Source organism: Triticum urartu, chromosome 5A, assembly GCF_056163025.1.
Source record: "Triticum urartu cultivar PI428250 chromosome 5A, HENAU_Tu73, whole genome shotgun sequence".
In the NCBI taxonomy this organism is placed as follows: Eukaryota; Viridiplantae; Streptophyta; class Magnoliopsida; order Poales; family Poaceae; genus Triticum; species Triticum urartu.
The window spans coordinates 611907888-611979976 of record NC_141877.1 but is presented as its reverse complement, the minus strand read 5'-3'; positions in this window follow the sequence as shown (position 1 = coordinate 611979976).

Sequence of the window (72089 nt, the reverse complement as noted above, 5' to 3'; positions counted from 1 at the left end):
CGCCAAGAGCGGATTGACTGAAGCCTGTGCCTGCCTTCTAACAGGCTTTGAGGTAAGTGTTTTAAAATATAGGAAAAATATTACCGCATAGATAGTAGCCCCTGATGCTTTGTTTAGTGTTCACAAACAAAAGCCGAACAGAGGATCAAATAATATCGCAGGAGTCTAATATAAGTATGTCAATATGTGTATGCAGGCCTCGCTGCTGGCGTCCGCCGCACTGACTGTGGAGGTTGCCGTACTGAAGCAGGACCTCGAGGGGTCCAAGAAAGAGCTCAGCCTTGCCAAGAGGCAGCTCGAGGAGAACAAGGGTAAGTAATACCCTGTATATATATATATAAACGTGATTGCAAAATGACAGGATCATCATATATCGGCTAGGGGCGACGACCGAGGTGGCGACCCTGAAGCAGGCGCTAACCAAGGCCGAAGATAAAGCGGCCAAGGAGCACACTGAGCGAGAAAAGCAAGAGGCTCAGGTGGGCGAGGTGCAACAAGAGCTCCAGGCTCTTGTGATGAAGCACGAGGCGTTGGAGCTTGACTCGAAGGCGCGAGAGTCAGAGCTTGCCGCGGCCCTCGAGAGCGCGAAAAGTGCCAAGGCCGAAGCCCAAAAGCCCCTCCAGGAGATCGACGCAATGAAGAAGATAGCGGCGGGTAAGGCATTCTATATGCAGAGCAAGCATGTAAAAGTAAATTACCGATTACTTACCCGAATTCGGAGCTCTCCAGGAGCATTCACATATTTGCCCCGCAGCCTGTCGGATGCCACACAGTTTTACCAGGCCGAGGAGGGAAGCTCAACGGAGAAGCTGTTCTGGTCTCAGTATACTGGGACCGAACACCCGATGCCTCTAAGTGACCAGCAAAAGCAGCTGGTCGAGCTGCACAAGGCGGCCGAACAGGCCATGAAGGGCCTTATAGTCTGGCTGTGGCCTGGCGACGTCCTTCCGAACAGCTACTTCAGCCTGGTGAGGCGGCTTGTGGATGCCTGCCCACGGCTGGAGGTCGTCAAGCGGTCCGTCTGCATCCAAGGTTCACGCCGGGCTTTCACCCATGTAAAGGTGCAGTGGGCCAAGCTAGACGCCGTGAAGCTGATCAAGGAAGGGCCGCCACAGGGCAAAGAGCATCGCACCCTCGAAATTTATTATGAGGGTGTCCTGAAGGGTGCCCGTCTTGTAGCGGACGAATGTTCCAAGGATGTAATATTTGAGTAAACTTGCTCGTGTGATCCTGTATGATGAAAACTTGTTTCATATGCGCTATGCAACGCTTGTGTGAATTTAAAATATTACCTTCTGTTTGGCCGTTTATCCAATCTGAGAGATGGCTAGTCCTCGGCTTCTGCCCCCATGCCGCGAGTGCTGGGGTGTTCGGGATAAACCTGAGCACTCTTGTTCCCATGTTTGGGTCCTTCGAGGGAGGTGCTCAGCACAACGAACAAGGCAACCGTACTAATAATGCTTTATCACTCTCACTTAGCCATAGAATTCTATAATTTTAAATTTCGGCAAAGCCCCTGGTATTCGGAAGGCCGAATTCGGGGCGCGATACACGCCTTTAGCCGGACAGGGCCGGCCCCTTGCCCTAAGCGGCATAAGTCTTTAGGGACTCGAAAACCTCGCCGAACAGCGACCAGTCTCTCGCCTTATCATGACAGTCAGTTTTAGCTTTCTCTACTGAGGTGCTAAGCCCGGCAGAACCGGGGCACAATCGCAGTAGTTCTCCTAGTGCTACCTTAGCCGATAGAGCGGAACGTAAGGTACCAAAACATAGGAGCCGGGCAAACCAACATTTGACCAAAGATATGATTCAGAGCGGATGCATATAATGCTATAAGTTCGGGGTGCCGCACTTGTGAAAGTGTTCGGACTTTTCACACCATATTGTGGGGTATGTAAGCCCCTGGTGTATTGGCCGTACCAAAGTGTACGGTTGCAAGGCGTCATTAATGAACACACACATATATAACAAGAATGCAATAATAGTCATGATGTTATGCATTGTTTATTCAAAAAGGTGCGTTAAAGCAGAATGATACAGATAGTGCGATAAGCAAAGAGTGGGACTATGTCCCTTCCAAGGGCAAGCTGAGGAATAGTATTAAATCAAATATTTCGCTCATTATTGTAATCCACCTGGGAATTCCGTGGTGTGACGTAGCTGTGTGCCTCCTTGGTTATTGCATCGTGTGTTCGGTAATAGTGCTGCCGGACAGGGTTTCCAGAGATTAAAGTCCTGAAAAAGAGAAAAATAACCAAACAGGAAGCCCCTAGTGTGGTTTAAGCCATGTCTTGGGGCGTGCCGCGGTGTGCCCCCCTCCCCACCTGTGCCCATGGTATTTTTAATGCGTAATTATGTACGCGTGGCCCGAGCTTCGCTGTTTGGCTGGGACTATGGTGGGGGCCGCATTGCTACGCGAGCTCAGATCGCGCCAGGCGGTCTATTTGCCGATTGCTCTGAGCGCGCTTGAAGGTGTCCGGGCCTTGAAACGCCGAACTGGTAGATTGCCTTGAGAGGCTGTTTTGCGCTTCTGCTGTGAGGGCCGCAGTGTGCTCCTCTGTTCGGAGAGAGCGCTTTGTGTTTCCATTTTCTGTAATAACCCCGCGAGGTCCTGGCATCTTGAGCTTGAGGTATGCATAATGCGGTACCGCATTGAATCTCGCAAATGCGGTTCGCCTGAGCAGTGCATGATAACCACTGCGGAACGGGACTATATCGAAGATTAACTCTTCGCTTCGGAAGTTATCCGGGGATCCGAAGACCACTTCCAGTGTAATTGAGCCTGTGCAATGGGCCTCTACGCCTGGAATGACGCCCTTAAAGGTCGTTTTTTATGGGTTTGATCCTTGAGGGGTCTATACCCATTTTGCGCACTGTGTCCTGATAAAGCAGGTTCAGGCTGCTGCCGCCATCCATAAGGACTCGAGTGAGGTGAAATCCGTCAATGATTGGGTCCAGAACTAGTGCGGCGAATCTGCCATGACAGATACTAGTGGGATGGTCCCTGCGATCGAAAGTGATCGGATAGGAGGACCATGGGTTGAACTTTGGGGTGAATGGCTCCAATGCATATACGTCCCTGAGCACACGCTTCCACTCCCTCTTGGGGATGTGGGTTGCGTATATCATGTTCACCGTCCGCACTTGTGGGGGAAACCTCTTCTGTCCTCTGGTGTGTGGCTGCCGGGGCTCCTCCTCGTCATCGCTATGTGGGCCCTTGTCCTTGTTTTCGGCAATTAACTTGCTGGCCTGCTTGAACACCCAACAATCCCTGTTGGTGTGATTGGCTGGCTTTTCTGGGGTGCCGTGTATTTGACACGAGTGATCGAGTATACGGTCTAGGATGGACGGACCCGGCGTACTTTGTTTGAATGTATTTTTCTGCTGACCGGGTTTAGAGCCTTTGAATCCGGCATTGACTGCCGTATCCTCGGTATTATCGCTGTTAATGCGGCGCTTATGTTTGTTGCGACATGACCTGCTATTGTCGTCCTTGGTATCCGAAGTACCATGGTTCTTTGATATTTTATTACTGTGAGCCAGCCAGCTGTCTTCTCCCACGCAAAAGCGGGTCATGAGTGTCGTGAGGGCTGCCATAGATTTCGGCTTTTCCTGACCAAGGTGCCGGGCTAGCCATTCGTCGAGGATGTTGTGTTTGAAAGCCGCTAGGGCCTCTGCATCCGGACAGTCGACAATTTGATTTTTCTTTGTTAGGAACCGAGTCCAGAATTGCCTGGCCGATTCTTCTGGCTACTGAATTATGTGGCTCAAGTCATCGGCATGTGGTGGCCGCACATAAGTGCCCTGAAAGTTGTCAAGGAATGCGGCTTCCAGATCTTCCCAACAGCTGATGGACTCGGCTGGCAAGCTGTTAAGCCAATGCCGAGCTGGTCCCTTGAGCTTTAGTGGGAGGTATTTGATGGCGTGTAAGTCATCACCGTGGGCCATGTGGATGTGGAGGAGGAAATCCTCGATCCATACTGCAGGATCTGTTGTGCCGTCGTATGATTCAATATTTACATGTTTGAAACCTTCTGGGATTTGATGATCCATTACTTCGTCTGTGAAGCATAAGGGGTGTGCGGCGCCTCTGTATTGGGCTATATCGCGACGCAGCTCGAATGGGTATTGCTCGTTGTGTTCGGCCCGAACGGATTTGCTTTTACTGTATTCGGCGTGACGTTTATCGTCTTGCAGAGTGGCACGCCCTCGTGATCCATAGATCGATCTTGCATGCTTTGCTTTGTCCTCCAATATGTCTCACAGGTCTGGCGTATCTCCCCCATGCCTTTTCATTTGAATGGCGTCGGGGTGGAGGCTGAGTTTTTGGCTGGAATGCCTCTCTATCACGGCCACGAGGTGGCCGATCAGCCGTATCATACGCTTCTTCCTCCAGCCGGGGTAGCAACCTGCACTTTGGGTAACTCTTCAAGGGGAACTCGAGTTTATATTCCTCGGCCGCGAGGACTTCAGTCCATCTGTCAGCTAGCAGATCCTGATCAGCTTGAAGCTGCTGCTGCTTTTTCTTAAGGCTATTTGCCGTGGCTATAAGCCGGCGTTTGAAGCGCTCTTGTTCGACGGGATCCTCTGGCACAGCGAATTCGTCGTCGCTGAGGCTTGCCTCGTCTTCGGAGGGGGGCATGTAATTATCATCCTCCTATTCTCCATCTACCGCTCTCTCAGGAGGGCTGGCTCCTCCATCCTCCTGCTCTAAATCTTGCTGCAGGGGATTGTTGTTGTCTTCGGCACTATCCGGAGTATTATTATCTCCTGTGCCGGTATCACCACTTTTGCTTTGGCGGGACTTAGAGCGGCGCCGCTGACGTCGGCGCTTGGGTTGCTTCTTGGAGGGGTCATCCTCCGCTGTCTCGTCGCCATTGCCTTCTTTGGGTGTATCCACCATGTATATATCGTATGATGAGGTGGCTGTCCAGTGCCCTGTGGGCGGTGGTTCCTCTTCGCCTCCCGCATCGTCGTCCATGCCGTCGATGTCTTCGGAGTCGAAGTCGAGCATGTCGGTTAAGTCATCGACGGTGGCTACTAAGTGGGTGGTGGGTGGGCCTCGAATTTCTTCGTCGTCCGCATCCCAGTCCTGCCGGACATAGTTCGGCCAGGATCCTCCTGACAAGGAGAGAGACCTTAATGAGTTCAGTATGTCGCCAAAGGGCAAGTGCTGGAAAATATCCGCGGAGGTAAACTCCATGATCGGCGCCCAATCGGATTCGACAGGAACGGGCGCAGGCGGTTCGGAGTCCGTGGCCGGAGAAGGATCCGGCAATTTAACATCACGGCTCTCGTGCAAGGTAAGGTCAATGTTTGGCTCAATCGCCGCTGAGGGTATCGCCTCCGTGGCGGGGTCCATCCACCCGTCCGCGGAAGGCGCACCTGGCTCCGAATTGAGGGTCGGAGCGGCTGCCCGTGCGATCTCTTGAACACTATCCGATGGTAGAGCTAAATTTTACTCATCGTGACCACGTGACGCACAAGGCAGAGGCTCGAATCCGTCGAAGATCAAGTCTCCACGGATGTCGGCCGTGTAGTTTAAGCTTCCAAACCTGACCTGGTGGCCAGGGGCGTAACTTTCAATCTGCTCCAGATGGCCAAGCGAATTGGCCCGCAGTGCAAAGCCGCCGAACACGAAGATCTGTCCGGGGAGAAAAGTCTCACCCTGGACTGCATCGCCATCAATGATAGTAGGAGCCATCAAGCCTAACGGTGACGACACAAAGGAACTCTCAATGAAAGCACTAATGTCGGTGTCAAAACCGGCAGATCTCGGGTAGGGTGTCCCGAACTGTGCGTCTAAGGCGGATGGTAACAGGAGGCAGGGGACACAATGTTTTACCCAGGTTCGGTCCCTCTTGATGGAGGTAAAACCCTACGTCCTGCTTGATTAATATTGATGATATGGGTAGTACAAGAGTAGATCTACCACGAGATCGGAGAGGCTAAACCCTAGAAGCTAGCCTATGGTATGATTGTATGTTGTCCTACGGACTAAAACCCTCCGGTTTATATAGACACCGGAGAGGGCTAGGGTTACACAAGGTCGGTTACAAAGGAGGAGATATACATATCTGTATTGCCTAGCTTGCCTTCCACGCCAAGTAGAGTCCCATACGGACACGAGACAAAGTCTTCAATCTTGTATTTTCATAGTCCAACAGTCCGGCCAAAGGATATAATCCGGCTGTCCGGAGACCCCCTAATCCAGGACTCCCTCAGGCGGTATTGTTGGATGAAGCGGCCCAGACCGATATTACATGACCGCGTTCATGAGAGTGGTTCTACCGACGTGCTTCGCACACAGGTGGCTAGCGGGTGTTTGTTTCTCCAACTTTAGTTGAATCAAGTTTGACTACGTCTGGTCCTTGTTGAATGTTAAAACAACACACTTGACCAAAAATCGTTGTGGTTATGATGTGTAGGTAAGAACGGTTCTTGCTAGAAGCCCATAGCAGCCACGTAAAACTTGCAACAACAAAGTAGAGGACGTCTAACTTGGTTTTGCAGGGCATGTTGTGATGTGATATGGTCAAGATGTGATGATATATAAATTGGTGTATGAGATGATCATGTTTTGTAAAAGTTATCGACAACTGGCAGGAGCCTTATGGTCGTCGCTTTATTGTATGAAATGCAATCGCCATGTAATTGCTTTACTTTGTCACTAAGCGGTAGCGATAGTCGTAGAAGCAATAGTTGGCGAGACGACAACGATGCCATGATGGAGATCAAGGTGTCAAACCGGCGACGATGGTGATCATGACAGTGCTTTGGAGATGGAGATCAAAGGCACAAGATGATGATGGCCATATCAGATAACTTATTTTGATTGCATGTGATGTTTATCCTTTATGCATCTTATTTTTCTTAGTACGGCGGTAGCATTATAAGATGACCCCTCACTAAATTTCAAGGTATAAGTGTTCTCCCTGAGTATGGACCATTGCTACAGTTCGTCGTGCCGAGACACCACGTGATGATCGGGTGTGATAAGCTCTACGTTCACGTACAACGGGTGCAAGCCAGTTTTGCACACGCAGAATACTCGGGTTAAACTTGACGAGCCTAACATATGCAGATACGGCCTCGGAACACTGAGACCGAAAGGTCAAGCGTGAATCATATAGTAGATATGATCAACATAGTGATGTTCACCATTGAAAACTACTGCATCTCACGTGATGATTGGACATGGTTTAGTTGACATGGATCACATGATCATTTAGATGACTAGAGGGATGTCTATCTAAGTGGGAGTTCTTAAGTAATATGATTAATTGAACTTTAATTTATCATGAACTTAGTACTCCCTCCATTCCACAATGTAGTGCTTCCTCTATCCACGTGCTTCAACTTTGACCGTAAATTTAACTACCAAGACCGATTGCGGCGGGAGCAAAAATTATATCAGTGAATTCGTATTCGAAAGAAGTTTTCAATTATATAATTTTTTATCCCGCCGCAATTGGTCTCGTTGGTTAAATTTATGGTCAAAGTTGGACCTCGAGAAGTGCGGGCGCACTATATTTTGGAATGGAGGGAGTACATGATAGTATTTTGCATGTCTATTTTGTTGTAGATCAATGGCCCATGCTATCATTCCTTTGAATTTTAATGCGTTCCTAGAGAAAGCTAAGTTGAAAGATGATGGTAGCAACTACACGGACTGGGTCCGTAACTTGAGGATTATTCTCATTGTTGCATAGAAGAATTACGTCCTGGAAGCACCGCTAGGTGCAAGACCCGCTGCAGGAGCAACTCCGAACGTTATGAACGTCTGGCAAAGCAAACCTGATGACTACTCAATAGTTTAGTGTGCCATGCTTTATGGCTTAGAATCGGGACTTAGACGACATTTTGAACCTCATGGAGCATATGAGATGTTCCAGGAGTTGAAGTTAATATTTCAAGCAAATGCCCGGATTGAGAGATATAAAGTATCAAATAAGTTCTACAGCTGCAAGATGGAGGAGAATAGTTTTGTCAGTGAACATATACTAAGAATGTCTGGGTACCACAACCAGTTGACTCAACCGGGAGTTAATCTTCCTGATGATAGTGTCATTGACAGAGTTCTTCAATCACTGCCACCAAGCTACAAAAGCTTCGTGATGAACTATAATATGCAAGGGATGTATAAGACAATTCCCGAGCTCTTCGCGATGCTAAAGGCTGGGGAGGTAGAAATCAAGAAGGAGCATCAAGTGTTGATAGTAAACAAGACCACTAGTTTCAAGAAAAATGGGAAAGGGAAGAAGGGAAACTTCAAGAAGAACGGCAAACAAGTTGCTGCTCAAGTGAACAAGCCCAAGTTTGGACCTAAGCCTAGGACTGAGTGCTTCTACTGCAAAGGGACTGATCACTCTAAGCGGAACTGCCCCAAGTATTTGGCAGATAAGAAGGATGGCAAAGTGAAAGGTATATTTGATATACATGTTATTGATGTGTACCTTACTAATGCTCGTAGTAGCGCTTGGGTACTTGATACTGGTTCTGTTGCTCATATTTTCAACTCGAAACAGGGGCTACGGATTAAACGAAGATTGGCTAAGGACGAGGTGACGATGCGCGTGGGAAATGGTTCCAAAGTCGATGTGATTGCCGTCGGCATGCTACCTCTACATCTACCTTCGAGATTAGTTTTAGACATGAATAATTATTATTTGGTGCCAACATTAAGCATGAACATTATATCTGGATCTTGTTTGATGCGAGACGGTTATTCATTTAAATCAGGGAATAATGGTTGTTCTATTTATATGAGTAATATAATTTATGGTCATGCACCCTTGATGAGTGGTCTATTTTTGTTGAATCTCGATAGTAGTGATACACATATTCATAGTATTGAAACCAAAAGATATAAGTTTAACAATGATAGTGCAACTTATTTGTGGCACTACCGTTTAGGTCATATTGTTATAAAGCGCATGAAGAAACTCCATTCTGATGGGATTTTGGAATCACTTGATTATGAATCACTTGATGCTTGGCCTCATGGGCAAGATGACTAAAACTCCGTTCTCTGGAACAATGAAGCGAGCAACTGCCTTATTGGAAATAATACATACTGATGTATGTAGTCTGATGAGTATTGAGGCTCGCGGCGGGTATCATTATTTTCTGACCTTCACAGTTGATTTGAGCAGATATGGGTATATCTACTTGATGAAAGATAAGTCTGAAACATTTGAAAAGTTCAAAGAATTTTCTGACCTTCACCATGATGAACCTACGAACTGTGAGGAGGCGATGATGAGCCTAGATTCCGCGAAGTGGCTTGAGGCCATGAAATCTGAGATGGGATCCATGTATGAGAACAAAGTGTGGACTTTGGTTTACTTGCCCGATGATCGGCAAGCCATAGAGAATAAATGGATCTTCAAGAAGAAGACTGGCGCTAACGGTAATGTTACTGTCTACAAAGCTCGAATTGTTGCAAAAGGTTTTCGACAAGTTCAAGGAGTTGACTACGATGAGACCTTCTTACCCGTAGTGATGCTTAAGTTTGTCCGAATCATGTTAGCAATTGCCGCATTTTATGATTATGAAATTTGGCAAATGGATGTCAAAACTGCATTCCTTAATGGATATCTTAAAGAAGAGTTGTATATGATGCAACCAGAAGGTTTTGTCAATCCTAAAGTTGCTAACAAAGTGTGCAAGCTCCAGCAATCCATTTATGGACTAGTGCAAGCCTCTCGGAGTTGGAATATACGCTTTGATAGTGTGATCAAAGCATATGGTTTTATATAGACTTTTGGAGAAGCCTGTATTTACAAGAAAGTGAGTGGGAGCTCTGTAGCATTTCTAATATTATATGTGATGACATATTGTTGATTGGAAATAATATAGAATTTCTGGATAGCATAAAAGGATACTTGGATAAGAATTTTTCACTGAAAGACCTCGGTGAAGCTGCTTACATATTGAGCATCAATATCTATAGATATAGACCAAGACGCTTGATAAGTTTTTTCAATGAGTACATACCTTGACAAGTTTTTGAAGTAGTTCAAAATGGAACAGTTAAAGAAAGAGTTCTTGCCTGTGTTACAAGGTGTGAAGTTGAGTAAAGATTCAAAACCTGACCACGGCAGAAAATAGAAAGAGAATGAAAATTCATTCCCTATGACTCAGTCATAGGTTCTATAAAGTATGCTATGCTGTGTAGCAGACCTATTGTGTACCTCACCATGAGTTTGGCAAGAGGGTACAATAGTGATCCAGGAGTAGATCGCTGGACAGCGGTCAAAATTATCCTTAAAGGACTAAGGAAAAAAATTTCGGTTATGGAGGTAATAAAGAGTTCGTCATAAAGAGTTACGTCGATGCTAGTTTAGACACAGATCTGGATGACTCTGAGTCTTGATCTTGATACATATTAAAAGTGGGAGCAATTAGCTAGAGTAGATCCATGCAGAGCATTGTAGACATAGGAATTTGCAAAATACATACGGATCTGAATATGGCAGACCCGTTGACTAAACCTCTCTCACAAGCAAAACATGATCACACCTAAGTACTCGGTGTTAACCACATAGCGATGTGAACTAGATTATTGACTCTAGTAAACCCTTTGGGTGTTGGTCACATGGCGATGTGAACTATGGGTGTTAATCACAAGGTGATGTGATCTAGATTATTGACTCTAGTGCAAGTGGGAGACTGAAGGAAATATGCCCTAGAGGCAATAATAAAGTTATTATTTATATTTCCTTATATCATGATAAATGTTTATTATTCATGCTAGAATTGTATTAGCCGGAAACTTAGTACATGTGTGAATACATAGACAAACAGAGTGTCCCTAGTATGTCTCTACTTGACTAGCTCATTAATCAAAGATGGTTAAGTTTCCTAGCCGTAGACATGTGTGGTCATTTGATGAACGGGATCACATCGAGAACGATGTGATGGACAAGACTGATCTGTTAGCTTAGCATTAATGATCATTTAGTTTTATTGCTATTGATTTCTTCATGACTTATACATGTTCCTCTGACTATGAGATTATGCAACTCCCGAATACCGGAGGAACACCTTGTGTGTTATCAAACATCATGATGTAACTCGGTGGTTATAAAGATGCTCTACAGGTGTCTCCGATGGTGTTTGTTGAAGTTGGCATAGATCGAGATTAGGATTTGTCACTCCATGTATCAGAGAGGTATATCTGGGCCCTCTCGGTAATGCACATCACTATAAGCCTTGCAAGCAATGTGACTAATGAGTTAGTTGCGGGATGACGCATTACGGAACGAGTGAAGAGACTTGCCGATAACGAGATTGAACTAGGTATGATGATACTGATGATCAAATCTTGGGCAAGTAACATATCGATGATAAGGGGAACAATGTATGTTGTTATACGGTTTGACCGATAAAGATCTTCGTAGAATATGTAGGAGCCAATATGAGCATCCAGGTTCCGCTATTGTTCATTGAATGGAGATGTATCTCGGTCATGTCTACATAGTTCTCGAACCTGTAGGTTCCGCACGCTTAACGTTCGATGACGATTTGTATTATGAGTTATATGTGATTCGATGACCGAAGTTTGTTCGGAGTCCCGGATGAGATCACGGACATGACGAGGAGTCTCAAAATGGTCGAGACATAAAGATTGATATATTAGACAATGTTATTCGGACACCAGATAAGTTCCGAGAAGTACCGGATAATTATCGGAGGGCCGGAGGGTTATTGGAACCCCCTGGGGGAATTAATGGGCCTTCATGGGCCTTAGTGGGGAGAGAGAAGGGCCACAAGGGGCTGGGCTCCCCCCTTGGGTCTGAATTGGACTAGGGAAGGGGGCGGCGCCCTGCTACCTCTTGAGCGTGCATTGGTTTTCCCTTGAAGAGGAAAGGGTAATGCAGCAAAGTAGCGTAAGTATTTCCCTCAGTTTTTGAGAACCAATGTATCAATCTAGTAGGAGACTACACGCAAGTCGCCTAGTACCTACACAAACAAATAAGAACCTTCCAACCAACGTGATAAAGGAGTTATCAATCCCTTCATGGCCACTTGCAAAAGTGAGATCTGATAAAGGTAATAAGATAAATATTTTTGGTATTTTTGTATAGAGTGGAAAGTAAAGATTGCAAAATAAATAGTAAACTAGAAATGTAGATCGGAAACTTATATGATGTAAAGTAGACCCAGGGGCCATAGGTTTCACTAGTGGCTTCTCTCGAGATAGCATATATTACGGTGGGTGAACAAATTACTGCCGATCAATTGATAGAAAAGCGCATACTTATGAGAATGTCTAGGCATGATCATAAACATAGGCATCACGTCAGTGTCAAGTAGACCGAAACGATTATGCATATACTACTATTACTCCACACATCGACCGCTATCCATCATGCATCTAGAGTATTAAGTTCATAAGAACAGAGTAACACATTAGACAAGATGACATGATGTAGAGGGATAAACTCAAGCAATATGATATAAACCCCATCTTGTTATCCTCGATGGCAACAATACAATACGTGCCTTGCTGCCCCTGCTATCACTAGGAAAGGACACCGCAAGATTGAACCCAAAGCTATGCACTTCTCCCATTGCAAGAAAGATCAATCTAGTAGGCCAAACCAAACTGATAATTCGAATAGACTTGCAAAGGTATCAAATCATGCATATAAGAATTCAGAGAAGAATCAAATATTGTTCATAGATAATCTTGATAATAAACCCACAATTCATCGGATCTCGGCAAACACACCGCAAAAAGTATTACATCGAATAGATCTCCAAGAACATCGAGGAGAACTTTGTATTGGGAACCAAAGAGAGAGAAGAAGCCATCTAGCTAATAACTATGGACCCAAAGGTCTGTGGTAAACTACTCACACATCATTGGAGAGGCTATGGTGTTGATGTAGAAGCCCTCCGTGATCGAATCCCCCTCCGGCAGATCGCCGGAAAAGGTCCCCAGATGGGATCTCACGGGTACAGAAGGTTGCGGCGGTGGAAAAGTGGTTTTGTGGCTCCCCTGGATGTTTTCAGGGTATAAGAGTATATATAGGCGAAAGAAGTAGGTTGGTGGAGCTAAGAGGGGCCCACGAGGGTTGGGGGCGTGCCTGCCCCCCTGGGCGCGCCGCCCTACCTCGTGGCCACCTCGTTGCTTCCTTGACCTCCACTCCAAGTCTCCTAGGTTGCGTTTGTTTCAAAAAAGATCCTCGCGAAGGTTTCATTCTGTTTGATATTCCTTTTCTGCGAAATACTGAAATAGGCAAAAAACAACAATTTGCACCGGGCCTTTGGTTAATAGGTTAGTCCCAAAAATAATATAAAAGTGCATAATAAAGCCAATTAAACATCCAAAACAGATAATATAATAGCATGGAACAATCAAAAATTATAGATACGTTGGAGACGTATCACGCCCCCTTTCCTTCCCCTCTTCCTCTCCCTTCCTTCTTTCCCCTTCCTCCAGGTGGAATCCTACTAGGACTTGGAGTCCTAGTATAGGACTCCTCTCTCCTGGCGCGCCCTACAGGGGCTGGCCGACCTCTCCCTTCCCTCATTTATATACGGGGGCAGGGGCACCCTAGAACACACAAGATCAATTGTCTTAGCCATGTGCGGTGCCCCTCTCCACAGTTACACACCTCAGTCATATCGTCGTAGTGCTTAGGCGAAGCCTTGCGCCGGTAGCATCATCATCACCGTCAGCACGCCATCGTGCTGATAGAACTCTCCCTCGTCCTCAACTAGATCAGGATCTCGAGGGACATCATCGAGCTGAACGTGTGCTGAACGTGGAGGTGCTATACGTTCGGTGCTAGGATCGGTTGGATTGCGAAGACGTTTGACTACATCAACCGCGTTACTAAACGCTTCCGTTTTCGGTCTACGAGGGTATGTAGACACACTCCCCCCTCTCTTTGTTATGCATCTCCTAGATAGATCTTGTGTGATCGTATCTACGAGGGTATGTACACACACTCCACCCTCTTGTTGCTATGCATCTCCAAGATAGATCTTGCGTGATTGTAGGAAAATTTTGAAATACTGCGTTCCCCAACACGTAGGCCGAAAGTAGAAGCGTTAGGTTAACATGGTTGATGTAGTCGAACGTCTTCAAGATCCAACTGATCTAGTACCGAATGTATGCACCTCCGAGTTCAACACACGTTCAGTTCGATGACGTCCCTCGAACTCTTGATCCAGCAGAGGGTCAAGGGAGAGTTTCGTCAGCACGACGGCATGGTGACGGTGATGGTGATGTGATCTGCATAGGGCTTCGCCTAAGCACTATGACGCTATGACTGGATGAGTAAACTAAGGAGGGGGGCATCGAACACAACTAAGAGAACAATTGATGTGCTTTGGGGTCCCCCTGCCCCCGTATATAAAGGAGGGGAGGAGGAGGCGGCCGGCCAGGAGGGGCGCGCCATGGGGGGATTCCTACTAGGACTCCACTCCTAGTAGGATTCGCCCACCCTTTTCCTTCCTTACTGAAGGGGGAAAGGAAGGAGAGGGATAGGGAGAGGGAAAGCGGGGCCGCGCCCCCTCCACCTTGTCCTATTCGGACTCCCTTGGAGGGAGGGCGCGCGCCATCCCTCGCGGGCTTCCCTCTCTCTCCCCTAATGCCCATGTAGTCCCAATACTTCTACGGGGGTTCCGGTAACCCCTCGGTACTCTAGTAAAATATCCGAACCACTCGAAACCATTCCGATGTCCGAATACTACCTTCCAATATATGAATCCTTATCCCTCGACCATTTCGAGACTCCTCGTCATGTCTGTGATCTCATCCGGGACTCCAAACAAACTTTGGTCACCAAAACACATAACTCATAATACAAATCGTCATCAAACGTTAAGCATGCGGACCCTACGGGTTTGAGAACTATGTAGACATGACCGAGACACATCTCCGGCATAATAACCAATTGCGGAACTGGATGCTCATATTGGTTCCTACATATTCTATGAAGATCTTTATCGGTTAAACCGAAATAACATAATACGTTATTCCCTTTGTCATCGGTATGTTTACTTGCCCGAGATTTGATTGTCGATATCATCTTACCTAGTTCAATCTCGTTACCGGCAAGTCTCTTTGCTCGTTCCGTAATGCATCATCCTGTAACTAACTCATAATCACATTTCTTGCAAGGCTTATAGTGATGTGCATTACCGAGAGGGACTAGACATACCTCTCCGATACTCGGAGTGACAAATCCTAATCTTGATCTATGCCAACCCAAGAAACACCTTCGGAGACACCTGTAGAGCATCTCTATAATCATCCAGTTACGTTGTGACGTTTGATAGCACACAAGGTGTTCCTCCGGTATTCGGGATTTGCATAATCTCAAGGTCAGAGGAATATGTATAAGTCATAAAGAAAGCAATAGCAATAAAACTTAACGATCATTATGCTAAGCTAACGGATGGGTCTTGTCCATCACATCATTCTCTAATGATGTGATCTCGTTCATCAAATTACAACACATGTCTATGGTCAGGAAACTTAACCATCTTTGATTAACGAGCTAGTCAAGTAGAGGCATACTAGGGACACTATGTTTTGTCTATGTATTCACACATGTATTAAGTTTCTGGTTAATACAATTCTAGCATGAATAATAAACATTTATCATGATATAAGGAAATATAAGTAATAACTTTATTGTTGCCTCCAGGGCACATTTTCTTCACTTAGTTTTGCATTCAATCTTGCGGTGTCCTCACCCAGTGACATAGTAGCGGTAGCGAGGCACGTATGGAATTGTTGCCATCAAGGATAAAAAGATGTGGTTTATATCATATTGCTTGAGTTTATCCCTCTACATCATGTCATCTTGCTTAAGGCGTTACTCCGTTCTTATGAACTTATACTCTAGATGCATGCTGGATAGCGGTCGATGTGTGGAGTAATAGTAGTAGATGCAGGCAGGAGTCGGTCTACTTGTCACGGATGTGATGCCTATATTCATGATCATTTTCTTAGATATCGTCATAACTTTGCGCTTTTCTATCAATTGCTCTACAGTAATTTGTTTACCAACCGTATGTTTTCTTTCAAGAGAGAAGCCTCTAGTGAAACCTTTGCTGCCCGGGTCTAATTTCCATCATATATTTTCATATTTATAAACCCAGAAACCCAAAAAAACCCTACTACAATTTATTTATGGGATTTTTACATCTATGCCCCTGGTTCCTTAGCTCTACTCATTCTTCCGCGCGCTCTTTACTTTTGCTCAATTTTCCCCACTCCCTTGCCAGAAACCCTCATAACTGGGCACAACGGACGTTGCCGTCAGGTCAAAGGCTTGACCATTAACTCTGACTAGTGGGGCCATGCTGGACTATGTCATCAGTTCGACCTGACAAGTGGGGCCGCGTTGGGTGGTGTCGCTGTTCGACCGTTGGGCCGTGGTTTCGTTGGGCCGTCCCTTGCATTAAACGTCTGCGCACGCCGCCAGGACAGAAGCCTGCTATGCATGCACCCAGCAAACCCTGCCGCATCGATCGAGCCCGCATGCGCCGATGCCACGATCCCACGATGCGCCGATCGAGCCTGCATGCGCCGATGCGTCCGCCACGATGCACTGACCGAGCAGCTTTTTGCACGCCAGCCGCCATGGATGCAGCGATGGTCACTGCCGCTGGTTCCTCTCTTCTAGCTAGGTGGCTACATATTTGTGGCTTGTGTAAAAAAAGAACCACTCCCTTGCTTCATTGTACTCATTTATCCCTACTAACAAAGCTTGCTTACATGCACTAGGTGGTTACTAACAAGGGAACCCTACTAACAAGCCGAGCTCTCTATGTAAATAATCAACAAATATGTAATCCCAATATGTAGATAGGGCCAACAAGCCCATAGCACGATCACATAGCTCAAACTAGGAAAAACTTAATAATAGAATAGATAGAAAACCTAATAATTGAATTTAAGAAAAGGGCCAACAAGACCAAAGCAACTCCAACATAGTTCAGTTACAACTTAACATAACATAGACTAAAAAAGATAGAGGGTTTAGAACCCTAGCCGCCGCGTTCTCCACCCCGCTCCTCCTCCGGGCGCCTTTTTCACTGCTCCTCCGGGGTGTTGTCGATGGGGTACGGAAGAGTGTGCATGTGCGTCATGGTGGGGAAGATGGTGTTGTACTCCATGAACCTTTTGTGGGTGGTGAAAGCGATGAACTTAGAGCCACACCAAAACACCCGTCCGAGGAGGTAGAAGGCGTCAAATGTGTTGGTGAAGTGGGTAAGGAGAGCAACCACCACCCGGTTTTGGATGACCTCCTCGACGTGAAACATCATTGGAGATCCCCTCGGGAGGTGGTGGTAGCCGGACGCGAGGAAGAACTCGGTGAAGTTCCTTGTGGTCCTTAGCCTTGATATCGCCCACACACTTAGTGTGCGATCAACGTACACGCTGGTAGGGTAGAGCCTCTCCGGCACGGTGGGTGGGAAGCGGTAGGTTGGTTCAGTGTACTGCATGGCTGAGAGATTTGCAGAAGACGGAGAAGGGGTCGAAGAGCAAGAAGGGCAGATGGATGAGGGATGGCAGAGGCAGAGGGTGGCTTAAATAGCTGTAGTGCTACGTGTTATTTGGTCGTGGCAATAACGTGGTCAAATGTGAAGTTAGTAGCCCGTTTTCAAACCCACCGCAGCATCGGGAGTGTACACGCGTGGGAAAAGGTGGTTTGAAAAGAAGAAGAAAAACAAGCTAATTGCACATGTGGGAATCCGTGGTCAAACCAGATATTATACGAACAAAAAGAGACAATTTTTGAAGAGCTTGTGGCCATTTTGAATGATAAAAATAATTGTGCCCTTAAAAATTCAGTCATTCTGCATGATAAAGATATAGAGGGCTTGTGGCCATTATACAAATGCAAAATGACCCATTTTTTGATAGTTTGTGGTCATTTTACATGATAAAAATAAATTTAGCCCTTATAAATCTGGTCATTTTACATTTGTATAGAACAAAAAGAACGATGCAAAAACAGAGCAAACGATGCAAAAATAAGAGCTTGGTTTCCTTTTGGGCCCAATAACAACGTTTTTTTCACGGAGTCAGTGGTGGGCGAGCAGCCGAGCACAACCAATAGGATCGCCTCTCGCGGATCGCCCCACGATCCAACGATGCGGAGCCATCTTTGTGATCCAACGACGCGGAGCCTGCACACAGCCAGCCCACCTAGTTCCTTCTAGAAGGCCAGATCTGAGGGTTGTTGCTTTGCGCGAGGGTATGATCGGACGGCTGACGTTGGGATTTAGAGGGGTTTAGAGGGGTTTTGAGCTGGTCAACGGGGTTTCGAAAGCTTTGATTGAGTATAACTAATTTAAAAAAATCAAAAAATATGAAACCTTCGCCGTTCGTCGTTTTATAAGACAAACTAATGAGGAAAAATACTAAACTTGGTCTATGGTTATTTTCATGAAAAAACCCTAGCTGGCACGATCGAGGTCAAATGAGCACCATTAATTTAAAAAATCAAAAAATATAAAACCTGCTCACAATGTTGTCTTATGTGACATGTTACCAACCAAAAATCATAAACTTGCTCTATGGTCATTTTCATGAGAAAACCTTCACACATATGAGCTATCATGTACATGATTTCATAGAGTTCAAGGAGAGGAGGTGGTGTTATGTAACGCCCTCGATGCGGCTATATCTCCCACGTGTCGAAGCACGACTTAGAGGCATAACCGCATTGAAAGCAATGTCGCAAGTGAGGTAATCTTCACACAACCCATGTAATACATAGGGGAAAAGAGATACATAGTCGGCTTACAATCGCCACTTCACACAATTACAGGAATAAAACATTACATCATCCAAATACACGCAAGGTCCGACTACGGAACCAAAATATAAGAAGACTACCCCAAATGCTACACAGATCCCCGATCGACCCTACTAGGCTCCACTACTGATCAACTGGAAACAGAACACATGACGAACATGATCTTCATAGAGCTCCTCCTTGAGCTTGGTTGCATCATCTGCACGGTTCAACGGCACCTGCAAGCTGGTTTTGGAAGTATCTGTGAGTCACGGGGACTCAGCAATCTCACACCTCGCGATCAAGACTATTTAAGCTTATAGGTAGGGTAAAAGGTATGAGGTGGAGTTGCAGCAAGCGACTAGCATATTTGGTGGCTAACTTACGCAAATGAGAGCGAGAAGAGAAGGCAAAAGCACGGTCGAGAAACTATGATCAAGAAGTGATCCTAGAACAACCTACGTCAAGCATAACTCCAACACCGTGTTCACTTCCCGGACTCCACCGAGAAGAGACCATCACGGTTACACATGCGTTTGATGCATTTTAATTAACATAAACTTCAGGTTTTCTACAACCGGACATTAACAAATTCCCATCTGCCCATAACTGCGGGAACGACTTTCGAAAGTTCAAAACCCTGCAGGGGTGTCCCAACTTAGCCCATCACAAGCTCTCACGGTCAACGAAGGATATTCCTTCTCCCAAGACAATCCGATCAGACTCGGCATCCCGGTTACAAGACATCCTCGACAATGGTAAAACAAGTCCAGCAAAACCGCCCGAATGTGCCGACAAATCCCGATAGGAGCTGCACATATCTCGTTCTCAGGGCACACTCAGATAGGTCAAGCTACGAGTAAAACCAGCCCTCGAGTTTCCTCGAGGTGGCACCGCAGGCTGCCCGGTTCGCACCAACACTTAGAGAAGCACTGGCCCGGGGGGGGGGGGGTTACAATAAAGATGAGCCTCGGGATGCGTGACTCCCAAGGAAAAAAAGGCTAGGTGGCGAATGGTAAAACCAATGTTGGGCCTTGCGGGAGGAGTTTTATTCAAGGCGAACTGTCAAGGGGTTCCCATTATAACCCAACCGCGTAAGGAACGCAAAATCCGAGAACATAACACCGATATGACGGAAACTAGGGCGGCAAGAGTGGAACAAAACACCAGGCATAAGGCCGAGCCTTCCACCCTTTACCAAGTATATAGATGCATTAATTAAATAAGAGATATTGTGTTATCCCAACAAAATATCCATGTTCCAAGCATGGAACAAGCTCCAATCTTCCCCTGCAACTAACAATGCTATAAGAGGGGCTGAGCAAAGCGGTAACATAGCCAAACAGCGGTTTGCTAGGATAAGGTGGGTTAGAGGCTTGGCTTAACAATATGAGAGGCATGATAAGCAAGTGGTAGGTATCGCAACATAGGCATAGCAAAAGAGCGAGCAACTAGCAAGCAAAGATAGAAGTGATTTCGAGGGTATGGTCATCTTGCCTGAAATCCTGCAAGGAAGAAGAACGAGTCCATGAAGAAGACAAACGGACGTAGTCGAACGGGTCCTCACAAACGTGATGTTATCGGAACCAACCCGAAGAAGCAACACCGGAAAGAATCACACAACATAGTAAAACAACCAACACAAAATCATGGCATGATGCACATCCAAGTATGATGCATGTCCGGTTTAATGAGGCATGGCATGGCAATATGCACAAGCAATCCTACAAATTAAGTGGACCTCAATATGCAACTCCGTTGCATATTGACGAAACCCCACATGACTTATTTAGTTTGATCTTGTTTATGTACCCAACAATATTAAATGTTGTTAAACATGGCAAGAGGGTGAAGCAAAGTAAAACTACCTATCTAGTCAAGTTTAAATTAGGCCGGAAACAATGAACAACAATTCCGGTAAATCCCCATGTGCATATATTTGTTTGGTACTGTTCCGCCCTAAGCACAATTTTAGAGTTATTAAACATGCATAGTAAAGCCACCATGTTAAACTAGGCATTTTTCTACCCCATTTACATATAAGGTTTATTAAATTCGGAGCTACGGTTGAATAGTTGTGAATTAAAACATTTTACATGGCAATATGGGAAAAATATATGCAAAACATCATTTAAACATTTTAAACATAGATGAAAAATTGCAAATTATTAATCTACCCAAAATTCTAAGCAAGTTTCATGTTAAGTTTGTTTAATTCCGATGCACGGTTTGTGAGATATGATATGCATGATGTATGAGGGCTTTTCTATAAAACTGGAAAAATCTGGATAATAGCTAAAATCGCAACATAGGAAAAAAATAACACTGGCCGCATCTGACTGGGCCAACAGTGCACAGGAGGACTGGGGGGTTTCTCACCATGGGCCGCGGCCCCGATACTGTGGAGAGGCGGCCTGGCAGGGCACGGGCGTCTGGGCCTGAACGAGGCAAGAGGCAGGCCGTACGCAGGCTGGGCCTTGGTGCTGGCGGGTCAACGCGAGCGGGACGAGGCGCGCTGCTGCTGTTTGCTTGTAAAGAACAGAAACAACATCACGTCCATGGTGATGCAGGCGACGACGGCAGGGGGGTCCCGGCGACGGTCTCGACGGAATCCGGCAGGAACGGGTGGATCGAGTCATGCGGCGTTGGTTCTGGACAAAGGCGGCGGCAGACGGAGCTCGGGCGCAGGGCACAGCCATCCATGGCAGCGGTCCTGCTCGAACAGAGAGGCACAAGCGATTGAGAGGAAGGTTCAGACGAAGCAAGGCAGCAGCGGCGACGGGCAGAGCTGCAGAACTTGGCGCGGTGAAGGAGAAGGCTCTTGCTCTGGCGAGAACGAGGTGGAAGCAGGGTCGGGCGGCCCACGGCGAAGGCAAGACAGAGGAGGGCCAGCGCGGGCAGTGATGTAGTGGGGCCGCGGTGCTGGACTTGACGGCGGGGAAACCGGTCGGAGGCGAGCGGCGTTCTGGCGCGGTGCCACGCGCGAAAGAGGGCACCGATCAGGGGCAGTCAACGGGCGCGGCAAGAGTTCGAGGCAGTGGCGACTCGACGGCGGCGCTGTAGCTTCGAGGCGTCAGAGCTCCCTGTACGGGAAGACAGAGGGAGAGAGATGTGAGGGAGGGGAAGAAGAATGGAAGAAGGGAGAAGAGATGGACGCTATGCACTCATCTCCGGCACGGCGGAGGCGACGCGAGGTGGTCGAGGAGGACGGCTGGCTTCCTGTTCTTGAAGTGAAGCAGAGGAGGCCGGAGGTGCTGGTGGAAACAGCGCTGGATTCCGGCGACGAGGCAGGGCTCGGTGAGGAGCCGAGGAGTGCGTTGGTTCGGGAGCGAGCTCTTCTCGCTCGGGCCTTCGATCCAGAACGGACAGGAAGGCAGAGGGAGGTTGGATCGAGGGGAGACATTGGGTGGAGTCCGGCTGGTGGGATTGGATCGGGGGGGGGGGAAAGAGTGGATCCCGAGGAAGAAAAGGTAGGTGGGTGGCGGCGGCTGGGAGGATGGGACATCTCCCTAATTTTAGGGTTGGTCTCTTATATAGCAAAAGAAATTTAGGAAGGGGCTAGAATGACCCTCTGATTTAGATCAGACGCTCGAGATAAATAGGGTGGGCGAGTCCAACAAATAAACGAAGACGAATTAGGGATGTTGGATGACGACCCGGTCTCAACGGTCACGAGTGTCCAGTCGGGTTCGGGGAAGTTTTTTGGACGCGCGAGGGGGTCTGAGAACTGTGTGGAGAGGGGTTCCGACAAAAGGCCACGAAGGCAGGGGGGGGGGTTAGGATGGGTTTCGGAGCCTCTGATCGCGACCGATGGATCCGATCGAGAGGGGGGAATAGGTAGGCCTAGGTGGGATGGTTGTGACTGTGTAGAAGGCCGAGGGCTGCGGGAGAGAATAGAGAGAGAGACCCGGCAACAGTTTTCAGAGACCGAAAACGTCCGATGTTAGGCTGGCTATACTGCCACTATAGTTATCCGTTGGAGCGTCAAATGGACTCCGAACGCGATGAAACTTGGCAAGCGGCCTACTGACAACAAAACAACACCGCACGTAAACTTCCATCCAAATCCGAGAACATTTTCCGGCCACTTATAAAATAATATTTCGGACGTGCCGCGGGCGCGTGCAAGTGTGGCTGGGCTCGGAACGGACAACGGACGGAACTGGGAACCAGACGGATGCAAGTTTTGAAAAACATGATGATGCAATGCACATGATGACATGATCAAATGCAACACGCAAGCGAATGACATGGCAACGACGGCGAATAACTGGAAGACACCTGGCGCAATGGTCTGGGGGCGTCACAACACTCCACCACTATGAGAGGATCTCGACCCGAGATCTAGAATGGCACCGGAGGGAAAACGGAAGAGGAAGAGAAGAGGTAAAACTAAGTTCCTCCTTTGACCAATGAGTGAAACCAAAGAACCTTGAAAAGGTTAAGCCATTTCGAGACAAGAATACCATGGAGATGAACAAAGTTGAAAACACTCCGTTAGAAAAGAGGAACAAGGAAGAACAACTTCGGGCAGCACTCCGATTGAAAAGAAAAGGAATTGAATAAGAACTTGATAAGATGAGAAGATACTTGATGAAATCACAACATACAGCCTCCTGAACTATTGAATGAATGGAACAAGGGTAAGAAAGATCTTAGACAGCACTCCGGTTGAAAAGAGATGCACGGCTTGATAAGGCGAAAAGAACTTGAGCAAAAGGGCACAACACTCCGGTTAAATGGATAGGCATGAAAAGAACATGATCTTTGACAAAACGAGATGATGGGTTGAAAAGAGCAACATCACAATACCTCTGGAACAAAAGAATAGAAGATAGATAATTGAAATAGGAGAATGAAGAAGAAAATGCCAACTTCTGCCAGAAAAGAGCTTGAAAAGGCATCTTTAGGAGAAGGGTCGAACGGAGTTGTTGGAGCACCAACAACGAAAAGAATAAAGTTGATATGGTCTTATGGAATACATCTCAAATTAAGAGGTGACAACCAGCCACTTACGGGAAAAAGAATTGGATTGATATGAACGAGGAGATGAGAAACTTAGATCACCGGGAGGATGAATGAAGTACTTGGATCATTTATGAGCACCATAGATAGCAACAGTCCTTAGGGATGGCTTTAGGTGAAATATAACCCAAGATAATACCAATGAAGAGATTGATGGATTTAAAATATGTCATTCTTAACAACATGTGAATCATGGAACATGAACTCAAATTATCAAGAATGACATAATACCACCTCTAATGATACGTAAGAAATAATTTCACTCCGGATTACAAGATGAAGAATATTTGAGCTCCTTAGAAAAGAATCTCAATGAACACTTCGAAAAGGAATTAAATCCTTTATGAACCATCATGTAGAGCCTCCATGACGAACTCCGGTAATAAAAGAATGACCAGACGAAAGGAAAGAGGAGTTGAAAACACAAGGTGAAGCCTTGTGATGATTATATGGATCTTCACGATGATATAATTAAGAGAGCTTGGAACTCCGGAAAAGAAAGATGAATAATTGAGATCAAGAATTTGATGAGCCTCTGGAATAAGGAATTAATCACTTGGATGAAACAAGAATAAGAATTATGTTACGTGTATCCTTCACCAATTTAAATTGATGACAAGCAACAGATTTGGCATACTACTTATTCTCGTCGGAAAGGATTAAGAGAAATAACGCATAAACTTGAGATGGTCTTTAACTATCCACCGGTAGAATTGGAAAGAACAAATGAATTGATATGATAACGAAGGAAGAGAAATCTTGAATGAACCACCGTAAGAATTGAAAATGAGCGTAGCAAAGGCACAAATCACCGGGAAGAATTGGAAAACGAGTGAAGATACTTGAAGTAATTTGGATACAAGAGAACGAATAAATCACGAGCTGATTAGAGGTCACTTGAACGATGCACCAGTAAGGTTGGAGAACGAGAGCTGAAAGTTGGAATGAATAAATCTGAGATAATGGCCTTCGGAGAATCAAACTGAAAAGAATCTTGAATTGCTCCAGATTGGTGAAAAGAGTATCTCACAATTGAAAACAATTATGAGAGGGTGGCCACAAACTAGAATGACGAATCTCTGGGAGAACTGATAAGATATGGAGGTAAAACTCTTCTTCGGTCTTCAAAATTTGAGAATGACGATGAGAAACACCACCAAATTGTTGAGATACTCCGGGATAAAGAATAATTGAAAAGTTGAACCAACGATGAAAAGAATTTGAAAGATCTTGGGGAAATACATTCGACTGATGATAATCATTCTTACGTCAAACTTTGAGAAAATTTGAGGATAGCTCCGGGAAAAAAATTAGAAAGAGTCAGGTAAGATCCTGGTAAAAGACGTGTGGGTTAGGGCCCACTCAAAAGAAACACCGTTGAAATGATTTAAAAGAGAGGATTGCACCGGTTGAATTAAATGGCTAGAATGAGATAACAATCTCGAAAGAGCTTGAAAGGATTACGAAAGCAGAGTGGAAACACGAATCTTCTGAGATTTCTTGAGCACTCCGGAACAAATGAATAGCGAAGAGTGGATGATTATGAGGTGCACCGGCATGAGAAGGTATTGAAATGAGGAAAGGATATGATCAACCAAGCTTGAATTGAATCCACCGGAGAAGAAAAAAATGAGGAATGACGAACTTGAGGTTCCGTTAGGATCTTCATAAGAATCACCGGGTAAGGACATTGACGGAAAAGAATGGAGAGACTTCATCACCATAAGATAGATACTTGATAAAGAAATCTTAGTCCTTGAAGAAAAAGGGGTGGGTGGGTGGGAAAAACAAAGGAAACTTGGAGACGGATGAAACAAACACCGTTGAGAAGAACTGATAATTGATCTTGCGAATGTTGACAAGATTGGATCCATTTGAAGAGGAGCACACCGGTTGAAAAGGATTGAGATGACAATCTCGATTATCATGAAGGATTTGCATTCACATAGAAATGTGAGAAAACCACTTAGGAAAGGTATGGAATCAACATTTGACTTCGAAGCAACTCGAATACCACAACTCAAAAACAAAACAAAGGATTGGCTTGCAGAATAAGCCAGAACAAACATATGATAGATATTTCGTCCAAAGTTTTCGTGGTGGGGCCTACACGGGCTCGATCGTACAGCACCATCATGTACAAGGTAGTGCACATGACATATGAAGCGTCCCAGAGTCGGCATAGCCAAGGACTCTTTAAGACACAACGAGACCACTGTAAAACCAACCGTGGATAGGCGGACCACTAGACGTCGAACCCCAATTTCATATCATACATCTGTCGGAAAGATATCCTAAGAGCTATTTGAATTCCCACTTATAAACTCCCGAAACTTTCCAGTTATGCAATCAGGTGTTGGGGATACAGGGGAAGCATAATATCTCACCCAAAACTAGCAAATCCTACATCCAGCTGTATCCATCCTTCAACACATAACCAAGAAACCTTCGGAAATCGTTTACCTCAACCTTCAAAAAGCATCCGTTATACAAGTTATGGCAATACTCCCGAACTCCCACCCCAGTACTGGGTGGCGTCGAGGTTATCTCACCAACAACTGCATAAAAGAGATTTTCGATGTCAGCGAAACTAATCTCAGGTATTCCAGAACTGCAACGATAAAATTGTGATGACAACACCTTGGAGCTCAACTCCCAGGGATATTGCCACAACCCCTAAATGTCAGGAGGCACCAAGAACAATGTTCTCATCACAAAACCGTCGGAACGATTCCAAGATACCCGCATGATCCTAAATTTCTTTTAGTGAAATTTGAGAAGAAAAGAGTCAAAACTCTACGTCAGGATGTCTCACCAGAGCGACGAAGGGACTGAGGAGTAAAAAAGAATTCCTAACTCTTCGATATATAATTCCTAACTGACTCAAAACATTTTTCTAGACTCAACAACGCCAGCGATTCGATCAAGCAGGGGGCTCCTAAGGTCGGGGAAGGCTCTGATTACCAACTTGTAACACCCCGATGCGGCTATATCTCCCACGTGTCGAAGCACGACTTAGAGGCATAACCGCATTGAAAGCAATGTCGCAAGTGAGGTAATCTTCACACAACCCATGTAATACATAGGGGAAAAGAGATACATAGTCGGCTTACAATCGCCACTTCACACAATTATAGGAATAAAACATTACATCATCCAAATACACACAAGGTCTGACTACGGAACAAAAATATAAGAAGACTACCCCAAATGCTACACAGATCCCCGATTGACCCAACTGGGTTCCACTACTGATCAACTGGAAACGGAACAACATGACGAACATGATCTTCATAGAGCTCATCCTTGAGCTTGGTTGCGTCATCTGCACGGTTCAACGGCACCTGCAAGCTGGTTTTGGAAGTATCTGTGAGTCACGGGGACTCAGCAATCTCACACCTCGCGATCAAGACTATTTAAGCTTATAGGTAGGGTAAAAGGTATGAGGTGGAGCTGCAGCAAGCGACTAGCATATTTGGTGGCTAACATACGCAAATGAGAGTGAGAAGAGAAGGCAAAAGCACGGTCGAGAAACTATGATCAAGAAGTGATCCTAGAACAACCTACGTCAAGCATAACTCCAACACCGTGTTCATTTCCCGGACTCCACCGAGAAGAGACCATCACGGTTACACACGCGTTTGATGCATTTTAATTAAGATAAACTTCAGGTTTTCTACAACGGGACATTAACAAATTCCCATCTTCCCATAACCGCGGGCACGACTTTCGAAAGTTCAAAACCCTGCAGGGGTGTCCCAACATAGCCCATCACAAGCTCTCACGGTCAATGAAGGATATTCCTTCTCCCAAGACAATCCGATCAGACTCGACATCCCGGTTACAAGACATCCTCGACAATGGTAAAACAAGTCCAGCAAAGCCGCCCGAATGTGCCGACAAATCCCGATTGGAGCTGCACATATCTCGTTCTCAGGGCACACTCAGATAGGTCAAGCTACGAGTAAAACCAACCCTCGAGTTTCCCCGAGGTGGCCCCGCAGGCTGCCCGGTTCGGACCAACACTTAGAGAAGCACTGGCCCGGAGGGGGGGGGGTTAAAATAAAGATGACCCTCAGGATGCGCGACTCCCAAGGGAAAAAAGGCTAGGTGGCGAATGGTAAAACCAATGTTGGGCCTTGCTAAAGGAGTTTTATTCAAGGCGAACTGTCAAGGGGTTCCCATTATAACCCAACCGCGTAAGGAACGCAAAATCCGGGAACATAACACCGATATGACGGAAACTAGGGCGGCAAGAGTGGAACAAAACACCAGGCATAAGGCCGAGCCTTCCACCCTTTACCAAGTATATAGATGCATTAATTAAATAAGAGATATTGTGTTATCCAAACAAAATATCCATGTCCCAAGCATGGAACAAGCTCCAATCTTCACCTGCAACTAACAACGCTATAAGAGGGGCTGAGAAAAGCGGTAACATAGCCAAACAACGGTTTGTGTCGGCGTTCTGGGAACGGGGGTCCCCAGACTTGCCTGCCTGCGGCGTGGCTCAAAATGGGCCCCAGCAAGGCCCATCTTCATCAACACAGACCCAAGACCCTCGCGAGGGGCCAAGCCTCGCGGGGCAGACGACACGGAGCTTCCTCAGGCACGGCCTCATCAGGCTGGCTTGCGAGGAGGCGGAGAGATCAAGGCGGGGTACCTCACGAGGTGCCCGTGACGCAAGCCATGACGACCAAGGGCGCCAGGCGGGTGCCAGCCCGCGCAGTGTCCTCCTTTCCTCTTTGGTGCAAAGGGGGCAAGCGCAGCCGCGGAGTACCGAGGCATCAGGCAAAGGTTGCCATTTCGGTGCAATGAGACCAAGACCAGGAAGACTGCAAGACGGAGGTCATCGTGGAGCCCAAGACGGCGTCACCACCAGAGCTTTGTGCAGGCGAAGACTACTTTTGTCAGGGTAGCGAGTACTAGCTGTCCCCCTTCAAATTAGCCCACCATTGTTGGCTCCCTTCCCGCTCGATATTTGGGAAGAGGACCAGGGCCTCTATAAATAGGACCAGCCACCCACAGAAGAGAGGGGTTCAGAGGGGTTAAGAGGAGAGGTTCGATAGGAGGTTGAATCGGAGAAAGACAATCAGAGAGAGAGAAGGGTGGCTGAACTCGTCCCAGCAGTTCATCGCCCCAGCCAAGAACAGACCCTCGCGAGGCTGTTCTTCCTTGTATCATTCATCATCATCAGCCCAAGAGGAAATCCACCACGCCACAAACTGGAGTAGGGTATTACACCACAACGGTGGCCCGAACCAGTATAAACCCTGTGTCTCTTGTGTTGTTCTTTCCATAGCTTAGATCTTAGCGAGGCGGAGGGGCGCAGGTAGGTAGGAAGTGAAATCTCCACGCGCACCCCAGTGTTCGAACCTCAAGGGTCTGCCAGAACCCTAAATCTGACATTTGGCGTGCCAGGTAGGGGTGCGCCGGAATTCGTCTTCCACCACCCCGTTCTCCTCCGACCATCGCACCCATGTCTGACGCTCGTCGGGCCCGCGCCGAGCGCCGGGCCGCTCTCGCTTCCCGCGTCGCCCAGACGGCTCCTGTCGGCGGGCGTCCTCACCGTTGCCCGTCACCTGCCGTCAATGCCGCCACCGGCCCGGCGGGGGACGAGCAGCAAGCATCGTCTCAGCATCCGTCCGTGCGGCAAGACGGCCGCACCGCAACTCCCTTGCTCCCCCGGCTGGTTCTTTGCCCCGCGCGCTCCGCGCACCCATGGAGGCTCGAGCTGCGCTCATCGCGGTGAACGAGCTCCTGCGCTACCGCCCCGTCGACAACGTCTACGAAGAATGGCTCGACCGCGTCGCCGAGCTCGTCCGTGCCGCAGGGGGCTCTCCTGCGCCGTCCGTTCCGCTGCACCGCACCCCGCCCCGCGCGGGCGACGAAGCTCCGGCGGTGCCCCGGCTGCCTCCTCCTCAATAAGGCGCCATGGATCCAAGGCGCGTGGCCCCTGGCGGAACCCGTTCCGTCAGGTGCCAGCGCAGCAAGAGCAGAGCTGCCAGGAAGTCCCTCGCCCGCAAGAAGCTGCCCGGGCGCTCCCTGCTCTAGCACGTCGCAACCATGCGCCTGCTCCCGCACGTCAAGACCCAGCTGCAGAGCGTGGGGACATGCAATACCAAGCTCTCCATCACCCAAGGCCTCCCGTGGCCATAGCAGGCTGCCGTGCCTTCACCGCCGAGCTACACAGTGTCGCGTGGCCCGGCAAGTTCAAGCCAGACCTGCCTCCTCGCTACGACGGCACGGCTGACCCTGCGGAGTTCCTCCAACTCTATGAGATGGGCATCAAAGCTGCCAATGGAGACGAGAAGGTCATGGCGAACTGGTTTCCCATGGCGCTCAAGGACGGGGCACGCACCTGGCTCCAGAACCTGGCTCCAGGCACGATCCCCTCCTGGGACGAGATGCACACCCGCTTCATTGCCAACTTCCAAGGTACTCGCGACCGGCCACCCGCCGTGAGCGACATGCGCCGCAGCAAGCAACAACCCGGGGAGACCCTGCAGAAGTACATCCAGCGCTTCAACAACGCACGCCTCAAGATTCCCAGGGTGACTGAAGAGGCCATCATCTCAGTTTTCTCCGACGGCGTGCGCGATGTCAAGATGAAGGAGGAGCTGGTGATGCATGAAGACTTGTGCACTTCTTTGGAGCTGTTCAACTTGGCAACCAAGTGCGCTAGGGCTGAGGAAGGGCGTCTCTCCCTCCTCGAGCTGCCTACCGCGGACCCGGAAGAGAAGAAGCCCAAGGCCAAGGATGTGAAGCGCAAGGGGGCTGCCATGCTCGCGGCAGAACCAGACACCATGCGGGGCAGAGATCAGCCCGAGCCTTCCAAGGGCAGCCGGTACTGTGTGTACCACGACCTCCACACCCACAACACCAACGAATGTCAAGAGCTCCGAGGCATGTGAGAAGGAAGGATCGGCCGTCGCCCCGACCGCGGTGACCGGGGCTACGGTCGAGGAGGAGGAAGGAACGCAGGACGCTGTGAAGACCGAGGCCCGCACCAAGGGTGGCGCGATCAACCTCACGAGGATCGCTGGCAAGACCCGCCTCGTGAGGGAGACTGGAGGGGTCGGCCTCGCAAGGATCGCCCGCAAGGCAACGCAGTCCTCCCTCCGCTGCCGCCGCAACCAAGGAGAAATGAGGACCGCCACCAGGACGAGGAGGCTGGGGGCTTCCAGGAGCCGTGCGCGATCGCCTGCATCCTGGGCGGGGCTCAAGCCCCAGCCTCTCAACGCATCTTCAAGCAGTTCGCCCGCGAAATGAATGCAGTCCTCCCCAAGCTCGAAGCCACGCGCCCTCTTAGGTGGTCGGCCTGCACCATCATGTTCAGCTCGGCAGATCAGCTCAAGTGTGCGGCTATAGCCGGAGTCCTCCCGATGCTCTGTTCCCCAATCATCAGCAACGTGGTGGTCACCAGGACCCTCATCGATGGCGGGGCAGGGCTCAACGTCCTGTCCGTGGAAACATTCAACAATCTCCAAGTGCCCTACAACCAGCTTCAGCCAACCAAGCCTTTCTTCGGAGTCACCGACGGCTCCACGGTCCCGACCGGGCAGGTCCGCCTCCCTGTCACCTTCGGGGCACGTGACAACTACCGCACCGAGCTCATCGACTTCGACGTCGCTCACATTCGCCTGCCGTACAACGCCATCCTCGGGTACCCAGCGCTGGCCAAGTTCATGGTCGTAACTCATCACGGCTACAACGTCCTCAAGATGCCAGGAAGTGGCGGAGTCATCACGGTGCCCTGTGAAGAGAAGGATGCGGTGTGTTCCCTGGAACGAGCCTTTCAGTCCGCGTCACTAGAAGACCCGGATCGCGGAAGCAGGAGGCTTCCCGAGACCGCCCCCAAGAAGAAGAAGACATCGTCCGGCCCGGCTCCTCAGGAGGCAGGCCCCTCTGGGCCCGTGCCTGCCCAGGGGGAACCTCCTTCCATCGCATAGGAAAGCGCGCCCGGCGCCCTCCTCAGGCAGGGCTCGGGGGCTCTCCCCTGGAGGGCCACCGAACTGGCTAGGGTCACGAGGGAGGCGCTTGGGCACCACATGGAGGCGTGTTGCGAAGCACGTTTCCCTCAAGAAGGAGTAAGGCAAGGAGAGCCAGACCCTCAGGAGTTCGTCAGCAAGGCCATTCAGGAGCTACAGGAGTCAAGAGTCATGAAAGGCGGCCGCCATCTACCGGCAGTGGCTCCCCATCCAGGCGAGGATGGTGGGCTGCGCGTCTGCATCGACATACCAGGGCTCAACTGAGTTGCCTCTCTGGAGCGCCTCTGTCCCTCGCGAGTGGGGCGCTGCGGAGGTCCACCCCACAACTACATTCGCATGCCTTACGGCATGCCGAACGTGGCTGCCACGTACCAGCGCCTCATGAGGGGCATCATGGAGGCACAAGAGGCCAGGCGTTCCGCAGCCCTGGCGGAGATGGAGATGGTCCGCGAGGAGCCGCCAGCACCTCCAGAGCCTCCCGAGGCCCCTGGGCCTGGGGTCTCGTGAGGATTGGCTTCCGCAGCCCACCGAGTCTGCTACACCAACACCCCTTCGTCCTCAACGTCGTCAGGTGACATCTTTCAAGTTTCAATTCCAGCTGGGAGCGCCCCCCCAGGGCTGCATTATTCCCAGGCCGCGTGGGTCCGGCCCTGCGGCATGTACCCCTTTTATTTCATGTTGTTAGCTTACCTTATTGGGGGCGCCCCTCGGGCTGCATGATCCCCAAGTCACTCGGGCCAGACCCAGCGGCTTGTATCCCATTTGCGTTTATTCCCGGTTATGCGTTATACCCACCATGTTAGATTATTTGATGCCGGTCCATGGCACCTCTTCTTCTCCATGCCGACCACTTGCACGTTAAAGGGGGGTACCTGAGCATCGCGACCCAGGGCTCTTACACTGGCTCTCCAGCCCTCACCCTTTGGCCTTGTCCACGGCATCGCGACCTGGCATACCAGCGACGGCTGAGACCAGCTCGAGGACCGGGACCCGAGGATGTAGAGTGCCGACATATAATCGAATTTGCAGGGACACATCACAAGATAAGGCCCAGTGCCAGGCGCAACCCGCCTAGAGGTAGGGCCCCGTGAGTCCCGCGCTGGCTCACGGGTGCCCAGATACACCTCGCCAGGCCCTACCGTGCCAGCCACGTGTCAGGGCGGGGCTGTACACGCCCCGGGGGCTCCTCCCGGAGGGGGCCCCCCTCCCACGTACCAGTGGAAGCACCATGCTCCGTGCTGGCTGACGACACTGCCGAGGAGCGACTATGCCCGTACACATACGGAAGCGCTATGCTCCGCGCTGGTGATAAACAACTGAGGGTGGCCCCCGGGCCGCATCAACCTCAGGGAGCCTAGAGCTCGGTGTCTAGCCTCATCGCAACGCCTCCCCTCGGGAGTGCCGCGCGAGGGGGCTGGGCACGGGGGCTGCGCCTGGGTCACGCCCAGACGCACGCCGCCCAGCCGCCCCCCCGGGGCCTGGTTCGTCGCGCGTCTCTCCCCGAGCGGAGCCAAGGTACGAAGGCCGTCTGAGCGTCAAGGGGGACTCCTGAGCATCGCGACTCAGGAGCATAACTAGTCACGTAGCCCCTCACTCATTGGCACCGTCCTGGTTTCCGGTCGGGACTAACGCTGCGTGAGGTATGCGCGTGGCCGGGCTCTGCAGACGTAGAACGGTAGATGCACCCACTTCACACCTCCCTACTTGCTGTTCGTGCGCCAAGGGGGACTCCTGAGCTTCGCGACTCAGGAGCCTAACTTGTCACGTAGCCCCTCACTCCTTGGCCCTGTCCTGGTTTCCGGTCGGGACTAACGCTGGGTGAGGTACGTGCGGGGCCGGGCTCTGCCGGCGTAGAACATAAGCAAGTAGGAAGGAAAAGTGCAAATTTCGAGGAATTCAAAAGCAAATATTACAGTCCACATTGTTATCTCAATACCAAACGCAAGTTTAAACGCCTCCCCGAGGCATGATACATGTGCAGGAATTAAAGGCAGGACAGGAGCCACGACGGAGTGACTTGTCGGCGGAGGAGCAGCGCGGAATGGGTTCGCCTTACGGAGCAGTGGGGTCGGGAGCGCCTTGCTTCGGCTTGGTGCTGAAGGCCCGGAACTTCCCCAGCAGAGCCTCCGCGCGACCCTTCACGGCCTCGGCAGCGGCAGCAGCACGCTTGCCGCTTACTGGCTCCAGCAGGCTGTCGAGGTCGACGCCGGGATCGCGAAGGTAGATGTGGGTGAGGACCCGCGTCAGTGCTGCAGAAGACAGGACACGCACCTCGGCCTCAGCCGTGGGGCCAAGGCCAAGGGCGACATCTTCGAGAGCACGAACTAGGAAGGGAAGCAGCTTGGCAGGGCCGTCCTCGGCGCCAGCCAGCGGGCTCTCTAGGCCGCTGTCATAAAGCGTCCTCAGCGAGGAGTGAGCCTTCGCCTCCATCCCCGTGAAGGCCACGCGGTCCTCAGCAAGAACCAGGGCCTTGTCGTCCAGCTCGGCCTTCCTCGCCCCCAATTCCTGCTCCAGTACGCCTAGGCGGTCGCGGCGCTTCCTGAGCTTGGCCTCCCTCTCCTTGACGGCCGCCTTGCGAGCCTTCACGCCTTCTTCCTGCTCTTGGCGAAGGCGGGCCTCTTTCGCGAGCTGGTCCCGCAGGCCTTGCAGCTCGTCCTCCAGCGCCTTGCAGCGACCACGGGCGTCGACCGCCTCCCCTAGGGCTGCGTCACGAGCAGCCTTCGCCTCAAGAATGACCTGTTTCCCCTCATTGCAAGCCGTCGAGGCCTGGACCAGCGCCGCCCGAATGGAAGCGTCGGAGCGAACCCATCCTGAAGCCAGCTCCAAGCGCCCGGCCACCAAGCGAGGGTCGGCGCCAAGAAGATCCTGCCGCAGTCGGTCCAGCTCAGCAGCAGCATGGTCTAGAACGGCAGAAGGAGTCAGAGAGATAGTAGCCAGTGGAGTAGGAGGAGAAGGCGGCAGCGCGGCCACAATGTCCTGAGGCGGAGTCTGCTGCGCCCCAATGGTTGAAGTGGCGGCGGCAGGCAAGGACACCTCGGGAGTCACATGGGCCGTGGGGGCTGAGCTCGCCCCAGCCGCCTCAGCCTGGCCTCGCGAGGACGACCGGGCAGGAGAAGCCCGTGCGTCGCGGTCACCCTCCTTCGCGGGCAGAGGCGCTGCCATGGGTGGAACCTTAGGAGCTCCCTTCAGCTTCTTTGCTGCGGGCGCCAGCCTATCCAAGAGATGTGGACGTCAAGCCTCAGAAGCAAGACAAGAAATAAAGACAAGGATCACACGCTTACGGGTCGTCACCAGTGAGCTCAAGCGGCCTCCGGCCAAATTTGAAGCCTGAAAGCCGGCTGGAAGGGTCAACCTCGGGAAGCTTGGAAGCGGAAGGTGCGTCTGCGGTCCACCTCGGGGCTGGGGTAGACCCGCGGGAGATCAGCCCAGTCCTGTCCTTCTTCGGGATCGGGGGCAAGCTCCCACCGTCCTGCTCGCCGTCATCCTCGTCGTCATCCTCATCGTCATCCTCGTCGTCATCGCTCGGAGAGAGGCGGAGAACGCGGGACCTGCGCCGGGAGAGGGGAGCCCTCGACTCTCCATCAGTCGCCTCGGAGTCAGGCCCTCTTTCCTGTCCCCTCCTTCCTCCTCTTCGCTGGAATTGTCGGAGGGCACGTCCACCGGTTCCTCGGGAGTTTCCATGGGCACGGGCCCATCCCCATTAAAGACGGGCATGGACTCCACTACCTGCTCCCAGTCGTCGTGGAGGAACAAGGGCGTAGGAGCGCCCTCCAACCTTGCCACATCGCCCCCGACCAATGATTGGAGGACCGCAGCCAGATCTCCATCGGCCCAGGCCGCGGGGCTCGGATGGTGCCTCCACATCAGAACTGAGTACCACCGAAGCGGAGCCAGCTGGTGCTCCAGGAATTCCCTCAGCAGCGACGCGCCAATCAGCTTCACCGCCGCCATGTTGGCCAGCCTCAGATCCGCGTCCATCTTCTCGAGCACCAGCTTCGCGTGGGGGTCCGCGAGCTCAGCTCGACCCCAATCACTGGAGCTCGTGGGCTGCTCCGTGGGCAAGATCAGCCGAGGGTGGATGCGCCCAGCATCCACCAAGACCCACTTGCTCCTGAAGCCCTCAATCCTTTTCCCGGGGTTCGAGATGGCAATGGCGCCACCGTACGCGATGAAGCTCGCACACGCGGAAGCAGGACCGCGAGAGGTCCGGAGGTAGAAGTAGTGGCGCAGCAAGGCCACTGAGGGCTGCACCCCTACGTGAGCCTCGCAGTAATGGGCGAAGATTGCTAGGAGAAGGACGGAGTTGGGGTGGAGATGCAGAGCCTGTAGCTTGTAATGGCGGAGGACAGAGAAGAAGAACTCAGAGAAGGGAGGCACCAGGCCGGCGGCAATGGCACTTACGAAGAACGGATAGAAGGTGCTCCCTTGGCCTTCCGGGGTGGCAGAGCCGGCCTTGAGCGCCTTTGCCCCGTTGATGCCCTGCGCCGCCGCCATCCGGCGCAACCGGGCAAGGCTCACCTCCGACACGTTTGGCGAGTCCAGGGCAGACGAGTACCAAGCTCTGGCCGGGGACTGACGAGGCGCCATGGCTTCCTAGGTCACGTGGTCGGAGTAGATCTGGAGATTTTGGAGGAAGGAAGGAGAGGCATAAGAAAGGGGATCTGAGCAGCAACCGGAGAAAGCAAAAAGCGAAGCCTGGGCAGATGCCGCTCCCTTATCAACTCACGCGGTTGCTGAGGCACCCACGTCTAGTCAACCGCCATGCAGCGCCCAAGGCCGCAGGCTGTTAGGGCCCGCGGCGCTTCGCTCTTGCCCTTCCGCCTCCCTGCACGGCCAAGTCCAGGCGCGCCTTTGGCCCGGGGGTACTGTCGGTGTTCTGGGAACGGGGGTCCCCAGACTTGCCTGCCTACGGCCTGCGGCGTGGCTCAAAGGGGGGCCCATCACGGCCCATCTTCATCAACACAGACCCAAGACCCTCGCGAGGGGCCAAGCCTCGCGGGGCGGACGACACGGAGCTTCCTCAGGCACGGCCTCATCAGGCTGGCTCGTGAGGAGGCGGAGAGATCAAGGCGGGGTACCTCACGAGGTGCTCGTGACACAAGCCATGACGACCAAGGGCACCAGGTGGGTGCCAGCCCGCGCAGTGTCCTCCTTTCCTCTGTGGTGCAAAGGGGGCAAGCACAGCCACGGAGTATCGAGGCATCAGGCAAAGGTTGCCATTTCGGTGCAACGAGACCAAGACCAGGAAGACTGCAAGACAGAGGTCATCGTGGAGCCCAAGACGGCGTCACCACCAGAGCTTTGTGCAGGCGAAGACTACTTTTGTCAGGGTAGCGAGTACTAGCTGTCCCCCTTCAAATTAGCCCTGCATTGTTGGCTCCCTTCCCACTCGATATTTGGGAAGAGGACCAGGGCCTCTATAAATAGGACCAGCCACCCACAGAAGAGAGGGGTTCGGAGGGGTTAAGAGGAGAGGTTCGATAGGAGGTTGAATCGGAGAAAGACAATCAGAGAGAGAGAGAGAGAAGGGTGGCTGAACTCCTCCCAGCAGTTCATCGCCCCAGCCAAGAACAGACCCTCGCGAGGCTGTTCTTCCTTGTATCATTCATCATCATCAGCCCAAGAGCCAATCCACCACGCCACAAACCGGAGTAGGGTATTACACCACAACGGTGGCCCGAACCAGTATAAACCTTGTGTCTCTTGTGTTGTTCTTTCCATAGCTTAGATCTTAGCGAGGCGGAGGGGTGCAGGTAGGTAGGAAGAGAAATCTCCGCGCGCACCCCAGTGTTCGAACCTCAAGGGTCTGCCGGAACCCGAAATCCGACAGTTTGCTAGGACAAGGTGGGTTAGAGGCTTGGCTTAACAATATGGGAGGCATGATAAGCAAGTGGTAGGTATCGCAGCATAGGCATAGCAAAAGAGCGAGCAACTAGCAAGCAAAGATAGAAGTGATTTCGAGGGTATGGTCATCTTGCCTGAAATCCCGCAAGGAAGAAGAACGAGTCCATGAAGCAGACAAACGAACGTAGTCGAACGGGTCCTCACAAACGCGACGTTATCGGAACCAACCCGAAGAAGCAACACCGGAAAGAACCACACAACATAGTAAAACAACCAACACAAAATCATGGCATGATGCACATCCAAGTATGATGCATGTCCGGTTTAATGAGGCATGGCATGGCAATATGCACAAGCAATCCTACAAATTAAGTGGAGCTCAATATGCAATTCCATTGCATATTGACGAAACCCCACATGACTTATTTAGTTTGATCTTGTTTATGTACCCAACAATATTAAATGTTGTTAAACATGGCAAAAGGGTGAAGCAAAGTAAAACTACCTATCTAGTCAAGTTTAAATGAGGCCGGAAACAACGAACAACAATTCCGGTAAATCCCCATATGCATATATTGGTTTGGTACTGTTCTTCCCTAAACACAATTTTAGAGTTATTAAACATGCAACATAAAGCCACCATGTTAAACTAGGCATTTTTCTACCCCATATACATATAAGGTTTATTAAATTCGGCGCTACGGTTGAATAGTTGTGAATCAAAACATTTTACATGGCAATATGGGAAAAATATATGCAAAAACATCATTTAAAAATTTTAAACATCGATGAAATATTGCAAATTATTAATCTACACAAAATTCTAAGCAGGTTTCATGTTAAGTTTGTTAAATTCCGATGCACGGTTTGTGAGATATGATATGCATGATGTATGAGGGCTTTTCTATAAAACTGGCAAAATCTGGATAATAGCTAAAATCGCAGCATAGGAAAAAAAATAACACGGGCCGCATCTGACTGAGCCAACAGTGCACAGGAGGACTGGGGGGTTTCTCACCATGGGCCGCGGCCCCGATACTGTGGAGAGGCGGCCTAGCAGGGCAGGCCGTACGCAGGCTGGGCCTTGGCGCTGGCGAGTCAACGCGAGCGGGACGAGGCGCGCTGCTGCTGTTTGCTTCTGAAGAACAGAAACAACAGCACATCCATGGTGATGCAGGCGACGACGGCAGGGGGGTCCCGGCGACGGTCTCGGCGGAATCCGGCAAGAACAGGCGGGTCGAGTCGTGCGGCGTCGGTTCCGGGCAAAGGCGGCGACAGACGGAGCTCGGGCGCGGGGCACAGCCATCCATGGCGGCGGTCCCGCTCGAACAGAGAGGCACAATCGATTGAGAGGAAGGTTAAGACGAAGCAAGGCAATAGCGGCGACGGGCAGAGCTGCAGAACTTGGCGCGGTGAAGGAGAAGGCTCTTGCTCCGGCGAGAACGAGGTGGAAGCAGGATCGGGCGGCCCACGGCGAAGGCAAGACAGAGGAGGGCCGGCGCGGGCAGTGATGTAGTGGGGGCGCGGTGCTGGACTTGACGGCAGGGAAACCGGTCAGAGGCGAGCGGCGTTCTGGCGCGGTGCCACGCGCGAAAGAGGGCGCCAATCAGGGGCAGTCAACAGGCGCAACGAGAGTTCGAGGCAGTGGCGACTCGATGGCGGCGCTGTAGCTTCGAGGCGTCGGAGCTCCCTGTACGAGCAGATGGAGGGAGAGAGATGTGAGGGAGGGGAAGAAGAATGGAAGAAGGGAGAAGAGATGGACGCGAGGCACTCATCTCCGGCACGGCGGCGGCGACGCGAGGTGGTCAAGGAGGACGCCTGGCGTCCTGTTCTCGAAGTGAAGCAGAGGAGGCCGGAGGTGCTGGTGGAAACAACGCTGGATTCCGGCGATGAGGCAGGGCTCGGTGAGGAGCTGAGGAGTGCGCTGGTTCGGGAGCGAGCTCTTCTCGCTCGGGCCTTCTATCCAGAACGGGCAGGAAGGCAGAGGGGGGTTGGATCAAGGGGAGACCTTGGGTGGAGTCCGGCTGGTGGGATTGGATCAGGGGGGGGGGAAGAGGGGATCCCGAGGAAGAAAAGGTAGGTGGGTGGCGGCGGCTGGGAGGATGGGACATCTCCCTAATTTTAGGGTTGGTCTCTTATATAGCAAAAGAAATTTAGGAAGGGGCTAGAATGACCCTCTGATTTAGATCAGACGCTTGAGATAAATAGGGTGGGTGAGTCCAACAAATAAACGAAGACGAATTAGGGATGTTGGATGACGACCCGGACTCAATGGTCACGAGTGTCCGTTCGGGTTCGGGGAAGTTTTTGGACGCGCGAGGGGGTCTGAGAACTGTGCGGAGAGGGGTTCCGACAAAAGGCCACAGAGGCAAGGGGGGTTAGGATGGGTTTCGGAGCCTTTGATCGCGACCGATAGATCCGATCGAGAGGAGGGAATAGGTAGGCCTATGTGGGATGGTTGTGACTGTGTAGAAGGCCGAGGGCTGCGGGAGAGAATAGAGAGAGAGACCCGGCAACAGTTTTCGGAGACCGAAAACGTCCGACGTTAGGCCGGCTATACTGCCGCTATAGTTATCCGTTGGGGTGTCAAATGGACTCCGACCGCGATGAAACTTGGCAAGCGGCCTACTGACAACAAAACAACACCGCACGCGAACTTTCATCCCAATTCGAGAACATTTTCTGGCCACTTATAAAATAATATTTCGGACGTGCCGTGGGCGCGTGCAAGTGTGGCTGGGCTCGGAACGGACAACGGACGGAACTGGGGAACCAGACGGATGCAAGTTTTGAAAAACATGATGATGCAATGCACATGATGACATGATCAAATGCAACAGCAAGCGAATGACATGGCAACGACGGCGAATAACTGGAAGACACCTGACGCAATGGTCTCGGGGCGTCACATGTTACCTTCTGTTTTTGAAAAAAATAAAAAAAATCAAAAAAAATCACTAAAGCTTTATTTTAAAGTGAATAAGAAGGATCTGAAGTTAGTTTTCCATTTTCATATTTCAAAACGTGTTTTTAATAGTTTTTGTATTAAAGCATATGTTTTCAAAAGAAAATGTAAAAATATGAAGATTAATTCACACATATGAGCTATCACCTACAAGATTTCATAGAGTTCAAATTTCTTTGACCTCCCCTAAATCACCTCAAAGTTTGCACACATGATCTCCTACACAAACATAGATAGTTGATAATACATCTTCATTAAAGTGTTGTTTTTTGCTCTGTTATTGGAATATTTGATAAAAGGGAACCCTTGATAAAACACTCTATGAAATCTTGTTTCAGTGTTTTGAACTATGAAGATTTGCAACATATGTGTGATCTTTGCAGCACTTGAACTTTCAAAACACTGAAACAAATCATAGAAGATAAATTTTCATGAGAAAACCTTCACACATATGAAGATTTGCAGCATATGTGTGATCATTGCAACACCTGAACTTTCAAAACACTGAAACAAATCATAGCAGATAAATTTAAAAACACAAAAGTACCCAACATAGATAGCCACGTGCATATAAAATTCATCCAACCAAGAAAAGGTAACCCTCATCCTGTTCACAAACATAGTTCACCCACGTAGTTCAACAAACAACCTAGAGTACTTAAAACACATCATAACATCATAACATCAGGGAAGGGGGGAGACAGGACTTTGGCTAGAGCATGCTGCCCCATGATCTTGTAGTCCTCGCCATGGATGGCCACATCTTCTGCATGAGCTAGAAGGTGAACGAAGCAGATGGACTTTGGCTTTGGCTTGGTGGTGCAGTAGGGGCAGCACCAAGTTTTGGTCTTGCTCTTGTAGTTGTAATCCACGCCCTTGATCCTGATCTTCTCCTCTTCCTTCTCTTTGAAGGAGGCAAAGTTGCCACGGTCCACATCCACATCTTCCCCAGAGACATACTACACACACGAATGATTTACATTAGTACATTAGAGATTCATGGAAATACACCATGTCAAACGAACTAAATGAACAATCTAAATTTCAAGTAGGCTTACCTCATACTCTTCGTCGTCACCATACGTTGGATCATACGTGTCATTGAAAGTATAGTCTATCTTCATCCTCTCCCCCCTACCATCATCCTCCTGAATATACAATTACATCCATCACTAGTAAATACATAAGCCAATTGAAAATTTAGATATGCACAGATGACACATTGATCATAGGGCTAATATACTATGATCCTATTTGGATTTTCCATTGTCATGCACACACATTGAACAAAAGAGCTAATTTAAACTACATATTTAAATTTAGATATGCACACTTGATCATAGGGCTAATATACTATGATCCGATTTGCATTTTCCATTGTCATGCACACACATTGAACAACAGAGCTAATATAACTACATATTGTGGACATATTGTGAACAACAGAGCTAGTATAACTTGAAGCAAATAACTTGAGTAGCATTAAAAAACCCAATCTATGAGCACTAAAAACAAATCTAATAAGCATCATAGCATTAAAAACCCCAATCTGTTCACAACATCTAGCATTTTTGCAACGAATTTATCCAAATCTAAAAACAAATCTAAAAACCCCAATCATTGCAGGACCTAAAATCATAGTTCACAACATCTAGCTAGCATTTTTGCAACCAATTTATCCAACAAACCCGAGTCCAAAAACCCCCATCCCCCCAACCCATACAAAAACCCCAACCCATCCGTCAAACCAACTACTCTAACCATCTGAACTACTGTATGACTCACAATCGAACTATCTCTACAAGCTAAGCAAGTGCAAATGAATACCTGCTCCTCCACGGCAGGTGGTGCAACGGAGGCATCAGGATGGACTGCACCGCTTGAGCCGTCACCTTCTGCAACAATGAGGCGGAGCCCGCCACATCCGCAGCGGTTGCGAGTTTCCCCGCACCGTCATGGACGCTGCCGACATCCGTGGTCATCGCGTCCTGACCCTACAACTTCACCACATCTCCGGCCGCTATGCCGGCGTCGCCACAAGCGTCGGCCATCTGACAGATGGAGGCGATGAAGGTGAGGAAGAGGATGCGGTTGGGGAGAGCAAGACGGTGCGGTGGAGGCAGTGGAGGAGAGTGAGACGACGACAGCGTGCAGAGGAAGACGATGCGGCAGTGAGTGGATTTGGGGGAAAATGGTAGGGGCAATGGAGGTGGTTGCCCTCTTTATATGATGGGACGTTTCGGGCATGTCCATCGACACGTGCTACCCCACGACCGCGGTCTTGCAAGCGCCCATGTATACACGGCCCCACTCGTCAGCTAACGATCAAAGGCATTGACCCGACGGCAACATCCGTTATAACTAGTTATGAGGGTTTCGGACAAGGGAGTGGGGAAAAGTGAGCAAAAGTTAACAGAGTGGGGATGAATGAGTAGAGCTAAGGAACCAGGGGCACAGAAATAAAAATCCCTTTATTTATATTTACTTTAGTTTGCCTTTTTAATTATCTTTTATACCTATCTCTATTAGATCTCACTCTTGTTTGTGACCGTGAAGGGATTGACAACCCCTTTTTCGCGTTGTGTGCAAGTGTTTGTTAGTTTGTGCAGGTGCATATATTGGAGACTTGCTTGTGCCTACTACTGGATTGATACCTTAGTTCTTAACTGAGGGAAATACTTATCTCTACTTTGCTGCATCACCCTTTCCTCTTCAAGAAAAAAATCAACGCAAGCTCAAGAAGTAGCAGGGAGGAGTGCTTTCACATGTGGGACCTCACCGTGGCTTCATTAAATAGTAGGAAAAGCTATCAATCTATCAATTGCTCTTTTTTCTCAGCGAGGGAAGGTTGTGCTTAGCTCTTTAATTGAAAAAAACTGATGTGGTCTTGATTGGGACTGCACAAGGTATGACGTGGCTAGATGTGATTGGATGATGACGTGGCTATGCTGCATGTTGAGATAAATCAAGTATTGAGGGTGCACTCTTAAGTATATAGGATATGGCGAGCATGACTCAACGCTTGTCGTGATTAAGGATATGTGATCCTTTTTCATTTTTTTGTAAACCCTTAACTGCTACACTTAAATGGCATTGTGGTGGTGTGCGTGGTCATGTATAAGATTAATAACAATGCTTAGGATCAAGCATAGGCGGCGGCAATTGCATGTGTTCCTCTTTGTATCAAGCTGCGTTCGTGATACCCTTCTTTCCTTCTCCCAAGTTATAATCGAATCAAGTATGTAATCGCCATAGATCAAAGAGGAAGAACTAGTGAGTACCGTGAGCAGGCTACTGATTGCCAATGACTCCTCGCCACCATGGATCCGGCGCTCAAGGCATACCTCGACAAGATGATGGATAATCTCACGAAGGCCAACAAGGACACCCGAGCCGACATCCACCAACTGGAGGAGCGGATCAACACCCAATCCACCCAAGTGGACGTCCTCACCGCGTGGAAGCCTGATCTGGAAGCGAGCCTCTCCAAGCTCCGGGAGACGGTCGGGACGCCGCGGATCGCGCGGCCGGCCGCAACCACGGCACCGGCCAGTAGCTCACGGGTGGTGGATCTCTTTGATATGTCATCGGGAGGCGATACCCATGGGCCGATGGCCACGGTGAGTCTCATCAGCAACTGGGCGGTCTGTCGGTGGACCTCGTTCCACCGGCGGGCTCTCCGACCAACGGTACGCCGAATTTCCAACTTCCGCTCCAGCATTCCTCTCTAGACTCTTCGCTCGTTTCTTGTCCCCCTCAAGGCCAACTCGTTGGCGGGCTAGGACAAACACCCCCATCCATATTGTTCCCGCGATTTGCAGGGGAGAATCCTAAAACCTGGAAAACCATGTGTGAATCATATTTCACTATGTTTCATGTTCATCAATCTTATGTCATTCCAATGTCCACTTTGCATTTCACTCGCCCATCAGCAACTTGGTTGCAATCTATCCAAAAGAAAATCAGTGGCCTCGATTGGGTAGGCTTTTGAAAATTACTCTATTCTCGCTTTGGGCACGATCGACATTAGCTGTTAGTCAGGCAATTTTATGCTCTCCGTCAGACTAGTTATGCCTTTGATTACATCAAACAGTTTGAGAATTTGATGAATCATCTTATTTCTTACTCTGGCGCTATGCATCCATTGTATTTCTTGATGAGGTTTGTGGAGGGATTGTGAATGGATATCCGTGCCATGGTTATGGTCTAGCGACCCAAGGATTTGGATACGGCCTGAGCATTGGCTATCTTGCAAGAGAAGGTCACTGATGGGCACATGAAGCAGTGGTACAACCATCAAGAGAGCATTGTTCCACTAGGCTGGGGCCGCGGCAACCAGCCCCAATGCCGCTACCACCTCCAACAAAAAGAGCACCTGCCATTTCTCCTACAGCAAAAGATCAGGGGGGCCGCTGCGGCTCATGCCTTCATGGACGTGTCCAAGCTCACTTCTCTACACAATTTCCGATGAGCCAAAGGACTCTGTTTCAAGTGTGGAGAGCGTTGGGGCCACGATCATGTGTGCATGTCCACCGTCAAACTACATGTTATCAAAGAGATGCTCAGTTTGTTCAGTTTGGATGCTGTTGACGGACAACCAGAGGCAACTTTAGCGAACCAGGAGCAGCAAGAGACGCTGGAGCAAGTCTGGCAACTATCGATGCAAGCAGTTTCAGGGACTGAAGCTCCAAACTGTTTATAGTTGCATGAGTTGCAACAGGGACAGGAAGTAATGATGTTGGTTGACTCGGGCAGCTCGGCATCCTTTCTTTCCCAAAATTTACTACCACGGCTGCAGGGGGTTCAAGCTATGCCACGTCCGGTGAAGGTGGCCATCGCAAATGGATCTGAACTATGGTGCAACAAGTAGGTTCTCGGCTGTTCGTGGTACTCACAAGGACACATTTTCACAACCAACATCAGGCTACTGCCATTGTGGTCTTACGATGTGATTTTGGGCATGGATTGGCTCGAATACCATAGCCCCATCCTCATTGAGGGCTGCGGCGCTGCATGCATATTGAGCATGAGGAGTTCACAGTGGTTTTGCACGGGGTCACATCGCCAGTGCTCAAGTGTGATACCCTAAACGGTTTACAACTTGCGGGCATGGAGAAGCAGGCTGCTATTGCTTATGCAGTTCATCTCCGTTATGCCAAGGATTCAAAGACGGTAACTGACATCCCTTGCAAGGAATTGCCACCGGAAATCACACAAGTGTTGTTGGATTATGAGCATGTGTTTACATAACCTTTCGGACTACCACCCAAGCGCGCCTGCGATCACAGAATACCTATGATGCCGAGCGCCCAACCTGTTAACATCCGTGCATACTGGCATAAGCCAAAGCTGGAAACATAAGTGGAACGCCAGATAGCAGAAATGCTAAAGGTAGGTATTATTCAGAAGAGTAGTGATACGTCTCCAACATATCTATAATTTATGAAATATTCATGCTGCTATATTATCATACTTGGATGTTTTACAATCATTTTATAGCAACTTCATATCATTTTTTGGGACTAACCTATTGACTTAGTGCCCTGTGCCAGTTGTTGTTTTTTGCTTATTTTTTACATCGCAGAAAATCAATACCAAACGGAGTCCAAATGCATCGAAACTTTTTGGAGATTTTTTCTGGACCACAAGACACTCGGTAGGCCAAAGAAGTATCAGAGGGGAGCTCCGAGGGGAGCACAACCCACCAAGGCGTGCCTGGGGGCCTAGGCGTGCCAGGTGGGTTGTGCCCACCTCGATGGCCTCCCGCACCACCTCTTCACCCTATAAATTACCAAATATTCCAAAACCCCCGAAGATAACCCTAGATTAGAAGTTCGCCACTGCAAGCCTCTGTAGCCACAAAAAACCAATCTGGACCCCATTCTCGCACCCTGTCGGAGGGAGAAATCCTCACCGGTGGCCATCTTCATCATCTCGGCGACCACCATGATGAGGAGGGAGTCCACCCTCGGGGCTGAGAGTTTGTACCAATAGCCATGTGTTTAATCTCCCTCTCTCGTGTTCTTGAGATGTCATGATCTTGATGTATCGCGGGCTTTGTTAATATAGTCGGATCATATGGTGTTTTCCCCTCTCTATCTTGTTGTGAATTGAGTTTTCCCTTTGATATTTTGTTTTATCAGATTGAATACTTTTATGGGTTTGAGATCACTTGATGTATGATACGTCTCCAACGTATCTATAATTTTTTATTGTTCCATGCTATTATATTATCTGTTTTGGATGTTAATGGGCTTATTTATACACTTTTATATTATTTTTGGGACTAACCTACTAACCCAAGGCCCAGTGCAAATTGCTGTTTTTTTGCCTATTTCAGTGTTTCATAGAAAAGGAATATCAAACGGAATCCAAACGGAATGAAACCTTCGGGAGAGTTATTTTTGGAACAAACGTGATCCAGAGGACTAGGAGTGGACGTCAAGCAACCAATGAGGAGGCCACGAGGCAGGGTGCGCGCCCTCCACCCTCGTGGGCCCCTTGTGGCTCCACCGACCTACTTCTTCCTCCTATATATGTCTACATACCCCAAAAACATCCAAGAGTAACATGAAACCCTATATCCACCACCGCAACCTTCTGTACCCAAGAGATCCCATCTCGGGGCCGTTTCCGGAGCTCCGCCGGAGGGAGCATCGATCCCGGAGGGCTTCTACACCAACACCATAGCCTCTCCGATGATGTGTGAGTAGTTTACCTCAGACCTTCGGGTCCATAGTTATTAGCTAGATGGCTTCTTCTCTCTCTTTGGATCTCAATACAATGTTCTCCTCGATCTTCTTGGAGATCTATTTGATATAACTCTTTTTTGCGATGTGTTTGTCAAGATCCGATGAATTGTGGGTTTATGATCAAGTTTATCTATGAACAATATTTGATTCTTCTCTGAAATCTTTTATGTATGATTGGTTATCTTTGCAAGTCTCTTTGAATTATCAGTTTGGTTTGGCCTACTAGACTGATCTTTCTTGCAATGGGAGAAGTGCTTAGCTTTGGGTTCAATCTTGCGGTGTCCTTTACGAGTCACAGCAGGGGCAGCAAGGCACGTATTGTATTGCTGCCATCGAGGATAAAAAGATGGGGTTTATCTCATATTGCTTGATTTTATCCCTCTACATCATGTCATCTTGCCTAATGCGTTACTTTGTTCTTATGAACTTAATACTCTAGATGCATGCTGGATAGCGGTCGATGTGTGGAGTAATCTCTACTATTAAAGGGGGATCGAACGTCGTGATGGTTCGACCACCTTGTTCGATCCTCCCGCCTCGTACGAACCTACCCTCGTCCCCGCCTTCCCACCCATCTACGCACGAAAGAAAGAAAAAAGAAAAAAAAGGTAAAACAACCCACGTCCCCACGTCCCCGTAGTCCACCTCCCACTCCCTTCCCCCAAACCCCTTGGTCTCAATTCCCTTTCTCTCCAGAGAGGAATCTCCGCGGCCGACTTCCTCCCGCCTACAGCGACCTCGAGCGGCCGCGCACTGAAGCCAAGCTAGATTGGAGTGGTGGATCCGCGCCCTTGACATCTCACAGAGTCCATGAGGACGGCAACACGGGGAGGGAGCGACGACGGCAACGATGAGTGACGGCGATGCGGGGAGGGCGGCGCATCGACAGCAACGACAACCGATGGCTGAGGTAACGCTAGCTCCACCACATCGGCCCCCATTGTTGGTCTCAAGTAGTCTCCATCGCCCCCGCACCGCGAGCCTCGCGCCAGCGGGCTACGTGCTCCTCGCCTTCGTATATGCTCTGGGCATAGTAAGAGGGGAGCTGGAGGGGTTTGCCGCGTAGCCAGTTGCCGCATGATGCTAAGCTTCACCGCTGTTTGCCGCGTGATTTAATTTGTCTGTTTTTAGTTGGGAATCGGAACAGGTGTGGCAGAACGACATCGACCTCCTCAAGCCGTCGGCGGGTCCATAGAAGCTCCTCATTCCTCATGGTACGTGTGCATCAGACCACATAGGATGTGGGTGAAACATGCCTTTCCGTTCAATTGATTTTTCTCCCAGCCCCAGATTATGTGTTGTCAACTTGTCAAGTGCCACGGCTGCTTCAACATGTAAGAGCATGGTCTTTTCTCTACTTTAGTCACATGTTCCTAAATTATTTCTTGTCAGACTTAACTACAGAGCAATATCATATTTCCTTTTGGGGCACATGTTTGTCCTAAAACTTTGATGCCTCAAATTACAAAACAAGAATAGGTATTATTAATTTTTTATATGCAAAATGGTGGCATTACCCAAATATCTTTGTCCTATAAATGAGATGTGATCAACATTATTCCTGCAAGCTGAGAAGCAGCTCATCTGGTCCTCTATGTATGTGATTATGTTGATAGATAATGTTACAAAGTTCGGAAAAGTATGGTAACACCCGGGTGTCCCGACCCCCTTTTATCTAGCCGTTCACCCTTGATGAGATTTGTGCCCTTGTCTGCCGAACAGCAAAGCATTAGTAGCAGTTGCCTATTTATCTAGTCCATTTGACCAAGCTAATGGGGGGCGCTCCTAGGGACAAGTAGGGTGTAGGGGTAGGCAGAGTAGGCAAAAGATGCTAGGCCCTCTTGCATGTTGGTTTGACTGGCTGATTACTTATTGAAAAGACAAGACTGGGCGAAGCATGTGGCGCATCCACGCATGCAATAGGTGCTGGGTCTGGGAGCTAATCCTGACATAAGTGACAGGTAGGTCACAGTAACTAGTCATACGTGAAGAGAGAAAGATGAGAAAGGAAAGACGAGAGAGAGCCCGTATCATTACTGGTCTGTGTCTTCCACGCGAATGTGAGAGAAATGAAAAAATGAGGAGAGAGAGAGAGCAGTGCCCACGTGAGTTCATTTTCTTTATGTACGCGGCGGTGTCAGGAATCTCAAATAAACAATGCCCTATGCAGCCGCTGGGATTACTGTTCGTGTTCTCTGCAAAACGCAATGACTAGACAGGGTGTGGTCCAGATCCCAAAAGAAGTGAAAGTGACGCAAACAACATGGATAGTGGGGTGTCCCTGCACCCGGGAGTCAAAAATCCTGTCTCTACAAAGTTTGTTCAGATTATCCTGAAGCATGTCGCTCTCTGTCTGAAGTTAAGCATGCTCATCATTCGTGAACTGTAGTATGGTTGATTTGATTACTCTGTTAGTCTACTGTGATGCTATGTTCGTTTGCTCCACCACTGTCTTTTGCATACCATGTCCTAACTATAAGTGCACACAAGATTACATACAAGTAGATGAAAAAGTAAGATGTTAAACATTGATCAGTCACCATGTTGCAGCAAGGGTTCATTTGATACTCTATGTGGTGATGGAAATGCTTCTTTCTTTTGTTCAATCCTTTTCTTTCCCCATTAAATTTCCATGAACTAATAATCTAACTGAACCATTGACAAAAAAGTCCCGATTTTAATGTCTTTCTTTTTAAGTTTTTAGGTGTGCTGTTAAACCTTGTTGAGGGAGGTGGTGGCGACTGGTGGTGCGAAGCCGGCCCTCCACAAGGGCTTCTCCATGATGCTACGCTCTCCCATCGGTCTCTTCTTGCCTTCGCTCAGGCAGGCGTCGACAGGGCTGACACGTCGTTGATCAGCGACGGATGGCGTGGCGACGCAGGTGTGCGAGGAGTCTTCGGCCGCTACAGGCTACCGCCTCAGGTTTGGTCTTCTATTCTACTACCTTAATCCCATAATTTTCTTCTTGGACCATTCCATTCTTGTTAGTTATCACGTGGGATCCCATTAGGCCTCATGTCTGGACAGAGATTTTCTACAATTGGCATATTAGGCAACCCGTATATGGTAAAAAAGCACTGACCAATAATAGATTGTGTACACTTATTACTGATTCAATTTCCATTGTTCATAATATAATAACTTTTCTTCTTGGATTTTTGCAGGGGATGAAGCAAACACATATTGGGAGTTTCTCAAAATTTCATCACTTTGTTGTAGAATCATGGTGCTGATTCAATAATCCATGATTGATTTTGAATCTTTGCCAATAGTTCAACATATTTTTCTAATCACAAGGTCTGAAAGGTATCATTCAAAATCTGCAGATGATCAGTACTGTCAAACCCACATCTTCTTTGCCATCTTCTACATGAACTACTTTGTAAAAAGTGGAAAATTGTTGCTTGTAATGTCGATGTGCAGACTACCAAATTGGGAAATTTTCGATCATGGTGAAACTACATTGTACAAAGTGAATCATATTAGTAATGTCTCCCAACTCTCAAATTGTTGCTTGTTATATTAATTTCCAAACTACCAAATTGGAAAATTTTCAATCATGATATGATTGTGAGAATTGATGCATGATTGTAGATGGCTACCAAACCGTAAAATTTCAACATTCAAAAGATGTATTTTGTACGGGCAGGTTTGATGCATGATTGCAGCTGCATTTAGGTTTCGGTTTCTCCAAGAACTATGTATGTATACCGATAATAATTACTCCCTCCGTGTCTTAAAACTGTACTAAATCGAAGACACTTATTTTGGGACGGGGGAGTACTCTGTTTTCAAATGGCACCTGTTGTGCACATGATAACTGTGCGTGTATAAATTAGCATCAGGTTGCCTGCACATTGACTTATAATTCTTTTTCTGAATAATGTGTCATATTTTGATTCCTGTCAAAATGACCATTGCTATTTGCTTTCTAGACATCTTGTATGTGGCTTGTGCTGATAATAATTTTTATTTTTCTCAAGATTCGATATGCTTGTGAAGGGCACATTACGATTTACGAGCATGTAATCTTCTCTGATAATCAAAGTGTCGCATAGTCTTATGTGCATTCGTCAGAGCTATTCCACAATTTTGTCCCTACTTATGCCTTTTTACACTTTTATATGTGTAGCTTTTAATTTTTTAAATACACTGATTCTTTTTTAGGTCTTCATTTGTGCAGAATTACTTCTGCGGTAAGTCGGAGTGTGATGTCTTCTCACGGGCTACTGTCATCAATCAAGGTGGCCATCGGTCAATATCAAGCTTGACGAGTACTTCCTTAAGGCTGATGTCTGCTCCCGTCGCGTCGCTGGCCGAGGCCCCACCTCCATGGGAAGCTGCTATTTTTTTGATAGATTGGCAGTGAGATGCTTGGATAGGAGAAAAGAAACCAGAAGTGCATGAGAGATAGATGTTGAGAACCTAAATAATGCACACACATTTACACATTTCATGTGATGGTAGTACGTCATCGTAGTTTTCTTGTTGGTTGTCCTACTGAATGTTACTATCAGTCCTAACTCAGCACATCACTCTCAATTTTCAGTCATGCTTGGAGGTTTTATCTGTAATTCTACAAAATCAGAAAGCATTTCTAAGCCTCAACGTAATGTTGAAACTTATAGGCGATCAAATCATATGCTTTTTGGGCTGTAAGAGCTTAAACTAACTATTGCTTTTTGGGTTGTACGAGCTTAAACTAACTATGGCGGACTTCCTGGCTTTGAATTTTCAGTTTTTATTTTTTTTTGCAAAAGTTTGTATTTATCCATGGTCAAGTTATGGGGCACATAGAGCTTGGTTTGTTAAGCTTCTTTATATTCTCAAGGAGGTCAGGAGTTCCTCTTGAGAAGGAAGAGGATAGCCTTTAACTCAACATACCCCCTCAGAGGGAACTACTTGAACTCAAGATGCTCCTCCCGGTCATTTGATCGATACAGAAATAACCTTTTTGAGAGTGACCTAAACGTCAGATGCTTTGCATTAAACATACCTCTCTTGCAGGTCTCTTTTTCTTTGGGTTTGGGAGTAGTATATGTTGTTTGAGAGGGTCTATTTTTTTGAGAAAATATGATTTTGTTCTTTGTTTCTATACTTATCAGAGTTCATGTTTCTTTCCAGTTCTGAGACGTACTTCGTAAGTTTCCACTCAAAAAGGAGATCAAATAATATTTTGAATCGATGACATAACAAATGAAAATAGAAGATTTTGAATAGGGTTTGCCCACACGGCACTGTGAAAAAGGTAAAGGGAAAGGAAGGGTGAGGAGAATAAAATGATGCAAGGGGGAGTTTTTAAAGACATACGACGATTGCCTAGAAAGAAATAAGAGAGAGAGAGAGAGAGAGAGAATCAATTTGTCCAGGAATTGAAACCAGCCCTATCATATCCGACACACATTTTTTAATTTGAAAAATTATTTGATCATAATGTGTTTTTTAATCCGTGACAACGTACGAGCATTCAGCTAGTAGTAGTAGATGCAGAATCATTTCGGTCTACTTGTCATGGACGCGATGCCTATATACATGATCATGCCTAGATATTCTCATAATTATTCACTATTCTATCAATTTCTCGACAGTAATTCGTTCACCCATCGTAATACTTATGCTATCTTGAGAGAAGCCACTAGTGAAACCTATGGCCCCCGGGTCTATCTTTTATCATATTAGTTTCCAATCTATTTTACTTTGCAATCTTTACTTTCAATCTATATCATAAAAATACCAAAAATATTTATCTTATTATTATTATCTCTATCAGATCTCACTCTCGTAAGTGACGGTGAAGGGATTGACAACCCCTTTATTTATCGCGTTGGTTGCGAGGTTCTTATTTGTTTCTGTAGGTACGAGGGGCCTATGCATAGTCTCCTACTGGATTGATACCTTGGTTCTCAAAAACTGAGGGAAATACTTACACTACTTTGCTGCATCACCCTTTCCTCTTCAAGGGAAAACCAATGCAGTGCTAAAGAGGTAGCAATGTATGTCTTGCTATGAATACCCGTGGTGACAATGGGGTATCATATTGATTCACTTGATATGTGTTTTGGCACTCAATTCGCGGATTCCCGAGGTTACATTGGGGTAATCTATGCATAGGGGTTGGTGCTCGTTCTCGTCTTTGTTTCTCTGGTAGAAATATTGGGGCACTCTTTGAGGTTATTTGTGTTGGATTGAGTATTATGAATCTGAAATTGTTTGATGCATATCGTATAATCAATTCACGGATACTCGCGGTGACATTGGAGTATCTAGGTGACATTAGAGTTTGTTGATGTGTATCTTATGGTGTTATTTTAGTACGAACTCTTGGTTAGATCGATCCGAAAGAATAGCTTGGTGTTATTTTAGTATGAATTCTAGGATAGATTGATCGGAAAGAATAGCTTTGAGGTGGTTGATACGTCTCCAACGCATCTATAATTTTTTATTGTTCCATGCTATTATATTATCAACCTTGGATGTTTTATATGCATTTATATGCTATTTTATATGATTTTTGGGACTAACCTATTAACCTAGAGCCCAGTGCCAGTTTCTGTTTTTTCCTTGTTTCAGAGTATCGCAAAAAAGGAAAATCAAACGGAGTCCAATTGACCTGAAACTTCACGGAACTTATTTTTGGACCAGAAGAAGAGTATCAAAGTTGGACCAGGAGAGTCCCGGGCTGCCCACGAGGGTGGGGGCATGCCCACCCCCCCTGGGCGCACCCCCTGCCTCGTGGACAGCCCGGAGGTCCACCGACGTACTTCTTCCTCCCATATATACCCATATACCCTAAAAACTTCGGGGAGCACAATAGATCGGGAGTTCCGCCGCCAGAAGCCTCTGTAGCCACCGAAAACCAATCTAGACCCATTCCGGCACCCTGTCGGAGGGGGAATCCCTCTCTGGTGGCCATCTTCATCATCCCGACGCTCTCCATGATGAGGAGGGAGTAGTCCACCCTCAGGGCTGAGGGTATGTACCAGTAGCTATGTGTTTGATCGCTCTCTCTCGTGTTCTTGAGGTGGTACGATCTTGATGTATTGCGAGCTTTGCTATTATAGTTGGATCTTATGATGTTTCTCCCCCTCTACTCTCTTGTAATGGATTGAGTTTTCCCCTTGAAGTTATCTTATCGGATTGAGTCTTTAATGATTTGAGAACACTTGATGTATGTCTCGCGTGGGATACCTATGGTGACAATGGGGTATTCTATTTATCCACTTGATGTATGTTTCGGTGATCAACTTGCGGGTTTCGCCCATGAACCTATGCATAGGGGTTGGCACACGTTTTCGTCTTGACTCTCCGGTAGAATCCTTGGGGCACTCTTTGAAGTACTTTGTGTTGGTTTGAATAGATGAATCTGTGATTGTGTGATGCATATCGTATAATCATACCCACGGATACTTGAGGTGACATTGGAGTATCTAGCTGACATTAGGGTTTTGGTTGATTTGTGTCTTAAGGTGTTATTCAGTACGAACTCTAGGGCTGTTTGTGACACTTATAGGAATAGCCCAACGGATTGATTGGAAAGAATAACTTTGAGGTGGTTTCGTACCCTACCATAATCTCTTCGTTTGTTCTCCGCTATTAGTGACTTTGGAGTGACTCTTTGTTGCATGTTGAGGGATAGTTATGTGATCCAATTATGTTATTATTGTTGAGAGAACTTGCACTAGTGAAAGTATGAACCCTAGGCCTTGTTTCCTAGCATTGTGATACCGTTTACGCTCACTTTTATCATTAGTTACCTTGCTGTTTTTATATTTTCAGATTACAAAAACCATTATCTACTATCCATATTGCACTTGTATCACCATCTCTTCGCCGAACTAGTGCATCTATACAATTTACCATTGTATTGGGTGTGTTGGGGACACAAGAGACTCTTTGTTATTTGGTTGCAGGGTTGCTTGAGAGAGACCATCTTCATCCTATGCCTCCTACGGATTGATAAACCTTAGGTCATCCACTTGAGGGAAATTTGCTACTATCCTACAAACCTCTGCACTTGGAGGCCCAACAACGTCTACAAGAAGAAGGTTGTGTAGTAGACATCAGTGGTTTCGTACCCTACAAACAATTTCTTCTTATTTTCTCCGCTAGATAGGAACTTTGGAGTTATTCTTCATCGCATGTTGAGGGATGGTTATATGATCCAATTATATTAGCATTGTTGAGGGATTGCACTAGTGACAGTATGGACCCTAGGCCTCATTTTCAAGCATTGCAATACCGTTTGTGCCCAGTTTCATCAATTGCTACCTTGCTGTTTTTTATTGTTCCTACTACAAAAATCAATATCTAGTATCATTACTACACTTGTATCACCATCTCTTTGCCAAACCAGTGCACCTATACAATTTACCATTGTATTTGGTGTGTTGGGGACACAAGAGAATTTTTATTATTTGGTTGCAGGGTTGTTTGAGAGAGACCATCTTCATCCTACACCTCCCACGGATTTATAAACCCTAGGTCATCGGGTATGGGGTCCCGAACTGTGCTCTAAGGCGGATGGTAACAGGAGCCAGGGGACACGATGTTTACCCAGGTTCGGGCCCTCTTGATGGAGGTAATACCCTACGTCCTGCTTGATTGTTCTTGATGATATGAGTATTACAAGAGTTGATCTACCACGAGATCGTAGAGGCTAAACCCTAGAAGCTAGCCTATGGCATGATTGTCTGTTGTCCTACGGACTAAACCCTCTGGTTTATATAGACACCGGAGGGGGCTAGGGTTACACAAGGTCGGTTACAAGGGAGGAGATATACATATCCGTATTGCCTAGCTTGCCTTGCACGCCAAGTAGAGTCCCATCCGGACACGAGACAAAGTCTTCAATCTTGTATCTTCATAGTCCAACAGTCCGGCCAAAGGATATAGTCCGGCTGTCCAGAGACCCCCTAATCCAGGACTCCCTCAGTAGCCCCTGAACCAGGCTTCAATGACGATGAGTCCGGCGCGCAGTATTGTCTTCGACATTGCAAGGCGGGTTCCTCCTCCGAATACTCCATGGAAGAGTTTGAACACAAGGATAGTGTCTGACCCTGCAAAACAAGTTCCATGTACCACCGTAGAGAGAATAATATTTCCACAAATCTAATGTGCTGACACGTTTTGAAGGTATGACATCATGCCACGGCCCGGTCATTATTCGAACCGTTTTTCTCAACTAGCACCGCACATATCGCGAGGCGGTTTTTTTGACATGTCTTGTCAAAGCAGAGGTCGTGTTCCCCTTATCGCGGGATTCTCATTAATATGGACCTGGGTAACCCAACCGCACCATCAATTACGGTGCCTGGGGAATAAGAGGTTTTTACCAGGCAAGTGGGGAGACACATCGCCTCTTACGCCCTTATAAAGGGACAAGAATTTACCCTTTTCACCCACGCCTTCTTCTTCCTCGCTTACCCATTCCCGCACACTCGAGCTCTAGCGCCCAAGCTCGCGTTCTTCTTCTCAAACCACTCCTAGCATGTTCGGAGCAAGAGGCAAGTGGATGGTCTCCTCCCTCATGGAGGAGAACATCAAAAAGTTACGGGAAGCCGGATATTTGGCCGCGGATATCGCACACCGGCTGCCAGATGCGGGGCAGATCATCCCTACGCCCGAACCCCATGAGAGGGTAGTTTTTCTTACCCAGTTCATCCGGGACTGGGATTTCCGCTCCACCCGTTCGTCCACGGGCTCATGTTCTACTATGGTCTAGATTTTCACGATCTGCCCCCCAATTTCATCCTCAACATCTCGGCGTTTATCGTCGTGTGCGAGGCCTTCCTCCGCATCAAGCCCCATTTCGGCCTGTGGCTGAAGACTTTTAATGTCAAACCGAAGGTGGTGGTTGGCCAGCAGGCAGAGTGCGGAGGCGCCATGGTGGGCAAGATGCCTAACGTGACCTGGCTCAAAGGCTCCTATGTGGAGACCATAAAGGGGTGGTAATCGGGGTGTTTCTACATCACCGAGCCACGCGACTCCAACTAGGTGGCGGCCCCCAAATTTCGATCCGGAGTCCCCACGTGGCTCACCTCCTGGAAAGAGAAGGGCCTATCCCGGGGTTCTTCGGTGGAGCTGACCGGACTCCAGACCTGCATCCAGAACATGACTAACAAGAAAATCAAGCTTGTCAACATGGTCCAGGTTATTCTCTTCCACCAGATCCTTTCGTGTCAATGACGGGCATTTGTTTTGTGGGAGTTCGACTCGGCCAAGCACCAGACGCTGCGAGAGCTCTATGACACGATGCACGAGGACGTCTGGAGGGTGCTATTCAAGAGCCCCGAGATTCCTCCCTCCCTGACCGAGGACCACGGACTCAGCGCAAAGCACCGCGCCAATCCAGTAGGCTTTTATATCTCTTAGGGTATTTATTTGCCTCGGTTTAGTTATGTGCAGGATCTATGCTTCCATGTCATTAACAGGACTGGATAGAGACATCGGAGCAGCTTGATTGCCCAGCCCCCCTGCCCGAAGATCCTGCAGACGCTCTTCTAACGAAGATGCTGACTCCGGCACCTTACGAGGTGCCGACAAAGAAGGCCAAGAAGAAGGCCACGGGGACCCGAAAGGGTCTCCGGCACAAGGTTGTATCGGACTCATCGTCCGATGACTCCGACGCACACTCCTCCCACGGAAACGAGTAGGAGGAGGAGAAAAGTTCTCCCTCCCAGCCGGGGGAGACAAGAAAAGGAAGGCCGACTGTCGGTGTCAAAACCGGTGGATCTCGGGTAGGGGGTCCCGAACTGTGCATCTAAGGCGGATGGTAACATGAGGCAGGGGACACGATGTTTACCCAGGTTCGGGCCCTCTTGATTGAGGTAATACCCTACGTCCTGCTTGATTGTTCTTGATGATATGAGTATTACAAGAGTTGATCTACCACAAGATCGTAGAGGCTAAACCCTAGAAGTTATCATATGTTATGATTTTCTATTGTCCTACGGACTAAACCCTCTGGTTTATATAGACACCGGAGGGGGCTAGGGTTACGCAAGGTCGGTTACAAGAGAGGAGATATACATGTCCGTATTGCCTAGCTTGCCTTCCACGCCAAGTAGAGTCCCATCCGGACACGAGACGAAGTCTTCAATCTTGTATCTTCATAGTCCAACAGTCCGGCCAAAGCATATAGTCCGGCTGTCCGGAGACCCCCTAATCTAGGACTCCCTCAGTAGCCCCTGAACCAGGCTTCAATGATGATGAGTCCGGTGCGCAGTGTTGTTGTCGGTGTCAGAACCAGCGGATCTCGGGTAGGGGGTCCCGAACTGTGTGTCTAGGCCGGATGGTAACAGGAGGTAGGGGACATGAAGTTTTACCCAGGTTCGGGCCCTCTCGATGGAGGTAAAACCCTACGTCCTGCTTGATTAATATTGATGATATGGGTAATACAAGAGTTGATCTACCACGAGATCAGAGAGGCTAAACCCTAGAAGCTAGCCTATGGTATGATTGTAGATGTGTATTTTGTCCTACGGACTAGAACCCTCCGGTTTATATAGACACCGGATAGGGTTAGGGTTATATAGAGTCGGTTACAATGGTAGGAGATCTAAACATCCGTATCGCCAAGCTTGCCTTCCACGCCAAGGAAAATCCCTTCCGGACACGGGACAGAGTCTTCAATCTTGTATCTTCATAGTCCAGGAGTCCGGCTGAAGGTATAATTCGGCTATCCGAACACCCCCTAATCCAGGACTCCCTCAGTAGCCCCTGAACCAGGCTTCAATGACGACGAGTCCGGCGCGCAAATTGTCTTCGGCATTGCAAGGCGGGTTCCTCCTCCAAGCACTTCATAGAAGATTTTGAACACAGAGATAGTGTCCTTCTTTCCACATATTGCCATAGAGAGAATAATAATATTAACACAAATCTAATCTGCTGATGTATTCCATGGTGCGACACGCCACGGCCCAGCCTTTATCCAAATCGTTTCATTATCCCACCTCAGCGCGTTATGCGAGGCGGTTTCCTTGGCACGTCTTGTCAAAGGAGAGATCGTGTCCCTTTATTCCAGGATTCTCATCAATACGGGCGTGGGTAACCCAACCGCGCCTTTGATTACGGCGCTTGGAGATAAGCAAGTTTTACCAGGCTGGTGGGGGCATGTAGTCGCGCCCACCCATATAAGGGGATAAGGATCCACCTTTTCACCCCCGCCTTCTTCCTCCTTTGCCTATCCATTCTTGCACACTCGAGCTCCAGCGCCCAAGTCCGCACTACGACCTCGACCTTCTCCAGTCATGTCCGGAGCGGGAGGCAAGTGGATGGTCTCCTCCGTCATGGAGGGACACATAAAAAAGCTAAGGAAGGCCGGATATCTAGCCAGCGACATCACGCACCGACTCCCCGAGAAGGGGCAGCTCATCCCCACTCCTAGGCCCCATGAGAGGGTGGTATTTCTCCCCCATTTCCTCCACGGACTGGGCTTCCCTCTGCATTCATTTGTTCGGGGGCTCATGTTCTACTACGGCCTGGATTTCCACGATCTAGCCCCGCAGTTCGTCCTCAACATCTCGGCGTTTATCGTTGTGTGCGACGCTTTCCTCTGCATCCGCCCTCATTTCGGCTTATGGCTAAAGACCTTCAACATCAAGCCGAAGGTGGTGCGCGGCAGCCAGGCAGAGTGCGGCGGTGCCATGGTTGGCAAGATGGCCAATGTCCTGTGGCTCGAGGGCTTCTTTGTGGAGACCCTGAAGGGGTGGCAATCGGGGTGGTTTTACATCACCGAGCCGTGCGACCCCGAATGGCTCGCAGCCCCCGAGTTTCGGTCCGGACCCCCTACGCGGCTCACCTCCTGGTAGGAGACCGGCCTGTCGTGGGGTAAAAAAGGAGAGCTGACCGGACTCCAAACATGCATCCAAACCCTGGCGGACAAGAAGCTCAAGCTTGTCAACGTAGTCCAGGTTATGCTCATCCGCCTGATCCTCCGGTGTCAACGACGGGCCTTCAACCTGTGGGAGTTCGACCCGGCGCAGCATCAAACTCTAAACAGGCTCTTCGACACGACGTACGAAGATTCTTGGAGGGTGCTTTTCAAGGGCGCCGAGGCTCCCGCATCCGCTGCCGAGGATCGCGGATTCAGTACTCAGCATCACGCTCATGTGGTAAGCCGTTTTTGTCCTTTTACAGGGTATCAGTTTTTCATGGTTTGACTCTATGCGGGATCTGAGTTCCCTTATCTTTGATAGGATTGGGTGGCGACGTCCGGACAAATCAACTGTCCGGATCCTCTGCCTGAAGGCCCAACGGACACTCGCTTGGCGAAGCTGCTGGTTCCGGCGCCCTATGTGGTGCCGGAGAAGAAGGCCACGAAAAGGGCCATGGGGACTCGAAAGAGTGCCCGGCGCCAGGAGGTGTCGGATTCGTCATTCGACGGTCCTGAAGCGCCTTCCTCTCGTGAAGACGAGGAGGAAGAAGAAGAGACCTCTCCCCCTCCAGCGGGAGGAGAGAAAAAAATGAAGGCCGCCCTCTCCGAGGAGGCCGGAGGGTCCAAGAAGGGGAAAACCCTTCCTCCGGACTGCTCCACCGAGTCCGACGATGACGAAGAGGAGTGGCAACCCAGGGCCAAGCCCCTGGCGAAATCATAAGTGTCCAGATACCGGGGTAATTCATAGTATTCGTTTTTCGCACAGCTTTTCCTTATGTCGAATATGTTTATGCAGCCCACCCAAGGACTGGCTCGATGTATCATCGAGCGGCTCACTGGACCCGTCGGAGGTGAACTCACTTCCGACGGCTTCATCCCCCCGCCCTGCGGATGACACTGAAGTGTTGTCCCAACAGGTTCCATGCCGGGAGGAGGTGGTCCTGGAGGCGCCGCAAGGCGACCTCCCGGACTCCATGAGTAAAGGGGATGAAACCCCCCAGGGCTCCAAGTCCGGCTTAAGGCCGGACATAGCTCCGAAATCTTCAAGGGTTCCAGAGTCCGGCGGGCGACCTCCTTCCAAGAGGAGCAAGCCTACCATGCCGGTGACCTCCATCCAACCGGAGGCGCTGGACAATATGTTGGAGGCGCTCCAAGGTGCCTCCATCGACGAGGGGCACCGCACTATTATGAGTGCGGTGATCCAGAAAGTTTAGTCCGCCAAAAGCGGACTGACTGAAGCTTGTACAAGACTTTTAGCAGACTTTGAGGTAAGTAAAGAATGTTCAAATAATTTTGCCGCATAGACAGTAGCCCCTGATGCTCTGTTGGGCGTTCGGGAAGAAAAGCCAAATAGAGGATCAAAGAATTCGTAGGAGTCTAACAAAAGGAGTCAATATGCGTATGCAGGCTTCTCTGCTAGCGTCCGCCGCACTGACTGCGGAAGTGGACATGCTGAAGCAGAGTCTCGAGAAGTCCGAGCAAGAGCTCGAGCGTGCCAAGAAGTAGCTCGAGGAGAAGGAAGGTAAGAAATACCCTGTTTGAATATGTATATAAAAAAGGTGCAATTGCAAAAAATGATAGGATTGACATGGCTATTGCAGGGGCCACATCTGAGGTGGCAACCCTTAAGCAAGCGCTGCTCAAGGCCGAGAAGAGTGCGGCCATGGAGCACACCGAGCGGGAGAGGTATGCGGCTGAGGTTGGCAAGGTGCGGCAAGAGCTCCAGGTTCTCATGAAGAAACATGAGAGTTTGGAGCTTGACTCGAAGACGCAAGCGTCCGAGCTCGCGACAGCTATAGAAAATGCCAAGTCTGCCAAGGCCGAGTCCTAGAAGACCCTCCAGGAGTTGGATGAGGTGAAGAAGATTGCGGCGGGTAAGGCATTCTTTATGCAAAGCAAACACATAAACGTGAGTTACCTGTTACTTACCCGAATCCGGAGCTCTCTAGGAGCGTTCACAGATCTTCCCCGGAGTGTATCTGATGCCGCCGCATTCTATCGAGCCGAGGAGGGCAGCTCGACGGAGAAGGTGTTCTGGTCTCAGTACGCTGAGGCCGGACACCCCGTGCCCCTGAGCGACTAGCTGAAGCAACTGGTCGAGCTCCACAAGGCGGCCGAACAGGCCATGAAGGGCCTCCTAGTTCGGCTATGGCCTGGAGAGGCTCTGCCTGGGAGCTATTTTGGTCTGGTGCGGCGGCTGGTGGAGGCCTATCCGAGGCTTGATGACATCAAGCGCTCCGTCTGCATTGAAGGTGCCCGTAGGGCCCTTGCCCGTGCTAAGGTGCACTGGTGCAAGCTGGATGCGGAGAAGCTTGTGAAGGACGGGCCACCGCCGGGGAAAGGGCATCGCAAGCCCGAGAATTATTATAAGGATGTTCTGAAGGGTGCCCGCCTTGTTGCGGATGGATGTACCAAGGATGTATTTTTTGAGTAAAACCCGCTCGTGTTATCCTGTGCGCTGAAAACTTGTTCATATGCGCTAAGCAATGCTGCTTGAATTTAAAATATTACCTTCTGTGCGGCTGTTTATCAATACTGAGAGATGGCGAGTCGTCGGCTTCTGCCCCCATGCCGCTAGTGCTGGGGTGTTCGGGGATAAACCTGGGCGCCCTTTTTCCCATATTTGGGTCCTTCGAGGGAGGCGCTCAGCCCAACGAACGAGGCAATCGGACTATAATGCGTGAACACTCTCACTTAGCCATAGAATTCTATAATTTTAAATTTCGGCGAAGCCCCTAGTATTCAGAAGACCGATTTCGGGGCGCTATCCACGCCTTGGCCGGACAGAGCCGACTCCTTGCCCGAAGCGGCATAAGTCTTTAGGGACTCGAAAAAACCTCTCGAACAGCGACCAGCTCTCGCTTCATCATGACAGTCAGTTTTAGCTTTCGCCACTGAGGTGCTCGGCCTAGCTCAACTGGGGCACAATCGCAGTGGTTCTCCTAGTGCTACCTTAGCCGATATAGCGGAACGTAAGGCACCAAAACATAGGAGCCGGGCAAACCAAACTATTGACCCAAGACATGATTCAGAGCCGATGCATATAATGCTATAAGTTCGGGGCGTCGCACTTGTTAAAGTGTTCGAACTTCTCACACCATGTTGAGGGGTACTGAAGCCCCTGGCATATTTTGGCCGTACCAAAGTGTACGGGTGCAACATGTCATTAAGGAATATATATATATATATATATATTAAAAAAAGGTAATGCAAAAAATAGACAAAATCTATGCATTGTTCATTAAAATAGCTACGATCAAAGTAGAACGATACAAGTGATGCGATAAACGAAAAGTTGGACTATTTAACATGTCTGCTTCAGGGGCAAGCTGCGGGATAGTATGCGAAACAGGTATACTGCTCGTGATAGAGACCACCTGGGATTTCCGTAATGCGGCATGGCTTGTCTGCTTCCCTGGTTCTTGCATCGTTTGTGCGTCAATTGAACTGCCGAACAAGCCTTCCGAAGAGTAGAGTCCTGGAAGTAAGAGAAAAGTATAAAAAAAATCGGCAGCCCCTGGTGCGGTTTAAGCCGTGTTTTGGGCGTGTCGTGATGGTGCCCCTCCCCCTATGCCCATGGTATTTCTAGGGCATAGTTATGTACGCGAAGTACTGGCGTCGCCTTTTTGCGGGGGTTGGGGTTGGGGCCGCATTGCTACGCCTGCTCGGAACGTGCCAGGCGGTCTTGTTGTAGGTTACTCCGGGCACGCTTGACTGTGTCCGGACGTTTAATGGCCGGGCTGGAGAACTGCCTGGAGAGGCTGCTTTGTACTTCCGCTGCAAGGGCCGCCGTGTGCTCCTCCGTTCGGAGGGAGCGTTCGGTGTTTCCATTGACCGTAATTACTCCTCGAGGGCCTGGCATCTTGAGCTTAAGGTATGCGTAGTGCGGGACCGCATTGAACTTGGCGAATGCGGTTCGCCCGAGCAGTGCATGGTAGCCACTGCGGAACGGGACTATGTCGAAGATTAACTCCTCGCTTCGGAAATTATCCGGAGATCCGAAGACCACTTCAAGTGTGACTGAGCCTGTACAGCTGGCCTCTACACATGGTATTACGCCTTTAAAGGTCGTTTTGGTGGGCTTAATCCTCGAGGGATCTATGCCCATTTTCCGCACAGTATCCTGGTAAAGCAGGTTCAGGCTACTGTCGCCGTCCATAAGGACTCTAGTGAGATGAAATCCGTCAATAATTGGGTCGAGAACCAATGCGGTGAATCCGCCATGACGGATGCTAGTGGGATGGTCTCTTTGATCAAAGGTGATCGGGCAGGAGGACCATGGGTTGAACTTTGGGGCGACTGGCTCTACCGCGTATGCGTCCCTTAACGCGCGCTTCCGCTCCCTCTTGGGGACATGGGTGGCATATATCATGCTCATCGTCCGCACTTGTGGGGGAAAACCCTTCTGCCCATTATTGTTCAGCGGCCGGGCTCCTCGTCGTCATGGCTATGCAACCCCTTGTCTTCATTGTCGGCGCTTAATCTGCCTGCCTGCTTGAACACCCAACAGTCCTTGTTGGTGTGATTGGCTGGCTTTTCGGGGGTGCCATGTATTTGACACAAGAGGTCGAGTATTCGGTCCAAGCTGGACGAGCTGCTGGGATTCCTTTTGAATGATTTTTTCCGCTGACCGGATTTAGAGCCTCTGAATCCGGCATTAACTGCCGTATCCTTAGCATTGTCGCCGTTGATGCGGCGCTTCTGTTGGTTGCGGCGCGACCTGCCACTAATGTCCCTGGTGTCCGAACGACCAGAGTTCTTGGTCATATTGTTGCTACGAGCAAGCCAGCTGTCTTCTCCCATGCAAAAGCGGGTCATGAGTGCCGTGAGTGCTGCCATAGATTTCGGCTTCTCTTGTCCTAGGTGCCGGGCAAGCCACTCATCACGGATATTATGCTTGAAGGCTGCTAAGGCCTCTGTGTCCGGACAGTCGAGTATTTGATTTTTCTTTGTTAGGAACTGTGTCCAGAATTGCCTGGCCAATTCGTCTGGCTGCTGAATTACGTGGCTTAGGTCGTCAGCGTCTGGGGTCGCACATAAGTGCCCTGGAAATTGTCGAGGAATGCGGCTTCCAGGTCCTCCCAACAGCTGATTCACCCTGTTGGCAGGCTGTTAAGCCACTGCCAGGCTGGTCCTTTAAGCTTGAGTGGGAGGTATTTGAGGGCGTGGAAATCATCGCCGCGGGCCATGTGGATATGAAGGAGATAATCCTCGATCCATACCGCGGGATCTGTTGAGCCATCATATGATTCGATGTTTACGGGTTTGAAACCCTCGGGGATTTGATGATCCATTATTTCGTCTGTGAAGCACAATGGGTGTGTGGCGCCTCTGTATTGGGCGATATCATGACGTAGCTCCAATGAGCTTTGTCTACTGTGTTCGGCCCTGCCAAATTTGTGACCGGCGTGACGGTTGTCTTCTCGAGCCGTGGGGTGCCTACGCGATCCGTAGATCGATCTTGTTTGCCTTGTCTTGTCCTCCAACATGTCTCGTAAGTCCGGCGCATATTCCCGTGCCTTGGTACGGGGTGCGGCTTGGGTGGAGGGCCATGAGGCCTCTCTGTTGCGGCCACGAGGTGGCCTGTCAGCCGCGTCGAGTGCTTCCTCCTCTAATCGGGGTAGCAACATGCGCTTCGGGTAGCACTTGGAGGGGCGTTCGGGTTTATGCTCTTCGGCCGCAAGGACTTCAGTCCATCTATCGACTAGCCGATCTTGATCAGCTTTAAGCTGTTGCTGTTTTTTCTTGAGGCTTCTTGCCGTGGCCATAAGCCTGCGTTGAAAACGCTCTTGTTCGACGGGATCCTCTGGCACGGCAAATTCATCGTCGTCGAGGCTTGCCTCGTCTTCGGAGGGAGGGATACAATTATTGTCCTCGACCTCTCTGTCGGCCGCTCTCTCATGAGGGCTGGTTTCTCCATCCTCCTGTGCTAAATCTTGCTTGGGGGGATGTTCTTCGGTGCTTTCCGGGGTATTATTATCTCCCGTGCTGGAATCGCCGTTTTTTGTTGGCAGGATTTTGAGCGGCGCCGCTGACGCCGGCGCTTTTGCTGTATCTTGGAGGGGTCATCCTCCGCTGTTCCATCGCCCTCTCCCTCCTTTGGGGTGTCCACCATGTATATGTCATATGACGAGGTGGCTTTCCAGGGCTTAGTGGGTGCTGGTTCTTCATCATCTCCTTCATCGGGGTCCATACCATCGATGTCTTCGGAGTCGAAGTCGAGCATGTCGGTTAAGTTGTTGACAGTGGCTACAAAGTGGGTGGTGGGTGGGTTTTGAATTTCTTCATCGTCCGTACCCCAACCTTGCTGACCGTAGTCCGGCCAGGGCTCTCCTGACAAAGAGAGAGACTTCAGTGATTTCAGGATGTCGCCGAAAGGCGAGTGCTGAAAGACGTCCGCGGCGGTGAACTCCATGATCGGCGCCCAGTCGGGTTCAATCGGTCGGGGCGCAGAGGGCTCGGAGTCCGGAGAAGAATCCGGCTCCTTGGAGCCACGGGCTTCGCAGAGAATAGGGCTGGTGTTCGGCTCAACCGCCATTGGGATCGCAGTCCCCGAGGTGGCGTCCAACCGCCCATCCTCGATTGGCGCGGTCGGCTCCGAACTAGGGGTCGGAGCCGATGCGGGTGCGGCCTCCAGGGCTCTGTTCGGCGGCAGAGCTAGATCATGCTCGTCGTGACAGAGCGGCACGCTCGGCACTGGTTCGAATCCGTCGAAGATCAAGTCCCCGCGGATGTCGGCCGTGTAGTTTAACCTTCCAAATCTGACCTGACGGCTAGGGGCGTAGCTTTCGATCTGCTCTAGATGGCCAAGTGAATCGGCCCGCAGTGCGAAGCCGCCAAAGACGAAGATCTGTCCGGGGAGGAAGGTCTCACCCTGGACTGCATCGCCATTGATGATCGTAGGAGCCATCGGGCCTGACGGTGATGACATAGAGGAACTCTCAATCAAAGCACCAATGTCGGTGTCAAAACCGGCGGATCTCGGGTAGGGGGTCCCGAACTGTGCGTCTAGGCCAGATGGTAACAGGAGGCAGGGGACACGAAGTTTTACCCAGGTTCGGGCCCTCTCGATGGAGGTAAAACCCTACGTCCTGCTTGATTAATATTGATGATATGGGTAATACAAGAGTTGATCTACCACGAGATCAGAGAGGCTAAACCCTAGAAGCTAGCCTATGGTATGATTGTAGATGTGTATGTTGTCCTACGGACTAGAACCCTCCGGTTTATATAGACACCGGATAGGGTTAGGGTTACATAGAGTCGGTTACAATGGTAGGAGATCTGAACATCCGTATCGCCAAGCTTGCCTTCCACGCCAAGGAAAATCCCTTCCGGACACAGGACGGAGTCTTCAATCTTGTATCTTCATAGTCCAGGAGTCGGGCTGAAGGTATTATTCGGCTATCCGAACACCCCCTAATCCAGGACTCCCTCAGTTGTCTTCGGCATTGCAAGGCGGGTTCCTCCTTCGAATACACCATGGAAGAGTTTGAATACAAGGACAGTGTCCGACCCTGCAAAAGAAGTTCCACATACCACTGTAGAGAGAATAATATTTCCAAAAATCTAATCTGCTAACACGTTTTGACAGCATGACATCACGCCATGACCCGATCATTATTCGAACCGTTTCTCTCAACCAGCTCCGCACATAACACGAGGCGGTTTTCTTGACACGTCTTGTCAAAGCAGAGATCGTGTTCCCCTTATCATGGGATTCTCATCACTACAAACGTGGGTAACCCAACCGTGCCTGTTGGTATGACTCATAGATCTTAGGTAAGTCCCAAACGGCCACGAGGAGGACGCCTGATATTCACCCTCTTTATAAAGGGGACAAGGCTTTTTCTTTTTTCGCTCCCGCGCTCAATCGAATCCTTCCCCCGCCTCGAGTTCTAACACCCAAAGCTTAGGTCAGGTGCTTCGGACCTTCAACCATTTCCGTATCCAACCTTCAAGGTTGGTGGATGCTTTCCTCCGTCACGGAGGAGGACATCAAGAAGTTGCGGGAGGCCAGATATCTGACCGCCGAAATTTCGCATAGGCTGCCCGCCCGAGGGCAAGTCGTCCCTACTCCCGAACACAACGAGAGCGTTGTGTTCGTCTCCCACTTCCTCCGAGGACTAGGCCTCGCTCTGGATCCCTTTGTTAGGGGTCTTATGTTCTATTACGGGCTGGATTTTCACGATCTGGCCACGGATTCCCTTCTTCACATCTCGTCATTTATTGTCATATGCGAGGCCTTCCTCTGCATTACCCCTCACTACGGCCTGTGGCTCAAGACCTTCGATGTGAAGCCAAAGATGATCGAGGGGCAGCACGCTCCATGGCCAGAGGGTTCCTTCCCAGAGGTGTCCGGATTGTGGCAGCGGGAGTGGTTTTACATCACAGCTCCTCGAAGTGCCAAGTGGGTAGCTGCCCCTACCTTTCACTCGCCCCCCACCACAATTGATGTCGTGGATCAGCAGGGGGCTGAGCTGGGGTCCAGCCAAGGACGTACCAATACTGCAGAGCCATATCTGAGATCTCTTCGAGGGAGATTTCAGTCTGGTTATGGTAATGCAAGTTATGCTGGTTCATCGAGTCCAACCTTGCAAACGCCGGCCCCTCCGTATGTGGGAATTCAACCCGGAAGGACCGCATGCTATTCAGCATTTCCTCGGCATGACGCACAAAGAGATGTACAAATCATTCTTAGGACCCCAAATAGAGTGTCCGGACACCACCGAGGAAGTGGGCCTGAGCTGCAACCGCCCTGCTGCCCAAGTAATTAATCCCATGCCGAACCTGCTATCCTTTTATTTATCATGGCATCATTCTAAAGAGCCGCCTTTTGACCAGGACTGGATAACAAAGGCGATGATGATCAGGTGTTCGGCCCCCCTTCCTGAGGGTTTGTACAATCCGGTACTGGACAAGATGCTCGAGCCGACGCCTTATCCAGTGTTCTCAAAGGAAGATGATGGGGGAATAAAGAGGGCAAAGCGGGCCTCACTCGCTACTTATTCCAGCCGGGGGAATGAGCAGCTCCGCGAGGGAGGACAATCAAAGGGAAGAATCTGACATTCTCTCTCCCCGGCTAAGGAAGAGGACTGTCAGTGTCAAAACCGGTGGATCTCGGGTAGGGGGTCCCGAACTGTGTGTCTAGGCCGAATGGTAACAGGAGGCAAGGGACACGAAGTTTTACCCAGGTCCGGGCCCTCTTGATGGAGGTAAAACCCCATGTCCTGCTTGATTAATATTGATGATATGGGTAGTACAAGAGTAGATCTACCACGAGATCGGAGAGGCTAAACCCTAGAAGCTAGCCTATGGTATGATTGTTGTTCTATATGTTGTCCTACGGACTAAAACCCTCCGGTTTATATAGACAGCGGAGAGGGTTAGGGTTACACAAAGTCGGTTACAATGGTAGGAGATCTACATATCCATATCGCCAAGCTTGCCTTCCACGCCAAGGAAAGTCCCTCCCGGACACGGGACGAAGTCTTCAATCTTGTATCTTCATAGCCCAGGAGTCCGGCTGAAGGTATAGTCCGGCCATCCGGACACCCCCTAATCCAGGACTCCCTCAGTAGCCCCCGTACCAGGCTTCAATGACGATGAGTCCGGCGCGCAGATTGTCTTCGGCATTGCAAGGCGGGTTCTCCTTCAAATTCCATGTACCTGTTGAATAAAGTCCGATTTCTTGTAAATGTTGCGCTCCTTGGCTTCTACGCCCAATAATGGCCGTCTCCCACGTGTCAAACGAATATGAAAAGTCTAAGTGTTTTTACATCCACACCCCTAGACGCGTAAATGATCCGCCCATTTACGGGGACGAGGATTTAGATCCAAACCACACCTTCTCCCCTTCGCGAGTGTTCATCAGAGCGCATCCGACAAAGGTCCATACCACCATGGCCAGCTGTCGCAACTCCTCCTTTCGCCCTTCCAGCCCTCAGCCTGGATATTGGGAGAGATGCTCCATCCCGCATAGCGAGCTAGTGATGCTCTAGACCAAGGGATTTCTCCCCCCGGCCTATATGGTCCCGGTTCGAGCCGGTCTTGCCATCTATAATGGCGAAGAGCAAGCGGAGAGTGCCCCTAATCCCTCCAAAGGAGAGCGGGTATGCCTCGTCCCTTATTTAATAAGAGGGCTCGGATTTCCAATCCATCCATTTCTCCAGGGGCTCCTGGAGTTCTATGGCCTCCAGCTACACAATCTTACGCCTGCCTCCGTATTGCATATCGCGGGCTTCGTAGCCCTTTGCGAGCTGTTTTTGGGTGTTGAGGCTCATTTCAGGCTGTGGAAAGAGCTATTCTGCCTTGTGCCCCGCTCTCAGAAGGGGTCGATATATCAAGTGGGCGGAGCCGAAGTGTGGCGCATCGCCGGGACCGGATATCTATCCGGAACCCCAAAGAAGGCGTCTGAGGACTGGCCTTCGGAATGGTTTTACATAGAGGACGTCCCGCTGCCGGATCCTGTCCGGATCGGCCTCCCTGAGTTCGACAGTGCCCCACTAAAGAAGCGCCTAAGCTGGCGTCCACGGAGCCCTCAGAGGGAAAGTGACAAGGACGTCTGTTACCTGATGAGCCGGATAAGATTGTTAGCTCATTCCGGACTGACCATGATCGGGGTCATGGCCGCATGCATCATGCGAGGGGTGCAGCCGCTACAGTATAGAGGCCACCCCATGTGGGATTTCAACAGGGAGGACGACGCCACCCGCTACGGCCGTAAGGGACCGGATTCGGCTGCGGCCCTAACAAAGACCTTGTCCGCTTTGTACAAGGGAGAAGAGGAGGAATTTCTCCGCGTCAACCCGCAGGGTGGATTTTCTATGTACATTCCCCCAAGCTGGTTAAGTGGTTTACTTGCCCATCCGTTTTATATGCCCATTGTTAAATATTCAGTCTAACGACTTTAACACAGGAACTGCGCCAGACTGTTAAAGAAATAAACAACCCTCCCCCACAACCCGAGGACCCAGGACGGTCCCTCGACCCGGCCTCTCAAGAGGATCCGAACTTATCTGTGGAGCTGATTGATGGAGTGTTCCATCAATTGAGCAAGGACAATGCCTTGGTGGCCATTACGGCCGATTACCCAGGGATAATCCCGGCCTCCCAGGTAACTGAGATCGAAGTCCCAGTACCCCGAATAGGGGTCCGCCCTCTCGTGTTTTCAGTTTCCTGATTACAACCGAGCTTTGCAGGGGAGGTTTTTGAGACGGGAGGCCGAACCTGCGGCGACAAGCCAACGAGGGGTCGCAGGGCCCCGTGGGCAAAAAAGAGGTGCAGTCCGGACCAAGACGCCAGCGCAAAGGTATGGCGCGCCCCTTATCCCGGGTGTTATACCTTCAAGGCATGTTAACACTCGTGCTCTCTTCAGGACAAAGAGACCTCGTCGGACTATATCCGGAGAGGCTGCCAATCGCGCCTCCACCAGCCAGGCTCCAAAGCCTGGTCCGGAGGCGGAGGCGAACACAAGGCGCGCACCAGACGCTCCTCCGACGGAGGATGTGGACAGGTTGTCTGCCACCAACTCTGAGGTGGAGAGTGCCATGAACCACAGGCGTCGCCGGACAATTCTTCGCGACGCTTGTTTCTCCCGAGAGGCATTAGATGCCTTCAATTCGGGAGATGCGTACCTCCGTGCCGCTCAAAATGGTCTAGCCAGAGCCACGGAGCAATATGTAAAAGACATACGGGTAAGAAAATTTTGGTAATTATATATATATATATATACCAGTAGCCCCCGAGACTTGAAACAGTTAGAATAACTGATTTAAGGATCATATGTTATGCAGGTTCTTACAAAAAATAATTCCCAACTGTCCCAGGAGCTGGAAGAGTGAAAAGCCCAACTTGAGGCCG